Source organism: Miscanthus floridulus, chromosome 3 (genome assembly GCF_019320115.1).
Source record: "Miscanthus floridulus cultivar M001 chromosome 3, ASM1932011v1, whole genome shotgun sequence".
Taxonomy (NCBI): Eukaryota; Viridiplantae; Streptophyta; class Magnoliopsida; order Poales; family Poaceae; genus Miscanthus; species Miscanthus floridulus.
In genome coordinates this window covers 108,747,519-108,817,927 of record NC_089582.1, presented here as the reverse complement: position 1 = coordinate 108,817,927, position 70,409 = coordinate 108,747,519, and the positions used below count along the sequence as shown (strand labels likewise).

The 70,409-nt window shown below is 48.7% G+C and overlaps 4 protein-coding genes, 1 long non-coding RNA gene and 1 pseudogene across 5 annotated transcripts in view; 3 read left to right on the top strand and 3 right to left on the bottom strand.

The window, feature by feature from the left end:
• LOC136546420 (uncharacterized) overlaps nt 1-1,023 on the top strand; it is a 1,838-nt gene extending 815 nt beyond the window's left edge. The window contains exon 2 of the mRNA XM_066538397.1: nt 575-1,023. Coding sequence (XP_066394494.1) covers nt 575-643 — 69 coding nt within the window. The 3' untranslated portion in view covers nt 644-1,023. The remainder of the gene's footprint in view (nt 1-574) is intronic.
• Nucleotides 1,024-10,888: 9,865 nt separating this feature from the next.
• Nucleotides 10,889-15,103, top strand: LOC136542050 (phosphatidylinositol 4-kinase gamma 5-like). Its single transcript, XM_066534312.1, has 2 exons — nt 10,889-11,130; nt 12,595-15,103. Exon 2 carries the CDS (start codon nt 12,737-12,739, stop codon nt 14,681-14,683), a length of 1,947 nt encoding a protein of 648 aa, XP_066390409.1. The 5' UTR covers nt 10,889-11,130; nt 12,595-12,736; the 3' UTR covers nt 14,684-15,103.
• Nucleotides 15,104-17,599: 2,496 nt separating this feature from the next.
• LOC136546419 (uncharacterized) lies at nt 17,600-19,173 on the bottom strand. The gene is made up of 4 exons (XR_010781351.1): nt 18,946-19,173; nt 18,536-18,834; nt 18,293-18,416; nt 17,600-18,179 (listed from the first exon to the last, which is right to left on the bottom strand). It is a non-coding gene; the product is annotated as an uncharacterized lncRNA (long non-coding RNA).
• A 5,861-nt stretch (nt 19,174-25,034) lies between these two features.
• On the top strand, nt 25,035-29,813 carry LOC136546417 (heat shock protein 90-5, chloroplastic-like; annotated as a pseudogene).
• Nucleotides 29,814-47,245: 17,432 nt separating this feature from the next.
• On the bottom strand, nt 47,246-50,653 carry LOC136546416 (transcription factor BHLH089-like). The gene is made up of 7 exons (XM_066538396.1): nt 49,526-50,653; nt 49,169-49,396; nt 48,985-49,050; nt 48,819-48,887; nt 48,544-48,615; nt 48,281-48,457; nt 47,246-47,880 (listed from the first exon to the last, which is right to left on the bottom strand). Exons 1-7 carry the CDS (start codon nt 50,111-50,113, stop codon nt 47,767-47,769), a joined length of 1,314 nt encoding a protein of 437 aa, XP_066394493.1. The 5' UTR covers nt 50,114-50,653; the 3' UTR covers nt 47,246-47,766.
• Nucleotides 50,654-65,882: 15,229 nt separating this feature from the next.
• On the bottom strand, nt 65,883-67,966 carry LOC136546415 (pentatricopeptide repeat-containing protein At5g48910-like). The gene has a single exon (XM_066538395.1). It carries the CDS (start codon nt 67,776-67,778, stop codon nt 66,006-66,008), a length of 1,773 nt encoding a protein of 590 aa, XP_066394492.1. The 5' UTR covers nt 67,779-67,966; the 3' UTR covers nt 65,883-66,005.
• Between the last annotated feature and the right edge of the window lie 2,443 nt (nt 67,967-70,409).

The window sequence follows — 70,409 nt, the reverse complement described above, 5'->3', positions numbered from 1 at the left end:
TTTAGGCACAATTTCATTCATAAATTATTAAAATTATAGATCTGCTATTGTTTTAATTTATCCGTGTATTCTTAAAGAATAAATAGTATTCGATGCAATTGTAATTGCTCCCACAGATATCATTTAGTCGGATATATATAAATGGTACCATTTTAAGGTAACACTAAAAATAACAGCTTGGAATTATTAATGGCCACGAAAGAGTTTTTGGATGAATATTATTTTTCTATCTCCAATCGCTGGTGGTGTTAGAGCTAACTAGGTGCAACAGTGCAGCGTTCCACGTAGAACGTAGACAAAATTACGTTGAAAATAAAAGTTAAAGAACAAAATACACTTTCATAGTTTATAATTATAAATGAAATTGAGCTCAAAATGCACAATTTGAGGACTAAAACAATCATTTTCATATTTCTATGATGAAATTAAGCCTAAAAGTATAGTTTGAGAAATAAAACGTCTATTTTAAAAGTTTAGGGACGAAACTAAGCCTCGAATTAGTTGAGGAACCAAAATGACTATTCTGTCTAAATTCTTTGTCAATCTGTAGTTCTTACTGATCATGTGCATGCAGTTTTATGATCTACTGGCTTTCTGGAGAAGTATGGAGAGACAGGCGACTCGAGGCGATAGAAATGCTTAGAGCTTGTTCAGCTGGTGCTGATACGATCGTATATGATCGTGGATTATTACTGCTGGCTGGTTTGGTGTGGGAGAAAAATACTGTTCTGGCTGAAAATTTACGATCGTTTACGAACAAGCGAACAGGCTACTAGTATATAAGATGAAGTGAACTTTTTAAGATCAGGGGTTTGTCAAGTAGATGCTCCAAAGCGCAGCAGGCCGGCCGATCAAATCAAAGGAGACTAAACCTTCGCTTTCATCATTTCTGTTTCCGGCCTTTCCCTTGGCCTTGGTAGTAGTACCTAGCAGTATGCGATGGAAGTTCGTCTAAAAATTAAGCAAACCTAGTTTTGTTTCAAAAAAGGAGACCCTAGTAGCATACGGTATATAATGGGATCGATGTAAATTGCTGGTTTGTTGCGCTTGTACTCTTTTCTAAATGCATGTATGGAGAGTTGCTGATCTACCTCAATAATTCCTACATACCACTTTTTTTAACACTTCTACTTTAAACAAATTTGTTGTGCATCTGTAGTTCTTACTACAATGCAGTTTTATGTAAAATTATGGAGAGATGAGCGACTGAATGTCGTAAGAAATGGTAATGCTGGGTATAGGACGTCCGTAATGTCGATGCTGGGCCACGACGCAGCCCAACACCACCGCTCATCCACTCGCCCTCGCCCCCAACCGTTCTACATATAAAAAAAGAAAAAAACCTTCTTATCCCTTTCGCTCCCTCCTCTCCACCACATTGCCTTGCGGCTGCCACTCCATCTGTCTCGTCCCGAACGCGGATGCCACTTTGCCTCGTAGCTATCGCGCGTCCCATCCGCCGCCACTCGCTCGCCCCCGTCATCTCCTGTCACGCATGCCGCCCGTCCGACCGAGCCAAGACCGGTGCTGGTGGCGCGTGCGCGCCGCTGGTGCTAGTGCGCTCGCCCGGCCGAGCCAAGCCCGCTGCTGGTGGCAATGGTGCTTGTGCGCCGCCACTCGCTGCCGGCTGCAACCCCAACAACTAGAATCGATCGGCCCCGGCCTTCCCCTCCCCTATATCGCATATATATGTTTCAATTGTTTCAGACGTTTCAGATATATGTTGCAAGTGTTCTATTTTGATGTTGCAAAAGTAGATCGGGGATGTTACACATATTGCATATGTTGGAAGTGTTTTAGATGCATGTTGCAAGCGTTTGTTCAAAATGTTTCATCTGTTTCTAGAAATATATTGCAATCGCTTTTGATTTGAATGTTGCATATGTTCCACACATGTGTTGCAACAGTATGTTCTAAAATATTTTAGTCTTATGTTGCAGCAAGTGGTTTCATGTTGCAAGTTGCAAGTGTTATTTTTTGATGTTTTATGTGTTCCACAGACATGTTGCAAGTACATGTTCTAAGTGTTTCATCTGTTTTCAGATGTATGTTGCATTTTAATTTTTTTTCATGTTGCAAGTGTTTTATGTTGTTCGGCCGGAGGCGAGCAGGGGGGAGGGCCGCAGGCGGGGGTGCTGGCGGTGGGCAGACGGGTGCTCCGGTCAGGGGCACGCGGGGTCCTAGCTCTCGTGTGCCGCCCGAGCGGAGAGAGAGGAGCAGGTGTGGGGAATGACCAGCAGGAGCAGATACGGGAGTGGAGTGCGCGTCTGGGGCGGAGCAAATACGGACAAGGGTGGGGCAATGGCGGACTGAGGCGGGCTGCGCAGGCATTTGGACGCGCGCGTCCCTAAGCCCGATAAGAAAAGCTCGATATATAAGGTGAAGCGAACTTTGAGATCCGGTGATTTCTGAAGTATATGGGCTTCAAAATGTAGCAGGCTGGCCCATTAAAGAAGCACAACTAAAGCCTTTCCCTTATCGTCATTTTCTGTTTCCGGCTTTTCCTTCGGCCTTGGTATCTAGTATCTACGATGAAAATTTGTCTAAAACAGAAAACCTAGAATACACACACTAATCAGTTAGCCCTTTTGAGATAAAACCAGCAGGCCAGCACGACGACCACTACGTTGTTTATTGGTCTGTTGCTCTTCTGCTATACAGGCGAGTCAAACCTAGCTAGCCTAGACCAGTTTGGACGTCTGCCAAGCAAGCAAGGTTGCATGTATCGCTCTCAACTCTCACGAGTCATCATAGCCAAATAAGCAAAACATTTCCCAATGATCGAATAAAGTCGAGTTGCTTCATCTATCCTCCTCATTGCGACTTTGTGTTTGCGATGGTAGGAGCTATGTCATGACAATTTTATAGTACCTAATAAAGCTTAAGCATATCCACTTTGATCTGATCCGTCCTCTCTCCCTCCATTTTCAGAGTGAAGACGACGCCTTCAGCGCCCTGCATCTGCCATGCCTGCAGATATAGCAAAGCGTTCACGAGCGGTGCTCCACATTTAGGCAGCCACGAACCAAACCCTCCTCCTAACAAGTAGGCACACCATGTTCTCCCACTCCCTCCCAAGTGACCAAGTCCCAACAGCAGTTTTCGCAGCACCGGACGACCAGTGGCGGGCCGCGATCCATCCAAATCACGCCCCGCACGGTAAGGACGACGCCCGCAGCCCCAGACCAATCCCTGTGCTCGATCGATCGGCTGCCGATGGTTGATCGATCGATGGATGCCCGGCTCCCGCGGTCGCGCGGCGGTACAGTTTGGTCATCGGTGGTGCCTGGATCGCCATCCTTTGCAACTGCCGGCCTCGTGAACGGGCGTACGTGTCCCGGTCCGGCGGTCCCCCACGTGACGGCCGGCCGGCCGCTTTGTGTTTGTGATGCCAGGGGGGCGGGCCGCGGCCGGCCATCGCACCTAACGCGGCCATCATGCCGCGGACGATCGAGACAACCGATCGAACCCGGCCGGCAAGCTCGACCTGTCGAGCTCTTAGTATATATAACCCACTATAAGTACTAAACCACCCGTGTCGTGTCCTGCTCCTGCCACGGGCCATGTGATCGACGCGAGTGATTGGTGTTTCGCCTGCGCTCTGACGAGGATCGGACTGGGTTATTAGCTAGGGACGACGACAGCTTGAGACTGTTTGAGCGGCGACGTAAACTGCACTGAAAGCGCTACGGATGCTGTGGGTTGTGGTGACGAACCGAGTCGATCGCCTTTGAAAAAGGCCTGAGCTGTCGGAGAAGGACCGACCATCGCATATGCTTATCAGGACACCGGCGCCGGCCCGCCGGTCGCGACTCACAAATAAATTCACCGGCGGGCCGCGGCCGGCCGTCTCTCCCCTCGATCTCGCTCGCGAGTCTCGCGACCCTTTTTCGTTTGGGATTTTTTTGTATACATGATATGATGGAGCCTCGTGCCTTTCTCCCTGCGCGTAGTTTCGTGTGAGGCTCTCCCAGACTCAGCATGCGTTGCGCTTGCGCACCGTTTGTCGTCTGTCGCAGACTTGCCGTTGGGTACTACCTCCCTCCGAAGAAGAATGTCACGTTTTAGTATTTTAAATTTAAATCATTATAAATAAAATATTGTTCATATTTATGATATCAAATAAATACCATTAGATCATTTACGAAATGTATTTTTATAATAAATTAATTTAAAATCATAAATATAAATATTATTCTCTAAAAAATTAGTGAAACGTCAGCCACTTTTCGTGGCACCTAACCCCTGCATTCTTACGGAGGCAGGGAAATGATGACTGGCTGGTCTTCTCAGACTCTCCATCAGTGCGTGCATTTACGACGCAGTCACCGGTCAGTGCGTACGCTTCGCGTCAAAAATGAAGGGGGTGTACTGTACGCGACTACGCACCGGCCTAGATGTGTGTACAACAGGCGCCAGTGCGGTACTAGTAGTCTAGTACTAGTACTCCCGTACTCCGTAGAGACACCGGCCGGACACCGAGCTAAGGCGGGGCAAAAATAATCGAGAACCGAGAACCGAATCGAAACTGAAAGAATCGGAACCGAAAATTTCAGTTAGCTGTTCGGTTCTCAGTTCGTAGGAACCGAATTAACTGATCAAATTTCGGTTCCTAGGCTCGGTTAACTGAAATAACCGAAGAAATCGAAATTCACAAACAAACCCAATAAACCTTACAACGTAGGCCTAATACCAACTTAACCCTAGATATAAAAGGTGGATGACACCCCCTCACAGCCTCACACCCTCACATTTTTAAAAATCTCGGCACTGTGCTTTTTTAAAAAAATTCCTATTTTTTCTATTCTTTTTTTTTGGCTGCTTGTGTAAATCCTCGGTTAGTTCGGTCGGAACCGGAACCGAACCGAACCGAACTAACCGAAACTGATTTTGCTTGGTTCCAAGATTTGCGAAGAACCGATCGATTCCTATTTATAGATAATCGAATTTGTGTCATAAATCGAAGAACCAAACCGAAACCGATCGGTTAAACGAACGCCCAGACCGACACCGAACAGTGGTTACTAGACTCTCCGTGCGCTGATGCGGCCCCATGTAGGGCGTAAATGCCCAGCCGGGTACTTGGGTTGGGACTGCTAGCTTTGGTGGTGGCTCGTGGCACGGTCTGAGGAGGTGAGTGAAAAATACAACCCCACACTAATCCTCTGTCGCAAATATGCGAACCAAAAATGCATGCACCGAGCGGCCAGCATATCCCTTGCTTCCGACGCGGGCACTGGCGCGGCACCGCCGGCACATGCACGATGCATGCGTCGCTGCAACCGCACGGCACCAAACGATACTACGAGAGATCCCCGCACGGCCTACGGTGTCAGTGTGGAGCCCCGCCACGTCGCGGTCTCGGGCGCCCTCGGTCTCCGGAGAAAGTCTACGTAACTGCAAAATTATTCAGGACGGACTACCTCGCCCCTTGGATTTTTTAAAACCGGCTAAATAACATTCTAAGCGGTTTTAGAGGATGATTTTGCTACGGTGATAATAATTTTATCTTTTTATTTATTTATTTTGGCTTCTTTGAAAAATTATAGTAAATAATAAAAAAATTATAAAATGAAAAATTCAATTTTGTTGGGCCGATCGTGAGTAAATCTGAACATATAATATGTAGGTCCCCGTCTCCGTGTCCTCGCCGCCCGCACGCACGGTATAGGCAGGCATGCAGCAGCTAGTACTCCTGCTGCTACCCAGGCGGCGCCGATCCGACGACGCAGGCGTGCAACGCGCGGCTCTGGGTCGCCCGCCTAGCTATCAGCTAGTAGCACGCAGTACTACCAGTCGTACCACGCACTCTCACTCAAGGTAGCCGGCACGTCGTCCTCTCTCCCGGCACATGCGCGCACGATGACACGGCTACTTGTACCTCGCATCGCCGTGCCCACTCACAGCCCGCCGTGGACGCGGAGCAAAGCTAGGCAGCAACTAACAAAGCAGGAGGGGGGATAACGAACCGCACCCACCAAACCAGAAGCTGCGCAAGCGCCGCGGGGCCCGAAATCTTTATTTTTTTAGCCTTTTTTTTTTTGAAAATTTTTCACAGTATACTCCTAAAGCTATGATTTTAAAATCTGAACCCTTAACTTGGCGCCATTGTTGGTAGCGTCGAGCTTACACGTTTCGGTGCCACGTTGGCGGCCTGGACGTTGACATAGCGCCCAGCTCGACGCCGAGCTTGGCACCGAGATCCACGACGCCGAGTTTGTGTTTTAACCCGGCGCCCAACCTTCCTGCCCAAGCTTTTTTCCTATTATTTCTCCCCCCCTCTCGGGTTTTTTCTCTCCCCACTTCGTCCTACCTCACGAATCGACATATTGGACCTTGAAAACTTTGATTTGATCTACGGCGCCGAGCTAGCTGCCATGTCAGCGTCCACGCCGCCAACGTGGCACCGACATAGGCGCCGGAATCTATGGCGCCGAGACGTATAAGCTCGGCGCCACCAACGATGGTGCCGAACTATGGATTTAGATTTTGAAATTATACTTCCAAGAGCATATTTATGAAAAAATTTCAAAAAAAAAGGTTAAAAAAAATTCGCCCGCGGGGCATGGGATATTTTTGTTTACGGAGCGGAGCCCTCGTGACGGGATCCGTCCGGGGTCAGCGTAATCCATCCGCGTAATTTCCTGGCTGTGGTGTGGCACCAACCATGCATCACCCCCCCCCCCCCCCCCCCATAAAACCTAAATAAACTGTGGTGTGGCATGTGCACGCGGTCGGAGAGATGGATCGATATGCGTGCAGTGGATTTTAAGCCTCGTTTAGTTTCTCCCCAAAAAAAATTTACACCATATCCTTTTGAATGTTTGAAGACATGCATAGAGTATTAAATATAGACTAAAAATAACTAAATATATAGATTGTGACTACTTTACGAGACGAATCTTTTAAGTCTAATTAGTCCATGATTTGACAAAAACAAATGCTATAGTATACATATGCTAATGACGGATTAATTAGGCTTAATAAATTTGTCTCACAGTCTACCGATAGATTCTATAATTTTATTTTTTTATTAGTGTCTGAACACCCCATGCAACAGCCGATGTGACGTTCCGAAATTTTACATCCCAAGCCGTATACGGTACTGTCCATGCGTCGTCACGTACATGCGCGTATCAGTGCGAGAATTAGGAGTGTTGGGTTGGGTTGGGTTGGGTTGGGAACGGGTGCATGACGTGCACGGGCCGGGGCGGCTTTGATGACCTGCCGCGCCCATTGCTTCTTTGCCTCCTCTGCACCCGTCAGGAATCCTTGCCTCCTTGGCTTAACTACCCGTCAATCTATCTACTCCCACGGTGTACTGTGCACCAAGAGGTACGAGAGCGCAGTTTTTAGTTTTTACCGTTGGCCATTCAATGATGTATAAAGAGTGTACTCCGTACTACTCTCCTAGTTTTACCATTTGTCCGTGAAAATCATCTCTCCTTCATTTTTTGTCCGTGAATAAAACTAAGTTTTCGGATGGAAATTTTTCTTCGACGTCCTAATTTTAATTACTATCAGCTCATGTTTATATCCTAGTTTTATACTCAATCTTTTCCTAGTGTTAGAGTGATTAATTTAATATGGTTTATGGGTAGAATTAGTGCTAAAGATTCGGGTGTAAATCCTCTCTCCCACGCACCAAATTTAGTTACTGACAACTTGTATTGGATTTACGCAGTTCTGTTAGAGTTGCGGTTGACTATTTTGATGTAATTTTCGAGACATAATTGGTGATGCGGTGAATGAGTATTTTACTTGATTTTTAAAACATCTTTAATCTAGATACCGAATTCATCTATAACATTATAATTTCTTCTTTTAACATGCTCACAAAAATTCGAGTGTATAAGAGATTTTTTTTTCACATGGAAAACAAATAGCAAAAAAATGGCTTTTCCCCTTATTCGAGCATCTCTAAGAGTTCCAGACAATCTCCTAATCCATAGTTTTTGGAAAATTTGAAAAAATACATCTCCAACAACTCTTAACCCCACCTCCTAATCTTTTGACACTTAGAAAAAACAACTCCGTCACGCGGATAAATAAGTGCGCGTATCCATCGCATCAATCTAAGGTGGAATGATGTGGGAAAAAAAATAAGAAGTAGGACAGGTTCCTGATACTAATGTATAAGAGAGAAGAAAGTATAGAAGTGGTTGGGGTATTTAAAAATAATTCAGGATTGCCATTATTTGATGCTTCCAATATTATTTGACAACTTAGAAAACTGAACGATTTTGGGAACAATTTTTTAGAACTCTTGAAGATGCTCTTAAAATCTTACATATGTTATATTTTTCAAAGAAGAAGAAGAAGAAGAAGTCAGGTGCACGTACTTCATTTGTCACGAATCGAAAAACTTTAACCTTATTATCTGGTTCAAAGTCAAAGATGTCGCTTTAGTGGCCGGGGAGTGGGGGCAATGAGACCTTTGTTATAGCGTCTGGCTAGGTAGCACTGCATCCTTTACTGCCAACTGATTCTCTTAGCCCTAAGTCTAATAACCGAGCAGGTACCTATGTCTCATCTTTCACGGACACATTCCTTGCTCTACGAACAGAAAAAAAATGCTTTAACTAATTCACTTCTTCTATATACACTACTCCACGGGGTACGTAGCTACATCTTGATTTTATTCTCTTTATTTATACGTTGTCCAATTAATATAATATTGAACCAAAATATGATCACTTTTTATAATGCCAATTCTTGTGAAGAACAGAAGAAGTCTTCCAGACTTCCAGTCGTGTTAGCCACACCGCCGGAGCTCTCTGGTGTCAACGCTCGAGCTTGAACAAAGTACCCTGGTCTATACTCTATACGTACGCATGCACCAAGCAGAAATCGACAGCTGAGAGCCTGAGAACAGCCGATCAAGACAGCTGCGAGGCAGCATGGTCAATTATTATGCGTCACTGATTTTTGAGTTTTGACGAAGGATCGCCAATCAGGTAGTAGATGTCGTGCTCAGAATAATTGACCAATTAGGCTGCTGCTGACTCAGCAGGTGCCAAACGTCCCCAAACCACAAACACTGTTTGGAGTTTGGACCGAATTCACGCCAAATATTGGCCACGTTTGGCTTGCTGAATCTTGGCTGGCTGAAAAACATTGTTCTAGCTGAATTGGTGTGAGAGAAAAATACTGTTCCGGCTAAAAAAATAAGTCGAACAAACCGAATATGAGGTAAGCCGAACGTAGCCGTTTATGTTTCAGCGCTACTTTAGACTTGCCGGTCAATTTCAGTCATGAACACAGATGAAAAGCCTCAGGACTCACGGTCACGGCCGGGCAGATATGGTCACATGGAGGAGTCAAGTCATCTGTTGCGTGGCACCGCCGCGGGCCGCACCACGGTCCCGCCCGCGAGAGCCGAGCCGGTCCGACCGTCCGAGAGGGTTGCCAGCTGCCACCCACGGCCAAGATTTTTCCTCCTGCACGTATCTACGATCGCGCGCCACCACTGGTGACTGGACCGCACCCTGCGCTGCCGCCTCCGTGCCGGCAGCGCCGGGGGGCTCTCGCGCACCGCGAATGAGCGGACGCTGCCGCTGCCGCGCGGGCCCCGCCGCGGTGCAATCACCGTTTGTCGCACGGCGCCATGTGGAGGCCGTCGTACTGAGGATTCTAGAGCCTTCCGATCCCAAAGCAAACAGACGGCGTGATGGGCTCGTCGATTAATTAATTGCCACCGTCCGTACTTCATTTTCTTTTGTCCGATAAATTTGCCCAGTTTGCTTTATGTAACTTTTATGATTTGTTGTTTGAGAAAAATAATATTGACCGAAAAAAATACGGCTTGGCCAACAGCACGATTGTTTGCCTGTCTTTCCGCGCTCGGCCCCCGTGCAAGTATCTGGGCCTGCTTTGCGCGAAAGCACAGCAATAGTTTTGTTTTTACGGCGAGGGGCCTGGTGTTGCTTTCTTCGTATGATGACCCCTGCATAAATAAATTAATGATAATTATGATATTTATGATAGCTAGACAAGTGGCGACCAATCTTCATAGGACTGCTTGGAATTGCATTAACCAAAAGCGAGACGAAGCTGGCTGCTCTCCTAATTCCAGTCATATCTGCCATGTGCCATACATCATTAGCAATTTAGCAGCTTTTGTTTATTTTTTTCAACATAAACCAAGCTGTTACCAACTACTTCGGCTCCTAATATAAAAGTATGATAGCATGTCATGCGTTAAATATGACTTCGAGGATTAGATACTCGTAGCTCTCATAACATAATTGTTACCTTTCATAACGTAGCTGTGTCTCCTCTAGGAAAATAAATCACCAAGTGTTAGATGAGGTGTCCAGGCATTTGTTAGTAACTGTTTAATGCGACATGAACACTTTTAGATTATAGTAATGTGATGCTAACTCAAATTACTTCCCCAAGCGATGTGAAAAATCAAAGAATTGAAGATATGACAACGCCAAAACATAATAGCATAGTATAAACAGGGTGGAAAAAACTAAACAGATAATGATACCTATACATCCTTAAATAAATTACATTATGTGATTTCCAAAAATCAAACTCGTGTCTTTTACCATTCTCTTGCAAAACAAGCAATGAGAAAACACATTCCGAGCTGTACATTCTCGAAACATCATGCTCACGCCCCACAGAAACCTTGAACGGAGCTTAATCTCCTCAATCTTGTCGTGTGCTTGCTGCTAATAATAAAAAGTGCTGTTTGTCAAAAAAAAAAAAACACAGCGGGCGACGTACCACAATGTGCAAGTGGCAGATTTTCCTTGTCGTGACTCCTGAAGACAAGAGCACCGTTCCAGAAAATACAAGAATTTGCAAGGTCTCGAGCGCAAAACTGTGAGGCTATAAGATGGCGGGGAGGAGTCTCGTTAACCGCGGTTATCAGATTAACCCGTCTCTCGGACCCAGGACGAGTTTAGCCCGGAGGGAAAAGGACAAGTCACACACACCACTGAGGGAACAAAAGGCACAGGAACCGGGTCGCGCCACCGTGGGACGCGTACGGCGCACCGCCCGGCCGCCGGATCTGCGCCGGCGACGCGCCCGGACGTCGGATCTACGCCGCCGCAGGAGGAGGGAGGCGGCGCTGTGGCCGTTCCTTGCCCGCGAGCGCCCAGATCCGTCCCGCCGGTGAGTCCCCACGCCAGCTCCTCGTCCTCGGCCTGTGATGAATGTCATTCGACGGGAGCCGCAGCGGGGAGCAGGCGGTGCTAGTGCGGGCTCGCTAAATTTCCGGATTTTGCGGAGGCGTTTGATCGAAATGAGCGCCTGGGACTGGGATTGCCACTGATTTTGTGTCGCTTGCTTCCCCTATCGATTCAGGGCGTGATTCTAGACCGCCGGCGCTGTCTCAAAGTTTTCGTTGGTGAATGGTAACGGGTCTCAACATGTTCATGCTGCCTGTTTTGGCTTTTCTGATTTTTGGTGTTGCTATTCAATTGGAAATATGTGGGATTCGGGTCTCTGATTTTTGGTGTTGCTATTCAATTGGAAATATGTGGGATTCGGGTCTCGTATAATTTCTTATCAAACGCGTAGGATCTATTGCATAGCTCGTGTTTTAATGCTGTTTACTCGTGGATTTATCGGGTTCAGTCGTCAGGAATTCGTAGACTCCAGTCAAAAAATGCATTTGAGTCTGTGTTCTTAGGTCCCTCCTTCGCACTGAGTGTTTCTCACTGGTGTGAAACCGTGTGAGCTGTTTGAACAATTTCATCCGGTCAGCGAAGGGGATTTTCTCTTAAAGAGATTTTTTTAATATCTGCGTCGGGGAATCGATTTGTTCTTTGCATTATGTTGACTTAAATCAATTGAACTTTGGAGTCCTTATTTAGTTTGTCACCATTAATAAATCCTACTTCATTTCTGGTTGCATGCAAAATCTGCCTATCCCTGTATGGACTGATGCTATTATTAGTAGCTATTTTCTCTCAATCACTGGATTATACTACAAACCTATGTGATTCTCATGAGATTTGGTCACCTTGTACCAAAACAGGCGGAAATGATCTCAGTTTCCGTTTTCAAGTCGTTATTTTTCCTTAAGAGAAGCTAATTGTTATTTCGTTAGATTTTAGTGAGGAATAAGACAAGGGTATGCTTACATGTGTGATGTTATAAATTCCACTCAATTGATTATACTCTCTGCCTGAGATTGAGATCTAAGCTTACTGCTTACTGACATTTATAGTTATAATGTTCTTATCCTTCAATTTGTTCTTGTCACCAGTTGTTTTGAAATGCAGTCAGAAACTTGCAACACTCAATATAATCTACTACTTATTCTGGTCAACAGTTGTGAATAGGTTTATCGGGCATAAACTTGTGAAACTATGCTACCTCACTCTGGCAAAGTACTGTAACTTAGTCCTTGCATTGGAATGAGCAAAGAAATGATCCAAAGAATATCGTTTATGGAAGTAACTTGATATATTCTGTCAGTATGTTACATGCTAGCTAATCCATTTGTATCAGACATCTATAACCACTCCACATTTTTGTTATCTCCTAGCTTTGTCTAGAATCTTACATTTATCATTGCATGGAAGCTTGTTTTGTACTATATAGTATTCATTTCTCTTTTTCTCCTCCCAGGATATATATATATATATCAGTCAGTGGTCCTGTGATATCGAGCTTCAGTTGATGCAGAGGTGGTGAAAACATCTTCTCTTCTCCAAAGACTGCTGACTGCAAGTTGCAAAAGTTTGTCTTGCCAGCTCCTTTTAGCTCTTCTATGTCCAGGGATTTGGACTGTCCTGTTCAGACACAGATGGCTGTGGCAGTCCTGGATCGGAGCTTTAGTAGTGAATATCCTGGAGGTAGCAGAACTGAGGGCAGGCAGCTGAGCTGGAAGAGAGTCTTTGTCCAAATTGACAATGGGTCTGTCCTTGGCATCGAGCTGGAGAGAGGAGAAAATGTGCAAACTGTGAAAAAGAAGCTACAGATAGCCCTCAATATGCCCACTGATGAGAGCTCATTGACCTTTGGTGACCTGGTTCTGAATAATGATCTTAGCAGCATTCGCAATGACTCACCGTTGCTTCTCAAAAGGAATCAGATTCACCGAAGCAATTCCACACCTTGCCTCTCCCCTACTGGCAAGGATGTTTGGCAAAGAGACCGGAGCGGGCCCATTGAAATCCTTGGCTGTTCAAGCCCTTCCTCTCGGATGAAGCAGCTTGCTAAGGATGTCATTAAAGCCATAAGGAATGGTGTTGACCCAGTTGCTGTTAACAGTGGGATGGGTGGTGCCTACTACTTCAAGAACATTTGGGGAGAGTGTGTTGCAATTGTCAAGCCAACTGACGAGGAACCATTTGCCCCAAACAATCCAAAAGGTTTTGTGGGGAAGGCTCTGGGACAGCCAGGCCTGAAAAGATCTGTGCGGGTCGGTGAGACAGGCTTCAGAGAGGTTGCTGCTTACCTCCTCGACTATGATCACTTTGCAAATGTTCCTCCCACCATGCTTGTCAAGATAACACACACCATCTTCAATGTGAATGACTGTGTTGGCTGCAAAAGTAAAGTATTCTGCAACAAATCAGAGGCTGTAAGCAAGATTGCATCACTGCAGGAGTTCATTCCTCATGATTTTGATGCCAGTGACCACGGGACCTCAAGCTTCCCTGTATCTGCAGTGCATCGGATTGGCATTCTTGACATTAGAATCTTCAACACTGACAGGCATGCTGGAAATCTTCTGGTCAAGAAGCTTGGTCCTGGGGCTGACAATTTTGGAGAGCAGACGGAACTCATTCCTATTGACCATGGCCTTTGCCTTCCAGAATGCCTAGAAGACCCTTACTTTGAGTGGATCCACTGGCCGCAGGCCTCTGTTCCCTTCTCCGAGGAGGAGCTTGAATACATTGCAGAGCTTGATCCTGTAAAAGATGCAGAAATGCTACGCACGGAGCTACCCATGATACGAGAGGCATGTCTCAGGGTGCTGGTGCTGTCAACAGTATTTCTCAAGGAAGCTGCAGCGTTTGGTCTCTGCCTCTCCGAGATAGGAGACATGATGAGCAGGCAGTTCACTGCAAAAGAAGAGGAACCAAGTCAGCTTGAACTTCTCTGCATGGAGGCAAGGAATTGGGTCAAGGAAAGAGAGTTCTTTCTTCCTGACGAAGCCGGAGTTGAAGATGACGATGATGACTTCACCCAGTTTCTTCTTGACAGTGAGGATGATGCAGATGCCTTTGAACCACCAGCTTTCTGCAAGTTTGGCAGCATGAAGGCAAGTTCCAGGAATCCACTATCCAAGCTAGATGAGTGTGATGAGGAGGACAAAGATGAGACTGAGGAGGACGAGGATGATGACATCTTGACCAGTGCATTGCCCCAGAAGATTCCTTCTATCTCCAAGCTGTCGTCGTCCATGAAGGGGCTTGGCTTCATTGGGAAATCTAAACCCTACCGTAGAGGAGTTCCGAAGGGTAAAGTGACAGGTAGAACTAACTACAGTGGCAAAGCTAGTGAGCATCAGTCCGGGAGCAGGAGTGCCAATGAGCTGCTCCCGCCCAGCGCCAGTTTTGTGAAGCTGTCGGACATGAGCCCTAAAGAGTGGAGTGCATTCCTCGACAAGTTCCAGGAGCTGCTCCCAGGTGCCTTCCGCACCCGGAAGCACACTGCTGGTGTCGGCCAGCGCCCGATGCCGAGGCTGGGCACGTCTTGCGAGTTTTGAAAGTAGTAGAAGAGAAGTCGCCAAGGTAATGGAGGTACTTCTGTTCGAGCTCAGGTGTGGTGTGCAGCAGTTGCAGCAGCCAGCAGGTATATTATTATAAAATATGCTCGTAGGTGTATGGAGCCGGTAGAGGTGGTCCGAGAATAAGATCGTCCATGGCAGGCATATGAGATGAGCCTGCAGGAGAAGAGTGGTGTGTTTGTGCATAGTGTTTGACATATTAGATGCGTTGTTCTTTTCTTCTTTGTATGTATATATTAAGTACTCCTACTGCCTCGCAGCACCGGGCTCGGGCTCGATCTCGGGCGTCGTTACCTGATGGTGGTGAGCGTGCTGGCATCGCCTGTGTTCTGTGTCTTTGCCGCTGTACCATTTTGCAGACGCTTACCATAATATGAACTATGATATGATATTGCTATAGATATAGGAGTATATGCATAAATATCATCTGCTGCCTGTATCAGTAATATGTTTATGTTTCGATTCTGTGGAGCCTGCGTGCTGGACGCTGGAAAAAAGAATGATACAGTAGATGCAATGAACGATCTAGTACCCATGTGCTGCCCGTACTTCATGATTGGTTGATTACTTCAGCGTGGGGCGCATCCGAACACGCATGGTATTTGACCACTTGGTGCTATAAATTTCATTTCCATGATATAGTTTGGAAAAGGGCCAGTCTTGTGACTCAGTTTTCCTGCTGCGACGTGTTTCTGATATCGCCAGCAGCATGGACTGGGCTCCGGATGGTACCGCTGCACGTCTCGTCTCGTCTCGTCACCGTGGTGTTATCCATAGCATAAGTGACCTTTGAGCCCCTTTTATTCGCAATCAGGTTAGGTGGCCAGTCGGTCTCAGAGTCCGTCGTAGTGCGTGTTATTTTCCAAGCGAAAAAACACGAGATAATAAAACTGTGTTTGTCGCTGATCGAGAGAATAATCAGTCCGATCTGGGGGCGGAAGGGGGAAGGAAGACGACGACGTCTATCGCCCGCGTGCAGTATGCCAGTATCATCTGCCGAGTCCAAAGGGGAGCCACAGCCCACAGGTGTCTCCCGGCACCCACCCAGTGGCTCTGCCGCCGCGACTGCGATCGAGCTCTGCGACTCTGCGAGCGACACCGCCCGACCGCCGCCTGCCTCTATCGTTGTCATTGGCCACGTCACGCAGGCAGCACCTTATCCCGGAGCCAACGTGGGCCCTAATAAAGTGCAAAAAGGTCGCCTGGTCCGCTTCGCTACGGCGGCCACTGGGCGCTGGCCGCAGCTAACAGATCGCGGCTCCGTTCGCTTAGCCGAAAAAAACCAAAACGCTGATATGATGCGAAAGAAAAACGTTATTCCGGCTAAAAAAACAAGCTGAAAAATGCCAATAGCCCCGTTCGCTGGGCTGAAACTGGCTGAAAAACACGGTTCCAGGCTTCCAGCTGAATTGTTGTGAGAGAAAAGTACTGTTTCGGCTGAAAAAAGAAGTCGAACAAGTTATTTTTAAGAGAAGCGAACGTGGCTACGATTACGATGGTGCCTCTCACTCTGCCAGTGACCCCAACTACATGATCACGATGACAACGGCAGAGGGTGATGCCGTGGCGCGGTGCTGACTGTCAGGGGCCGCCATGACCACGAAAACGAACCACGGAGACTCTGAAGCTTCCTTCCGGCCTTCCGGGAGCCAAAAACATCTAAGCACCGGAAGGAAGCAACATGAAAGAAACCTTGTGAGTTTTACATATGTTTATCTGATTCAAACCTTTCTTTAATGAAGAAAACAAATCTGGCTTCGTCTCTTGTAAAAAGAATCAGACCACTTATTTAAACATAAATATTTTGGAAAATCAACTCAAAACTCAAATATAGCACTATTTGACCATCCAAAGGAAGGAAAGAATTACATTGCAACTGTATCGAGTAATTGACAATCTTGAATGATGCGTTCCTTGTTGATTGTAATTGTGCCCATTGATATATCCAATGAATCTGTAAAAAAAACTGATCTAGGAGGGCATTTACCAAAAGCAACTCCAATCCTCATTAGTCATATTGTGCAACAAACGTATCATGTTAGTATCACCTACGTAAAACGGCGTGAACATCTCTTGGGGATATTTAGAGGTACAATATCAAGAGTAGTTGGCACCTTAGCATATTTGTACCGAGCAATATTACACACATGTTTGGATATTGAGCCTTTGGAGGACATCTTCTCAAAACCTGACCTCGGAACAGTCCCCTACCTTAGATTTTACTTCATCCGCTTCAAATTATAAGGTGTTTTGGCTTTTGTCTTATACTATAAATTTAGATAGTGTATATCTAAGCGTATAGTAAAAGCTATATATCTAGAAAAGCCGCAAAACGTCTTATAATTTGGAACGGAGGGAGTACTAAACAGATGACCCTTCACTCCAATTAAACCCATCCCATAATGAGAATCTGTAGCTTCTTTTTAATTTGAGTCGATGTTTTATCTCTATGCTATTGTTCCTTTGCCATAATCCATTTTTAATTTAACTTAAATAACAATTTGCTCAGCAAATATTAATTCAGCATTGGCTATATATGATGAATGTAATACAATCTGGTTAGGATTCCAGTAGATCTCCATCGAGCATTGCGGAAGGGAAACAAACCAAGTGGCTCATGAATTGGCGAAGCGTGCTATGATTTCCAAAAATTATTGTATTTGGGACGATGATCCCCCTAGCTTTATTGTTGACCTTCTTTCAAATGATGTAACAATTCTTGATCAATAAAGCTTTACCGCTTGGTTTTGTAAAAAAAAAGGTTATGGATACCTAGGCCCGTGCTCCTTTGTCTAGCAAATATTAGGGCTCTGATTGGCTTTGCAGCTAACGCTTGTTTGTATTTGTATTGTATGTGAGCCGGGAGCGTCCGCAAGACCTTGGGCTGGCCATGTTGCATTGTTGCATCTCTACTCTTAAGATGGGCCGAAGCGTTGACATGTCGCTTTGGGCCCGGAAAAGTGTCCAACAACAGCTCCTGTCACCGAAAAGGCAGCCTGAATTCTCCACCAGTCTCTATTCTCTGCAACTTCAGAAACGCTGCTGACTACTAGTTTACAGACGCTCTCCATGCAAGCACATTACAACCAAAATTGCCCAGTACAATGATCTCAGATTTCTCCATGAGTGTCAAGCACGGGCTACGTGTGGCGTGGAGAGCGAGTTCCTACCTAGCTAAGCTAACCACCATCTTCTGCTAATGACTACTGTGGTCAGATACTCAGATGTACTCCTATCTAGAATGAAGCAATGCAAGATTCAGCTTCTTCATGCCCCCGGAGCTACCCAAGGCGGAGGAGCCGGAAGTCCTAAGGTGTCTTGGCGGCGAGCTCACCCAGTGCCAGCGGAGCGTCGTTGTTGATCGGGCGGTGGCGACGTGGATCTCAGGTGCCGATGCATAATCCGTGCCGCCACCGCCATGCTTTGATGCTTGGAGCGTGGCATGGGTTACCGAGCCCTTCTTACTCCTTTTACCCTGAAAGCAAATTGCAGCCTGGTATAAGCAAACACAGCTAGCAGACGGTAGTAAACCAAATGTGTGCTGCAGAAATGCATGAAACGCCGGAGTGAAGTGGGCAGTGCATTTACCGTTTCATGTACAGCTTCAGCAGGTGCATCTGCTTCCTGATTTGCTCCTGCAACAACGAAATCGACATGTTTCAGACTTTCAGTACATCATCCAAATCTCAGTGTCCATGCTATACATCTATACCTACATTCAGAAAGGCAGCAGTTACGCTTCACTATGCAATGCACGAGCAATACTAGTAGGAGATTAGTTGATCAGTTTATCAGAGGCTAGAACCAGGAAGAAGTATTTGCCTGCTTTACTTTCAGTTATTCCTTGGTGGGTGAGTTCTCGGCGTGCGGTAATCGGCACAGAACGGCACGAGGCCGGCAGATTTGCTCTTGCCGACGCTCCTGCGCCCAGCACTCTCACCACCCAACCCGACAACGGTAACCTCTACAGTTTTCTCCGCTCCATGGACATGGGCAGTGTTTGCACCTGTGCTCTTGGCTCCCTTCCCTTGTTCCACCACCTCATCCTTCCGGGCATCTGCCATTGTCTTGCGTCCTCTCAACCATTTCCGACCGGCGGTTAACAATACCGGGGCGTCGTCCAATCGGTCCTGCAATTTTCTCACAAGAAACAGAGAATATTATCGCTGGTGATACTGACTGGTATCATCAAGTGATCTAGTACCATGTACTGAAGCAGCTGCAAGATTCCACCCACTAACCTTGTGTGCTTCGGCAGTGGAGGCAGATAGCGCGGACAGGGAGAGCAGAAGCGCCAGGAAAACACCTGCGCACCTCATCTTTCAACACACAAACGCACCCTTGTTGAGCACAGCCGCTTTGCAACTTGCAAGGAGCTGCTGCGGATTCAGAACCAGGATCAAAGCAAAAGGAGAGGTTTAGGTGGCAGGTGCAGGGTTTTATAAGGCCGCAGCACCAGCAGGCTTGCAGTTACAGAAAGAACTGAACCCACAGTGTCAGTGATCAGCTCGGCTGAAGCAGCAGGCTGCTGCCGATTTGCTGAAGCTGAACAAACTGCACTTGGCACTTTGGCAGAGCCGCAAATGCTAGTCAAAGCCAGGCGCTGCTGCGTATTCAAATCCCCGTCTGACAGGCCCCCTCTAGAATACCAAATCCGTCCTTGGTGGCGTTGTGCCTTTCCATTTTTCTTAATCCGCGGCTTGTCGCGCTCGCTCACCGATGCAGACACACAGCACAGCACGGTGGTCCTCGCGCGCGCGCTCGCTGGTTGGCCTGCGCTGCACATGGAGGGTGCCAAAACGTGAGGCCGCGAGCCGAGATCGAGCAGCCGGCCCCGGGAGGGGCGGTGGAAACCGATCCCCGGCTCCGGCGCGCGCACGGCGCTCCGGTCCGGCCGGCCACTCGCCCCGACCGACGCGGCCTTCAAGCCCGTCCCTCGCATTGAGGCGTACGTCTGCTGCCGAAGTGCCGATGCAGTGCATGTACACGCACGCACATCTGCCGCCTCCATGCATGTATGTGTCCACTGTCCAGCGTGCGATGTCTTCAGATCCACGAGCCTTGTGTTGTGTTCATGCCTTGCCGTCATGGGGGGCAGTAAATATTGGGGGTTGCGTCGTCGCATGCAGGGAGATCACTAGCTGCGGTCTCGGATTCCTTCACAGATCCGATCCGGAGCACAAGCTAATCTGCGCTTAATTGCTTGCACGACACGGAGCTAAACAAAACGGTCATCTTGCCTCATTTACATCTGCTGATCGAGATCGAGAGGTTAGTGGTGAGCGAGATCGAGAGGGATTAATAAAGCTGATCGGGGGAGGTTTAGTTTGAGGTTACCTAAGTGGTGAGGCCACGTTACGTAACAGTCAAGATTCGTTGCCCTTAGTAAGCAGTAATAATCTTTTATTATAGGGCCTAATGCTTGCGTGCTTGCTTGTTTGTTTGCACGACCTCAGCTGAGAGCGTCCCCTGTCGGTCAAAGATCTGGCGCCAACTGTCAGCCTGTTCGTTTGGCTGTGGCTTATCGTAAACGATCGTAAATTTCTAGCTGAAACAATATTTTTCTCTCATACAAAGCAGCCAGCAGTATTTCTTTATGAACCATTAACAATATGAATCAGCCAACCAAACATACTGTGGCCCGCGCACTCGTGCTGACCGGATTACAAAAAATGGGTGCGAGGGGTTACCGCCCCAGGGCCCCGGATCACCTAGCCCGAGTCTCTGAACGTGGGGTCGGCTCGAAACGTGTCCCCACATGGCAGTTGTCCGGCTTGTCTTGAATCGGCTAGTGGGTGCTCCAGTCCAGCACCTCTCTGCGCGATCCTGGGGCCTCCCAGATCTTTGACCCTGTGTGGCCGCACGGGCGCTGCAGACTGCAGACTGCCGCCAGCGTGGACGAGCAATCACAAGTGGCCACCGATCTGTGCGGGCCTTGCTTGTCCTCTGCTCGTGTCACCGTGTCGGTGTCGCTCCGACTCTGTACGGTCGGCGACCGGCACCAGACGGGGTTCGAAGCATGTGAGTGCATTTTCCGATGATGTGCGCACGGCCTCGTTCGTTGTCAGGAACGGTCGGCGACCACTGAAATGAAGAGGAACGTCTTGCCTGTGAAGTCTGTGGCAGGAGTTCAAGCCCGTTCTCCGGTGCCCACGCACTGACGCTGACGCGCACACACGGCAATCGGAAAGGTCCGGCCGTCGGGGAGAGTCCAGTTGTGCGGCGTGCCGGCGTCGACGCCTCTGACGCCGCGTCGGAACAGGGACGAGGGAGCCGGGTCGACGAGGGCCTGCTGGTGCGCGCAGCCTTTTCGTTTTGTTTTTCGTTTTTGATTTGAATTGACGGGGCGCGGGCACGCACACGACTTTCAGCATGGCAGCTAGCGCGCGTGCACGGGCGCCCGTGCCCGTGCCCGTGCCGGCACGGGTCCGCGAGACCGCGACCATGTGTTTGAGGCAGCGGTGTCTGGTCTGGTGCCGAGCGGGCGGAAGCGGAACGGCGCAGCGCTAGAGGCCGGCCGCAAACGTCGTCCTATGCCTTAGGCCGGTCAACCTATCTGGGCTGGGATACATGCCTTCTGGGCCTGCGTGGCGCGAGCGTCTTGCTGGGCGCGTAAGTGGTGCTGACAAATTATAGTAAAGGAAAAGGTCCATATTTTTTTTTAAAAAGGTCCATATGTTCTCTCTAAGCTATTATTGCGTTATTTCAATTTATCTCCATTAATTAGAAAAATCAGATTTTTATACTTTTTAACTCTTATAAAATCGTTCAATTTACCTCTCGGAGTGGTCTTCGATGACATGGCGGCCTGGTGCTACGCCAGCCGTCTTATGTGGCTCCACATCAGCAATATAGGAGGTAAATTCACTTTTGCGATAATTTAGGGAGGTAAATTAGACTTTATAAAAAGAATTATAGAAATATATATTTTTTAAAATATCCAAATATTTTTCTGAAACGAATATTCATTTCAAAATACTAAAATCTGATTTAATATTAGAGAATTCATAAAAAAATTATTTTTAACATAGAAAAATATGGTTTTTTTAAATACTAAACTAGATTTTATATCAGTTAAAACAAAATTTATATGAATTTTATACGATGTCTGATCTAGTGCTCACGAAGGGCTACTGAGGGTTTGTTCTATTGGATCTCTCGGGACTTTGGCAATTGGTGCGTTTATTAAGGCAGATGGTTGTGTTGGGGACTAATACTAGGGTACCCGAATAGGAGGAGCTAATAACCATCAATATTGATACGTCCGGGTAGTCAAGAGCGCGACTATAGCTCCAACTGACCCCCAGGGGCGCAAGCTCCACCTCGCCCTGCCTCTGGGGGAGGACTCAGCCTCGCCCGATCCTGAGGCCACGAGCTCCGCCTTGCCCGACCTTTAGGTCTACGCCCCGCCTCGCCCAGCCTCTGGAGGAGGACTCCACCTCGCCTGACCCTGAGACCACGGGCTCTGCCTCCCCTGGCCCTTGGGTCTGTGCTCCGCCACGTTCGGCCTCTGGGGGGGACTCCGCCTTGCCCGACCCCGAGGCCACAGGCTCTGCCTGGCCCAACCTCTGGGGGAGGACTCTGCCTCGCCCGATCCTAAGGCCGCGGGCTCTGCCTCGCCCGGCCTCTGGGGGAGAACTCCGTCTCGCCCGACCCCGAGGCCGCGGGCTGCGCCTCACCCGGCCTCTAGGGGAGGACTCTGCCTCGCCCGACCCTGAGGTCGCGGGCTTCGCCTCTAGGGTCTAGTGAAGCACTCCGCCTCACCCGACCCCAAGGCCACGGGCTCCGCCTCGCCCAACCCCGAGGCCGCGGGCTCCGCCTCTCATGGCCTCTAGGGGAGGACTCTGCCTCGCCCGACCTAGAGGCCGCGGGCTCCGCCTTGCCCGACCCTTGGGTCTGCGCTCTACCTCGCTCGACGGAGACCCATACCACCACCAACCACTCTAGGTCTAAGCGAATGGGCTTGGGTCAAAGCTTTGACATCAGGGAGGTGATCAGCACGCCCGATATAAGCCGTGGCTATGACGGGCCATACTTGGGGAATCACATCAGGAATAGCGTCGGGCGTACCAGTGCTGTTCTGTCTAACCCTCGTACAGGCACTGACAGACGCGTCAGACACCACGACGTCCGCCAGGATGGAGTGGAGCACCATGACCGGGAGACGATGCCTGGGCATGATGCCAGTGACGGACAGGGCCACGATGTGGAGCTATCTCTGTTGACGTCCAAAGGGTCAGTGGGATCCACGTGAAGGAAAAGGACCCAGTGATCCTGGAGGACTTCTTCTCCTTCTTATTCTCCTCTTTTCCCTCGATTGTATCCTGTGCTTTTTCTTGGCCTATAAAAAGAAAAGCAGGGCGTCCCATGAAAGAGGACTCGAATCGATCGCATCGCAACATATCACACAGATTCGGACTCAAACCCCAAACCGATTAGAGCACATAAGCACACAACCGAGAGGCTACCGATCCCTCGGCACCCGTTCGCTCCTCTCACTAGAGACTTAGGGCATGTTCCTCTCTCGACCGTTTGTAACCCCTACTATGAACTTTCAGTGCTAGTAACACGAGCAGCAGCAACAAACTAGACGTAGGGACGTTCTGTCCGAACTAGTATAAACCTCGTGTCCTCTTAGCACATCATCCGAGCTAGATGCGCAATATTAGATATTTACGAGTTGGTGTTTACTCGAAACACCGACAGGTTGGTTGGCTTTCGGTGTGATGACTTCAACATCTTTCTTCCGGTCTGTCATGTGACAAGGTCCGAGTTCTCCAACCCTGTGTTTTGGTGAAGGACTATAAGCCTGCTTGAGCGATGTTTCTCTAGCCAATGTTTTTTAGGGGTATTAGATGCCATTGCCATCGGCAAGTGGCTTTTGCATTATTCGGAGCCTGTTTATGGCTAGGGTTTTCGTAAGTGTCCCTTTCCTTTGTTGGCGTTTTAGTGCGATTTATAGGTTTCTACGGGCAGCAAACGTTCGAAGGAAGAAGACGATTAGTTTGGTCTTTGATGTTCTTTTATTTGTTGTAGGTTGTTTTGTGTCAAGTTTTTCTTGTACCGGCTATTTGATAATTTTAGTGGGAAGGATTGTAGTCCTACTACACTCCATGGTGTTGCCCCAGCCCATGTTCTTTCATGGTGCTAGATCTCACTGACAACAACAGGTGGCTTTTGCGGTATTCAAAGCCTTCAATGGCCACGGTGTATGTAGGTGTCCTTTTCCCTTCATGGCTTTTCATGGGATTTCCAGGCTCTAGCGGGCATCAAACATTCGAATGAAGAAGACAATTAGTTTGGTCTTTTGATGTTCTCTTGTTTTTGTAATTACTTTGTGTCAAGTTTTTCATGCATTGACTACTATTTTTCTTGATAATTGTTAGATACGGGGCATTTTTAGTGTCTCTATTAAAAAAGAGCAAGTTTCTTATGGTCATCGTAAAAAAAAAGTACATGTAAATATGTATTATCCAACTATTTAAGTTCGCTTTTGTTCTGACCAACCCAACTCGGTACAATTTCTGACATCTAACCTAAAATGTTTGTTTTTGCATCTAAATCTTGTATAATATCCGTTTTGCTGCAAATTCAAGAAAATAAATGTATTAGGATATGGAGGAGAAGGCATTATCTCCTCTTCTTCCTTTTTCACCTTTGTAGTAGTTGATGAGGAAGCAAAACAAACTTTTGCAATTTTGGCCTCGTTCGCTTCTCTTATAATCCGTCTTTTTCAGCTGGAACATTATTTTTCTCTCACAACAAATCAGTCGGAACAATGTTTCGGCTTATTTTTTCAGCGAAGTGAACGGGGCCAAGGTCAAATACTCTCGTGTTTTTCTCGTGGTGATGAAAAATCCTAAGGGAATCCTACTGTTGGGCTCACGGAGAGGAGATTCGCGTATAAGAAGAGCCCAGCCGTAGTCCAGTAGCGTGCAAAGTGAACCAAATTCGAGTGTGCAGCCCAGATAGCACACGGAACAGGCCCGCTATGACGTCTACAAGCTGAAGCCGTATTCAGCCCACAAACTAGCAGCCTTAAATTCTTTGTGGCCACTGACAGACGGGTCCAACTGTTGACTCAACCGTCCCTAACGACATCGCTGCCTGAAAGACAACGGATCAACCTCTCAGACTCCATCCCGCCGTCGAGGTGCCCATCCGACGGCGGCCCCGCCGCAGCCACGCGCGCACCACAACGCGCGGCCCAGCGCCGCACGCAACGCCCCACACCACACGCCAGCCCCGTGCGCCCTACGCGATTCTAGAAGCCTCCGGGCTCCCCGCCTCGCCTCGTCTCGTTTCCTTCCTCGCCCTCCCGTCCCTCCTAAACCCCATCACCCCCCATCACTCCTCCTGTCTCCCTCTCCCTCCGTATAAACCCCAGCTCTTATCCGTTCGTCACTCCCCAAGCGTCACACCGAACCACCACGCGCGCGCAGGAACAAGCCGCGAGCGCCTGGTCCCCGGTCTTCAGTATATATTTCCACACCTCATGGCGCCGGCGCTGCGGCCGAGCCCGTCGTCCCGGGGTCTGCCACGTGCCGCGCTCGTGCCGCAGGGCAGGGGTGCCGCCGCGAGGTGCGCGGTAGGGGTGAGATGGGAGGCCGCGAGGCGGAGGATGGTCGAGGTGAGGTGCGACGCCGCCGTCGCCGAGAAGCCTGCCGGCGAGGAGGAGACGGCCGGCGAGAAGTTCGAGTACCAGGCTGAGGTGAGCTAGGGAAATTGGCTCGTTTCGTGAAATTTGGGATTGGGTCACATGAATTGTCACTTGTGTGCTGCATTCAGTATGCCGTTGCACTCTGCTCTGCTGTGGCCAAAATCGTGTTTCGCGATTAACAGAATTCTGTTTGTCTTCAGACTTCATGGAATCTGCAATTGAGCGCTTCTGTGTTTATGTAGCGTTTCTCTTTGCCCTGCAGGTTAGCCGCTTGCTGGACTTAATTGTGCACAGCTTGTACAGCCACAAGGAAGAAGTATTTCTCCGTGAGCTTGTAAGGTCAGTTATCTTCTCAGCGTATACAATTGAATTGACTTGTCCTTATGACCATGGATGAATTGCTGCTATTCACAAACTGCATTTCTACACCTCCTGATCATCTGAACTCTGACACAATTTATGTTGCCATCCAGTAACGCGAGTGATGCACTGGATAAGCTGAGATTCCTCAGCGTAACCGATCCCTCTGTGCTGGCTGATGGTGATGAGTTGGAGATAACGATTAAACCCGACTCAGAGGCTGGGACACTCACTATCACGTAAGTTGTTCATTAATCCATGGTCGTCACCATTTTAATTTATGAGATGTGATTAAAATCATTATTGAGACCCATTTTGTGAATGCCACAGAGATACTGGCATTGGAATGACTAAAGATGAACTCAAAGACTGTCTTGGAACCATTGCACAAAGTGGCACCTCAAAATTTTTGAAGGCTCTAAAGGTGCACTTCTTTTTTAACCATTTAGCTACATTTTTTTTTTCTGTTCCACAATGAAGCCATTGTTTCCTTTGTTGATAATAATTTGGTTTCTCTGTTTTGTCCAGGAGAACAAAGGTCTTGGTGCAGATAATGGACTTATTGGTCAATTTGGTGTGGGGTGTTCTATTCGGCTTTCCTTGTTGCAGAGAGGGTATGGAATGTCTCTTCTATGATATGGCTCAGCTGATGAACCTGCATTACTTTCCAAAATCTACCTATTATTCCAGAGATTCTTACAGTTGCTATGCATGCTGAAAATGTCTCTACATCTTGTTAGTAACTTTGCATATTCTTTGTCATCATACAGGTTGTGGTGTCTACTAAAAGTCCAAAGGCAGATAAGCAGTATGTGTGGGAAGCAGAGGCTGACAGCAGCTCTTACATTATCAAGGAAGAAACTGATCCTGAGAAAATGCTGACACGTGGAACACAGATTACTCTTTATTTGAGAGTAAGAAACTTTAAACTCTTTCTGTATGATCTCTACCCTCTAGCAGAATTCTTATTGCCTTCTTGTTGTTTCAGGATGATGACAAATACGAGTTTGCTGACCCTGCGAGGATTCAAGGCTTAGTTAAGAACTACTCGCAGTTTGTCTCATTCCCCATATATACATGGCAGGAGAAATCAAGAACAGTTGAGGTAGGATTATCATATGGTTTATTGTAATTCTGCTACAATTATTGTATTTGCATCTATACCTATATACCTTGGCTGAACAGGTTGAAGAGGAGGAAGAATCAAAAGAAGGTGAAGAGGCTACTGAGGTTAGTTCTGTTGAGTGCAATTGTATTTGAGTTCGAGTTTGGTTCTCTGTTACTGCCGTATCACCCTATATGTATCCTCTTCTGTTATAGGGTGAAAAGCAGAAAAAGAAGAAAACTATAACCGAGAAAGTACTGGGACTGGGAATTGGCTAATGAAATGAAGCCCATATGGGTAAGCTGAGCCCAATTTATGTGCTATCATGATCTCAATATTCCTAGCTAAGTCATGTCAAGTATGTCAGATAAGTACATTTACAGACTTAGGTTTCCATTTGCTATTGGAGATATTGAAGTTGGTTATATTTGTTCCATGCAGATGAGGAATCCAAAGGAAGTTGAGAAAATTGAGTACAATGAATTCTACAAGAAGACATTTAATGAGTTTTTGGATCCGCTTGCTTACACTCACTTCACCACAGAGGTGTGGGGGGTTTCGAAGTTTACTTCTTTTTCTTTTATTTATGCACATTAAACATATGAACATGATCTATATTCTAAACAGGGAGAGGTGGAATTTCGGAGTGTTCTCTATGTCCCAGGGATGGCGCCTCTTAGTAATGGGGAGATAATGAATCCAAAGACCAAAAACATCCGATTGTATGTTAAAAGAGTGTTCATATCAGATGATTTTGATGGCGAGCTGGTATGTCCCCCCCCCCCCCCCCCCCCCCCCCACCCATCATTATAATAGTTCAGCGCACTTACAGTTGGCATGGTTAAGTTACTGAATGTATCTTTCTCTGCATTTTCCCAGATACTTGAGCTTTGTGAAAGGTGGTGTTGACTCAAATGATCTCCCTCTCAATGTTTCTCGTGATATCCTTCAAGAGAGTAGAATTGTAAGTTCCGATAAATAATTCTCATATAGTGTATTTGATTAATACTCTTCTGTTTTTTAATGTATGGTGTTTAGGACAAGCTAATTAGTTCATTTCTAAACTAGTATCCTAAACTTGTATATTTACAAATGGAGGAAATATAGCATGCACAATGTATGTTGATGTTTGAATATAATAGTTGTGTTCCCTGTGTTATAGGTCAGAATTATGTGTAAGAGACTTGTTAGGAAGACATTTGACATGATTCAAGAGATCGCCGAGAAGGATGACAAAGAGGTCAGAGTAAAGAATGAACATTTTCCCATCCACAACTTTTGATTTATTCAATTTGTGTTGACGTTTGTTGTCACTCATGCTGCAAGACTACAACAAATTCTGGGAGAGCTTTGGCAAGTTCATGAAGCTTGGTTGCATTGAGGACACAGGAAACCACAAGCGTCTTGCACCATTGCTGCGGTTCTACTCTTCTAAACATGAGACCGATTTAATAAGTCTGGATCAGTATGTAGAAAACATGCCTGAAAACCAGAAGGCGATCTATTATATCGCTACTGATAGTCTCCAGAGTGCGAAGACTGCTCCTTTCTTGGAAAAGCTGGTTCAGAAAGATATTGAAGTACGTGGACTACTTGTTATTATTATAAAGCTAGTTTTCCTCTGATGCTGTAGTTTTGCTCATAGTGCTCCTCTTTGTTCTGTAGGTTCTTTACCTCATTGAACCAATTGATGAGGTTGCCATTCAGAATTTACAGACATACAAAGAGAAGAAGTTCGTTGATATTAGCAAAGAAGACTTGGAATTGGGTAAATAAAATATGAGTTGTTAGGTGATTCAGTATAACTCTTTAGGTTTGGCAACGTGCATGTCGCATGCTTATACATACTGGCTGGTACAGGTGATGAAGATGAGGACAAGGAGAAAGAAAGAAAGAAGGAGTATACTCTTCTATGTGACTGGATAAAACAGCAGCTTGGTGATAAAGTCGCCAAGGTCCAGATCTCGAAGTGACTCAGCTCTTCTCCATGTGTTCTCGTATCTGGCAAATTTGGCTGGTCAGCCAACATGGAAAGGTAATTTAAGATTTAAGATCCCATAAAACCTGATTGTTAACCTAACACCTTATTTTCCTAACATGGGTTCTATAAATTTGATAGGCTCATGAAAGCACAGACACTTGGTGACACATCAAGCCTGGAGTTCATGAGAGGTAGACGGATTTTTGAAATCAACCCTGACCATCCTATCGTCAAGGATCTAAGCGTAAGATTTTCCTTCACTGTATTATCTGTTAAAAGTTCATGTATCTAGTATGTTCTTTTGGCATGCTCCAATCTCGCTGTGCAAAATTCTTATCATGTTCCTTCTACCTGTCTCATGTATACGGCAAACTGTCACAGGCTGCTTGCAAAAACGAGCCTGAAAGTACTGAAGCCAAGAGGGCAGTTGAGTTGTTATATGAGGCCGCGCTTATCTCCAGCGGGTATACTGTAAGTGCAACGAACCTATATGCTTGTTGTTGGCCCATGACTGTCCTGATAAATATATGACTGCAGCGTGATTGTTCACTTGTGTTATCCAGCCTGACAGTCCAGCGGAGCTGGGAGGCAAGATCTACGAGATGATGACCATGGCCCTCGGCGGGAGATGTGGAAGGTTGGAGACAGAGGAGGCTGAAGTCACCGCCAGCGTTGACGCAGACTCTTCTGAAGGTGCCACGACGGAGGTAGTCGAGCCCTCTGAAGTGAGGACAGAGAGCGACCCGTGGAAGGATTAGATAGTTCTGTATGGAGGTGTATGAGCACTGGATATAACAAAAGTACGAACCAGAGCCAGGATAGAGGAATACAGTGTTGATAACAGCATTGGTGTTCAGTGTAGATCTGGTTCAGGCTGTGCTGATTAATTTTGTAGGCTATAGCCATTCAATGAAAAACGCCCTATGTGCTTTCGTGCATTCTAGCTCCGGTCTTTGCTAACTTTTACACGGTGCATGTTTTTTCTTTTGATACATCGTCACTTCTTTCGGTCCTAATTATAAGTTATACTTTGGTTTTATCCTAATTCAAATTTCTTTATTTTTTAATCAAATTTATAGAAATATATTGACGTACCAAATAAGTGATATTGTATGGTGGATTGCATGAAACTAGTCCAATGTTGTAATTTGCATTTCTCAATAGACTTGGTTCAAGTTAGAAATCTGATTTTGAATAAAAGATCAAGGTGACCTAATGTAAGGCCTGCTTAATATAAGGCCGCAGTTCGTCGGGTCAGTCGGTAAAGTTTTCCAAACGGGCCAAGCCCGCTGGGCCGACACGAGCACGGTACGAATTGGCCCGGTACGAAAATGGCCCGGCCCGGCAGCTACTGTGCCCGTGCCAAGCACGGCACGGCCCCGTGCCCGTGCCTGAGCCGCGATGCCAGCACGATGGCACGGCACGGGCACGACCCACTTCAACGGCCGGCACGGGGGCGACACGGCCTCGAGACGTTGGATGGAGCCCCCCGCCTGCTGACCGTTGGATCTAGGGGTCGAGTGGGACGGCTTTATAAGCCAGCCACCGCTCCTGGTTCCCCACCTTTCCAAACCCTAGCTCATTCCGTCCCCATTCCAGCCGCATGGCCGTATCGAGCTCTCCCATCGACTGAAACCCTAGCCGCTCTCCTCTCTTCTTCCCGCCGTCCGATGGCTGGTTAAGGCGGCGGTTGCTGGCACGGGCACTCGGCACTTCTACACCACTCTTCCTTCTCCCTGACCATCGATGTAGCTTTCTCGTCGAGATCCACCATCGTTCGTCTTCGTCTCTGTCTCGTCGCTCTCATCGACCTTGCCGGAGTCTGGCATCATTGGGGCTCCGCTCTGATGCGTTGAGGTACCAGGGTGTCGGGTCTCCGCGACGTCGTCGCCGCCGTTGTCTCTGGTGCTCCGTCAAGAGAGGTGAGCCGTAACCCTAGATCTATTCGTTTTTGTTCTTCTTCTTGATTTCTCTATGATCTTCTATTAACCCTAGGTGTTCTTGTTGTTCTTGGTTTTGGTAGGCGTTGGCGTTGAGGGACCGGAGGCCGGCGACGACGAGATGTCGGACGAGCAGGAGGACATCGGTCTCTCCATGACCATCAACGATGAGCTGCGCCTCTGCGGGATGATCGAAGACGACGAGGATGATGTCGCTGGGGATGCCGAGGAGCTCTTCGACCGTCGTGCTGCCGAGGAACTCTATGGCCGTACTGCTGCTGACCCACTTCCCGTCGACGACACTGATGCCCCAACACCGGCGGCGCCGTCTAGGACGACGCCGCTGCTAATGACGGCTCCAGCAACAGGCCTAACCGCCCTTCTACCTCAGTATGCTGGGAAGATTTCGAGAAGCTCACCAAGAAGGTAAATGGTAAGGTTGTCAGGTATGGCGCTCGGTGTCTTCACTGCTGTAAGGAGTATTCTACATACTCTAGATTTGGGACTGGCCACCTTCTCCGTCATCAAGACTCTTGCCCTAAGAAGTGTGAGAAATGTCGCATGGCTCAGTCCCACATTACTTTCAATAAGGACGGTACTATGCGTAATTGGGAGTATTCAACTGAGGTTGCTCGTGTTCAGCTTGTTCGTTTGCTTGTTAGGTTAGATCTTCCCCTCCGTCTTGGGGAAACTGAGGCATGGGAAGATTACATAAAAACTGCTCATAACCCTAGGTACACAACTGTTTCTAAGTAAACTACAGCTAGAGATCTTTTTAAGTACTTCAATGAAAAATGTGATCGTTTGATTGATGATTTGAAGAGTAATGCCATTTCATCTGTTGCTATTACCTCTGATATCTGGTCTGGAAATGCAAAAGAAGATTATTTGAGTGTTGTTGGCCATTACATTAATGCTGATTGACAACTTGAAAAAAGGGTGCTTGGCTTAAGGCTTATTGATGCATCACACAATGTTGATAACATTGCTGAACGTGTTAGTAACATGCTTAATGATTATGGTATATTGAAGAAGGTTTTTTCTGTTACTTTGGACAATGCCTCTGCTAATACTAAAGCTATGGATAAACCAAAACCTATACTTAGAGAGTATTTGGGTGCTGATCTATTTTTGCATCAACGCTGTGCTTGTCATATCATAAACCTGATTGTTAAAGAGGCTCTGGTTGCTGTTAGTCCTATGCTTGATGCTTTCAGAACTGCTATATCATTCATTAACTCTTCTAACCAGTGAGTTGCTGCATATAAGAGTTATTGCATGGCATCTGGTATTAGACCTAGGAAGTTTGGATTGGACATGGAGGTTAGGTGGAACTCTACCTATATGATGCTTAGGCATTTGCTACCACACAAGGAAACTTTTCATACTTTCATTGAGTCTAATTATCCTAGAAAAAGAGGTGACCCCTTTCTTTTGACTCATGAGCATTGGGCTATGTCAACTAAAATACTAGAATTCCTTGAACTGTTTTATGACTCAACAGTTGCTTTGTCTGGTGTGTACTATCTGTAGGATCTACAGGAAGACAAAGAAGGCCTAGAGGGAGGGTGAATAGGCCTATAAAAATTCAACTCAAAACTCTGTTAGAATAGAGGGCGGCACTGCCGCTCTATAAAAATTAATCTAACACAGTTGAGATTTAACAGATATGAACCTAACCCCACTAGCTACTTAATCCTGCAATATAACTTCAAGATCCAGTTCGAAGACTGGATACCACAAAAACTTCACTCAAATGTAAATCGAGCAACTAAACCCTAACAACAGCTAGCAATAAAGTAAACATCAAGTATAGTAAAGATGGAGCACGCAAGACACAACATTTATCCCATGGTTCAGCTCACCACTAAGGTTTGCCTAAGTCCACGTTATTGAGGAAGCCACAAAAGGCATGAGCTTGCCACAAAGGCTTGTCTTACCCTCATTCTCAAATCAAGAGAATGAACTCTTGAAGTGAGGGGTGATTTCTTAGCTTTCGAATGAGGTTACAAACCTCCCAAGGCTACCACACAAGTTGGCAAGCATAAGGGCGACGCCTAGCCGGCTAGGAGCAAGCTCCAAGAGTAATAAACCCTAGAACCGCCGGCCAAACGTAAACCAAATGCTCTTAGACTTTGGGAATTAGTGGATCTACTCTCCAATCGAGTTTTGCTGCCTTTTCTCTCAAGTTTTGATGGTTAGAATCAAGGATTTGCTTGAGGGATGGAGAAGCAACAATGGAGAAGAGAGAGTGAGCTTTGGTTCTGTTTTTCTCAAGCAGAATGACTCAGTGAAGAAGATGACCGTTGTGGGCCAGGCCTGAGGGGTATAAATACCCTTGAGTCCAACGGCCAGTTAAGGGCGGCACTGCCGCTCTTAACAGGGTGGCACTGCCGCCCTAGCCAAAACAGGTAACACGATCTAAAATTTGTTTACCTGTTTTGACTAGGTGAGATGATGTAGATCTGTGAATTTGAGCATCTGGTTCAACAGTTGACCAACTGTCCTAAAATCCCTCTTAATAGTACGGCTTTCCCTAAACTCAAATTCAAAACATAAAAGAATTTAAACCTCTTTTGAGCAGGGTCTAGCCACCTTTCGTAATTAGGACACCTGTAACCTGTACATCATCCTTATTCTTTGATTCCCTGCTTGTCATCTCGATAAACCTCATTAGTCCTCTAATTTGGTGGTCATCAATACCAAAACCCACAATAGGGCTTGATTGCACTTACAATCTCCCCATTTTTTGTAATTGATGACAACCCAATTAGAGCTTACATATGATATGAAATCTAACTAAGATTTTTGAATCATAGATGTAGGAGCCTCTCCCTAAATCTGTGAATAGAGATTTGAATTCTCAAACTAGCCTAAAAGGCCATGATTCACATTTTAGGTGTGATGGGAGCCTCCCCCTACATCCATGCCTGCTGTGGGGTGCTGAACAAAGTGTCACAAGAATAAACATGATGCATATGATAGGTTATATCAGTTCAAGCACACAAGATTCTGGCTGGTACAGCAGAGAGCGGCACTACCGGCCCAATAGAGTGGCACTACCGCCCTGACTATGTCAGTCAGGTAGCAAATAGATTTCTATAGCAGATCATATGAACATAAAATAACTTAAACTCAGAATATGACAAGCTAAAAACAGTAACCATAAATACATGTCCATATCCGAAGCAAATAAAGTCACAAAGTAGCATAATTTCATAAAATAGAGTTTTGAGTGACTCTCAAACTCATAACCTGACAACTACTCTCATCGGATCTGAACATAAGCGCAGCAGCGAAGAATCATATGGCGTTGAAAAACGGTTGACCCCTCTAATTTTCTCCCCCTTTGGCATCAAGTACCAAAAAGAGAAGAAAAAGATGAGAGATCACACATCACTGTCGGAGTCGACGCGGGCACGTCCGGCGACGTGGGTGTGCGAAGTGAAGCGTGTTGAACATCGCGGAGGTACTGCCCTAGCTGATGTAGAAGGCCCTGGCTGATCCGTCGAAGGACGCGGTCTCCTGGAATATGTGCGAAGCAAAGCTGCTTGAACCTGTGGATCAGCCTCTGTAGGGTGAATCTCTGCACCAAGGTCCTCCTGCCTTGGGGGCTCCTCAAAATGCTGCCCCTGTGGGTACCCATAGTACTAACTAAATGACTCATATGAGTGCCCATACTGCTGATCTTCTGGCTGCTCATCATGGTGCTCATCTGCCTGATCCTGCTCCTTATCAGAAGAAGAAAGGCGAGGCAAGTTAGGAAACTGAGGTGGTGACTGTACTGGTGGAAGTGGTGGCAGCCCTGCCATCTCCCTGGCATGCCTCACTACTTCTCTGTTCTCCATTCAATCCTCATAAGCAGTCTGTGAAGCATATGTACAATGAGCAAAAATCGCCTTCATCCATGCACTCATCTTTCCCCACTTTGACTTCTTCTTTTGTTCCCTAGCCCTAGATAGCTCAGGAATATCTCTGTGTTCAGCCCTAGAGGGATGAACGCCTGTTGCCCCACTATCTCCAAGTCCTCTAGAACCAGTATGCTGAGTAGCTGAGCCAAGTCCCCCTAAACCACCATGGGTCTTTTTGATCTTATAAACAGTGTGCTCACAATCCTTAGGGAACCACATGCCAGTCACTCTCTCAATCATAAATATGAGGTAAGGAGCATAGGGCAAGGATCTCCTCCCATCATCCATGGCATATGCAAGCTCAACCCAAATAAACCTTAGAATATTAAATTTTTCACTGTTAAGAAACCTAGACAACACATTAGTGATATAGCCATTCAAATCTGTTGCATTGTCTTTAGGGTTGAGAGTGATCCTAAAGAGACTATTCATGATGTAATAAAAACTCTTGAGCTTTGTTCTTGACCAATCAGGAACTGCAAGATTTTGATCCTCCCACATGAAGCTTACTTCCATTGGTTCAAAACGACGCTCATTATGTATCCTCTCATATGCCCTGTGGATGTGTGCAAAACCAAGAATTCAACAGAAGGTGACAAAATCAATGCGATAATATCGCCCATCAGTCATCCAATGAAGTTCATCCACTTCCCTATTCCAATAGTAAGTAGCATGAAATTGAGCGAGAATCTCCCTGTTCCAGTCATACCTGAAACTCATGATGTCTGTCATCTCAAAGTGGTCACAGGTCTTAATTGCTGTAGCAAACTGATGATCATCCCTACTCTCCAAGTCACTAAAGTCAATGTACTGCATCTTGCTAATCTTGCCCTTGGACTTAGACAGAATGGCTGTAGCATAAAAATCAGATTGGAAAGCATTCCAAAATCTATAATCAATACCATTTGATCTGTTAGAAGAGTAGGGATCAATCTCTCTGGCTTCACCTGTCTTCTTCTAACTCATGGAATAATCAACAACTCTATGATCATCACTATTTTGGGGAGGAATGAGATCGAACCTATTGGTATTATTTCTCATGTAGCTGCTATCAAACTCTGAAATGTGCAAAGGAGAATCAGGCCATACACGAATAGTTCTTCCCATCCTCTGAATGTTTTCCTCTTCAGCAAGGTCTTCATCAAGATCTCTATCTCTGGGAGTATAGCTCGCCTGTCCCCTGCCTCTCTTGACTTTTTGTTTGGTTGTCAGCACCTTCCTTTTACCTCGGTCCATCTATGCAATATAAATGAGACTTGATAAGAAACTGTATAAGATAATGAGTTAGACATAGCTGCAAGCAGGTTTTAACAAGAAAAAGAACTTTGAAGATGACATAAGAAACCGTGCTAGATTTGAAATCAGCATGGTAGGTTGGCACTGCCGCCCCCTGAGGCCAGCACTACCGCCCTTAGTAGCTTCACTATTTCATCTTCAATTTTCTTGTTCTGGTTAAATCCTATTTTCAACAGTGTCTATTCATCATCACAATTTCAGAATCACAGTCTAAACAAAGAACACATGAAACCCTAGCCATGGATTTGAAAGATTGAGTATGAAAAACTTTTAAAATAATTTTTGATAAGTGAATCCAATCCATTCTGAACTTCATCGGCTATATGAAATTGAGTATAGCAGTTAGAATCTACGAGGGTGCCATTAATGTTCCCAAGGGCGGCATTGCCGCTCTCCCCAAAATCATCCAACCGGTGAAATCCAAAATCAACTCGATTCAACCATCAAAAACTTTTTTAAGTCTTTCATACTCCCCCTAGAAATTAAAATCCATGACCAAAAGCTTCATATTGCATAGATCGAGTAGGGGTTAGGGTTTCACCTTGCTTCCAAACTGTTGGAGTGGAGGGAGAAGAGAAGAAATGGCTCGGCTAGGAGCCTCCTGCAGTGACCAGCGAAGAAGAGTCTCAGCTAGCTGCAGGGGCGGCACTGCCGGGGTGGCAGTCCGTGAAGAACGGTGACGACGTGTGCTTGTGAGAGAGGAAGAGAGAAGCACAGGCGTTGGCGTCGGCTGAGAGAGAAGGAGAGAGTTGCGTCGGGGGCCAGAGAAGGAATAAGTAGAAGAAAACGGGCCCTATGACCCAGCCAAAATTGGCTAAAAATGGCCCAATTTTCAGGGAGCGACACTGCCGGCCATAATGGGCGGCACTGCCGCCCTGCCAATTTTGCAGGGATTACGCTGTAACTTTATGACCTCCTTAACCTCAGATATGGATATATATTCTCTAAATATCCTGACCAGTAAGCAATCAACAATACAGACAATGGTTATGACACATAGTTGGCCTTTTTAAAAGGTTTTGAGACACAATGTAATATCTTTTTAAATCATTTTCCTATATTGCTAGGTTGTCAAACAGAGGTGTGCCATATTTCAAACCATGTTACGAGAATCAAGTATATTTAGCTCACTACGCAAAGCACAAAACCTTGACTCATCGAGAGGCTTAGTGAAGATATTGGCTAGTTGTTTTTCGGTGCTCACATGACGAATTTCGATATCTCCTTTGGTTTCGTGGTCTCTCAAGAAATGATGTCGGATGTCTATGTGTTTGGTTCTTGAGTGGCTTACGGGATTGTTTGTAAGCTTTATGGCACTTTCATTGTCACACAAGAGTGGAATTTTGGTAAATTGACATCTGAAATCAAGAAGGGTTTGCTTCATCCAAAGTAGTTGAGCACAATATGCACCGGCTGCAGCATACTCAGCCTCAGCGGTGGAAAGGGCTACACAATTTTGCTTCTTAGAACTCCAAGACATTAGAGACCGTCCAAGGAATTGACATGTCCCTGAAGTGCTTTTTCTATCTACCTTGCAACCGACATAATCGGAATCCGAATAGTCAAGTAGATTAAACTTGGAGCCTTTGGGATACCACAAGCCAAGGTTAGGAGTGTGTACTAAATATCTTAAGATTCTCTTAACAGCCACTAAATGACACTCTTTTGGGTTAGCTTAAAATCTAGCACACATGCATACACTAAGCATTATATCCGGCCTAGATGCACATAAGTAAAGTAAAGAGCCAATCATGGAACGATATACCTTGATGTCGATGGCTTTCCCTTCTTCATTTAGGTCAAGATGTCCATTAGTTGGCATGAGAGTTTTGATAGGCTTGGCATTCACCATGTCAAACTTGTTAAGCATATTATGGGTGTATTTGGTTTGGCTAATGAATGTTTCTTTCTTCATTTGCTTGATTTGAAATCCAAGGAAGAACTTCAGCTCACCCATCATGGACATCTCAAATCTCTTGGTCATAGTCCTACTAAACTCATCATAATACACATGATTAGTACTGCCAAATATTATGTCATCGACATATATTTGGCACACAAATATATCATTTCCAACTTTGTGAGTAAAGAGTGTAGGGTCGGCTTTGCCTATTTCAAAGCCTTGTTTAAGCAAGAATTCCTTAAGGTATTCATACCATACTCTTGGTGCTTGCTTAAGCCCATAGAGCGCCTTTTGGAGTTTATAGACATGGTTTGGGAACTTGGGATCTTTAAACCCCGGTGGCTGCTCCACATACACCAACTCTTGTATTGGGCCATTGAGGAATGCACTCTTGACATCCATTTGGTATAGCTTGAAGTCATGATGGGCAGCAAAGGCTAGAAGCATTCGAATTGCTTTAAGTCTTGCCACCGGTGCATATGTTTCTTCAAAGTCCAAGCCCTCTACTTGAGTGAAGCCTTAGGACACCAATCTTGCCTTATTTCTTGTCACCACACCATTTTCATCTTGCTTGTTGCGGAAGACCCACTTGGTACTAATGACATTGGTATTGGGCCTTTCCACCAAGTTCCACACTTGGTTTCTCTCGAAGTTGTTGAGCTCTTCTTGCATGGCCATGACCCAATCCGGATCTCCAAGTGCTTGTTCTATCTTGAGGGGTTCCAAAGAGGAAACAAACGAGTAATATTGACAAAAAATTGCTAAATGTGAGTGAGTTGTTACCCTCTTTTGAATGCTCCCAAGAATGTTGTCAACGGGGTGATCCCGTTGTATAGTTTGACATAGCCTTGGATGCTCAACACCACCTTGTTCTTCTTCTAGACCTTTAGTCTCTTCTTGTCCAAAAATAGGTTCTAGGTTGAGCCCTTGAAGTGGTGGAGTAGGAGTTGAAGTAGCTATTGCTGAGGTGGATGGGGCGGCACTACCACCCTTAGGGGCAGCACTGCCGCCCTGCTGATGTTCAGCAGGTGAGCGCTGCCCTTGTCGATGAAGTATGTTAGCGGAAATTTGTGCAGCAACAGCCTAGGGGTCCTCATCATTAGTGGCTCGATCTTGTTGTGGCCTAATGTCACCTATAGCCATTTGCTTGATTGTCTCATATGGTGGATCCTCCTTTCCTACCACACTTGAATCAACTTGCTCCACTTGAGAGCTATTAGATTCATCAAATGTCACATCTACCGTGACTTCAACTCTTCCCATGGTTTTGTTGAATACACGATAGACATGCTCATTTGATCCATAGCCAAGAAGAATTCCTTTATCAACTTTAGGTGTAAATTTAGAGGTTTTGGGTCTTTTGTTAAGTATAAAACACTTGCACCCAAACACTCTAAAGTATGACACCTTTGGTTTGTTACCGGTTAGAAGCTCATATGAAGTCTTCTTGAGTTTCTTGTGTAAGTAGAGACGGTTGATGGCATGGCAAGCGGTGTTGACGGCGTCACTCCAAAAGAGGTCCGACATTTTGTATTCATCTAGCATTGTCCTTGCCATATCAAGAAGTATACGGTTCTTCCTCTCTACTACACTATTTTATTGAGGGGTGTAAGGAGTTGAAAACTCATGCTTGATGCCCTCATCATCAAGAAACTCTTCAACTAGAATGTTCTTGAATTCGGTCCCATTGTCACTTCTTATCTTCTTGATAAGAAGGCCGAACTCCCTTTGTGACCTTCTCACAAATATTTTGACTTTTTCTTGCACCTGGGACTTATCATAAACAAAGAACACCCAAGTGAAACGGGAATAATCATCAACAATAACTAGACCATATTTGTTACCCCCGATGCTTATGTAGGTGACCGGTCCAAAGAGATCCATGTGAATCAACTCCAGTGGTTGTGTGGTTGTCATGATGTTCTTTGGTGGGTGTGGTACACCTACTTGCTTTTCGGCTTGGCAAGCACTACAAATCCTGTCTTTCTCAAATTGAATATTGGTTAGTCCAAGAATGTGGTTGTCTTTTAGGAGTTTGGCCAAGTTCCTCATCCCGACATGAGCCAGTCGACGATGCCATAGCCAACCCATGCTAGATTTTGCCACTAAACAGGTCTCAAGCTTAGCTTTACTTTTGCTGAAATCAACTAAGTAAAGCTTGTTCTTGAGGTGACCCATAAAGACAATTGAGGAATCCTCCCTCTTAAAGACTTCCACACCCTTATCCATGAAGAGACAATTGTAGCCCATCTCACATAATTGAGAGATGGACAACAGATTGTACTTCAAGAAATCAACATGTAAGACATTTGTAATTAAATGATCAAGTGTAATAGCTACTTTACCAAGTCCAATCACACCCCCTTTTGAATTATCACCAAATATGATATTCTCATCTAAATTTATAGTTGGGGAATATGATGAGAACATACTCCTTTCTCTGGTCATATGATTTGTACAGCCACTGTCAAGCACCCAACTTAACCCACCAGAGGAGTATTCCTACAATACAAGTTTAGTTCCTAGTCTTAGGTCTCCAAATATTCTTGGGGCCTTGCATGTTAGTCATAAGAACTTTAGGAACCCAAATAGAAGCATTATGATAAACATTTTGACCATTGCCAACAAACTTGGCAAACACCTCCCCCTAGCTGTTGTGCTGCAAAACAAAGTTAGAATCCAAACATTGAGGAGGTGATTTTGCCTTTGGTTGATAAGCATATCTATTTGGAGTGACCCAGATAGATTTCTTTGGTTTCTGAACAACCTGCTCTAGAAGTGACACCTTCTTCTCAGGCTTGTCATGAGCAGAGGAGTAGGAGGTGGTCTTCCCTTTTTTGTGGGGAGCGGCACTGCCGCCCATAGGCCGCGGTGTTGCTCTGGGCTGGCCTTGTGCCACCTTCTGTGCAGACCTATCTGTACCTTCCTGCCCTTTGCTCACGAACTAAACACACTCATATCCATTTATTACCTTTCTCCCATTGGTTTTACCTCCATGAGTATGCCCAAGCCCATCTTTGATGCATGGATTTCTTCCATCTTTGTATTGTGGCTTCTTTGGTTTTTCACCTTTGCCACCAGCAGGTTTCTTACCTTCCATGCCCCTTTTTCCTAACATAGCATTGAGCCTAGCAATCTCCTTTTTCATGACCTCCAAGTTTGCAAGGTTAGTGGAATAAACTTTTAATTCAAGATTATAGCATTTTCCACACCCTTGGCTAGTGGAGGAAATAGAAATGTCATTTGTGTTGGAGGGAAGTGGGGTGCTCTCGCATAGAAGGTTATATTGCTTCTCAAGTTTGTTGTGCTTTTCAACTAAGACACAATACTTGTCATTGAGTGCAATATTTGCCTTCTTTGTGGGAGCATGTTCTCTTTGTTCTTCGGCCAAGGCCTTGTTCAAAGAGTCCACCTCACTTCTCTCTAACTCAAGAGCTTCCTTGCAGCCAATATACATCTTTTTGGTTTCCTCAAGATAATCATCTCTATCAGCTAGCTCAACTTTGACACTTTCTAGTTCCTCCATTAGATTCATGATGAAGAGCTTGGTTTTAGAATCTAACTTTTTAGTCAACTTAATATATTTCTCAACATCACTAGTATCATCATCACTAGAATCACTAAGTTCACTACTAGAGATGTCACTAGGAGGTGAAGAAGATTTAGCTTTCGATTTACCTTCTCACCCTTTGCCATAAGACAAACGTGAGTGGAGCGGTGGTCATCATCATCGGACATATTGTTGAAGAGCCTTGATGTAGAGGATGGCTTTTGAATAGCCACGGTTGCAATCTTTACATCCTCTTCACTTGACTCTTTAGTTGAGTCCCACTCATGCCCAATGTGTGCCTCTCCCATTTGCTTGTATCTCTTTTTGTGCTCATGCTTGCCCTCATTGTTGTTCCTCTTATATTTATTCTCTTTCTTGTCATAAGGATATTTAGCAATGAAGTGCTCCGTGCTGCCACAATTGTAGCAAGTCCTCTGCTTCTTGTTTGGAAACCTTTTTTGCATTATTTTATACCCATTCTTTTTCAACCCCTTGTGATAGCTCTTCATGAACAAAGCCATGTCATCAATCTTCATATAATCAGCCCCATCATCTTCATCTTCACTTGAGGATGAACTTGGATCATCATTTTGTGGAGTTGACTTGATTTTCTTAGATTGACTTGTTGATGCTTGCTTGCTGCCCTTTACCTTGTTGGAGATGCCTTGATTGCTTGATTTGTTGGCCTTGAGAGCTACTTCCTTGATCTTCATGCCTTCTAGCTTGGCTTGCAACTCACCAAGTCTTCTCCTCTCATTAGCTTCTTCTCTTTGCATGTCAAATGTCAACAATCTTCCAAGCACATCATTAGGTGTGAAGTGCTCAAACTTCTTCTTATCCCTAATCAAGGTGACTACGGTCTTATTTCTTGGTGAGTAGGCCTCCAACATAACCTTCACAACTTTGTGATCATCAAGCTCATCATACCCATAGCCTCTAATCTTGCCCACCAAGGTCATTAATCTATCAAACATCTCTTATGGCCCCTCTCCATCTATAATCATGAACCTATTGAGCTTGGCCATCAACAAATCAATCTTTACTTTCCTCACTTTATCTACACCTTCATGTGCTAGATGCAAAGTGTCCCAAATCTGTTTTGCAACATTGACATTCATCACTCGGTTGTACTCATGTCCATCCAAGGCACTAAGGAGAATACTTGTGGCTTGGCCATTGAGATGGACAGCAGCTAGCTCTTCATTTGTTGGCGCTTCGGGATCTTCCGGTGGCTGCAATCCATTCACCACAATCTCCTAAAGACTGGGGTGAAGACCTACAAGATAGGCACTCATCAAGTGCTTCCACTTGGCAAAGTTTATCCCATCAAAATGAGGCAACTTTTCCATAGGTACATTGACAAAGGACCTTTTGTTATGGTTAGACAAATAAGAATAATTAAAGGATACGACGGCATATTTGTTCTTGTTGTTGTTGCTGCCCTTGTCCTTGTCATCCTTCTTTTTGTCCTTGCTCTTCACCTCCTTGCTATCTTTTGAAGCATGGTATGACACATCATCATCTCCATCATCCGAGCTACTAGAGAGCTCACTAGATGATGCATCATACTCATTCTTTTCTTGCTCTTGAGTTCTTGCTGCCCTTCTCTTAGCTCTTGCCTCTCTTGTGATTCTTCTTTTTTCTTTTCTCTTCTTCTTGTCTTTGAGACGCTGCTCTTCCTTCTTCTTTTCTCTAGCTTCTTTTATCGAGATCTTTGCGGCTTTTCTTTCTTTTCTTGCCTTTCTTCTTTCAGCATCGGTGGTCTTGGGTTCTTTGATGGTGGCATCACTTGCTGTGGACATGGACAGCTCGCTGCTGCTGCCGACATCCTCAACATGTACACCATTTGCGTCCGCAACGTGAACGTTCTTCGAACCTTCTCCTTCTTTCATACTTCACACGGTGAAGCGTATGCAAAGCAACCTCGCTCTAATACCACTTGTAGGATCTACAGGAAGACAAAGAAGGCATAAAGGGGGGGGGGGTGAATAGGCCTATAAAAATTCAACTCAAAACTCTGTTAGAACAGAGGGCGGCACTGCCGGCCTTATAGGGCAGCACTACCGCTCTACAAAAATTAATCTAACACAATTGAGATTTAACAGATATGAACCTGACCCCACTAGCTGCTTAATCCTACAATATAACTTCAAGATCCAGTTCGAAGACTGGATACCACAGAAACTTCACTCAAATATAAATCGAGCAACTAAACCCTAACAACAGCTAGCAATAAAGTAAACAACAAGTATAGTAAAGATGGAGCACGCAAGACACAAGATTTATCTCATGGTTTAGCTCACCACTAAGGTTTGCCTAAGTCCACGTTGTTGAGGAAACCACAAAAGGCTTGAGCTTGCCACAAAGGCTTGCCTTACCCTCGTTATCAAATTAAGAGAGTGAACTCTTGAAGTGAGGGGTGATTTCTTAGCTTTCGAATAAGGTTACAAACCTCCCAAGGCTGCCACATAAGTTGGCAAGCATAAGGGCGACGCCTAGCAGGGTAGGAGCAAGCTCCAAGAGTAACAAACCCTAGAATCACCGGCCAAACGTGAACTAAATGCTCTTAGACTTTGGGAATTAGTGGATCTACTCTCTAATCGAGTTTTGCTACCTTTTCTCTCAAGTTTTGATGATTGGAATCAAGGATTTGCTTGAGGGATGGAGGAGCAACAATGGAGAAGAGAGAGTAAGCTTTGGTTTTGTTTTTCTCGAGCAGAATGACTCAGTGAAGAAGATGACCGTTGTGAGCCAGGCCTGAGGGGTATAAATACCCCCGAGTCCAACGGTCAGTAGTCAGTTAAGGGCGATACTACCGCTCTTAACAGGGCGGCACTGCCGTCCTAGCCAAAACAGGTAGCATGATCTAAAATTTGTTTGGCTGTTTTGACTAGGTGAGATGATGTAGATCTGTGAATTTGAGCATCTGGTTCAACAGTTGACCAACTGTCCTAAAATCCCTCTAATAGTACGGCTTTCCCTAAACTCAAATTCAAAACATAAAAGAATTTAAACATCTTTTGAGCGGGGTCTAGCCACCTTTCGTAATTAGGACACCTGTAACCTGTACGTCATCCTTATTCTTTGATTCCCTGCTTGTCATCTCGATAAATCTCATTAGTCCTCTAATTTGGTGGTCATCAATGCCAAAATCCACAATAGGGCTTGATTGCACTTACACTATCCTACTGCCCCACTTATGGTTCATCATATTGTTAAGATTGCTATACACCTACATAGGTATCAAAATGATGAGCATATTAGAACTGTTGTCCAACCTATGATTGATAAGTACAGTAAATATTGGAGAACCATACTGAACTTTACTGCATTGTATTTATCTTGGATCCAAGAGCTAAAATTAAAGGTTTTAATAAAGTTTTTAGGAAGTTAAATTTGTTTACTGATGCTGATTATTCTAATAAGATGGTGAAAACTAGAACTCTTCTTTTCAAACTATATCATAAGTATGATGATTTGTATGGCTCTGTTAGGGTGAAAAGGCCTGACCCTCCAAGCCTATCTAGTAAGAAAAGAACAGCTTGGGCTGAGATATATGATGATAATGATGATAGTGGTTTGCTTGGAGCTGGCTGTTCTTCTCTTCCTCCTAATCTTGATATGTCCAGGACTATTCCTGCTACTACTTTGTTACATGCAGCAAGTTCATCTAACACTGGTTCTGAACTTTTAGCTTATCTGGACTGTGACATAGTTAGCCAGATGGATGATGACTTCAACATCTTGAACTGGTGGCATCAGCATAAACTAACATATCCAGTTCTTTATATCCTTGCTAGAGATGTTTTCAGTGTGCCTGTTTCTACCATTTCTTCTAAAGCTACTTTTAGTACCACTGGTAGGATCATTGAAGACCGGCGGCGGAGGCTGAACCCTGAAACTATGGAGGCACTCACATGCATTAAGGATTGGGAAGCTGCAGAGACAAGGCTACATCATATGGTGGAGGATAAGGAGCTCGAGGAGGCCTTTGAATAACTTTATCTTGATTAGTCATTTATGTAATGGTTCTGTAATCTTAAGACTTGGATGCTTTGGACCTTTGGTTGTGGATGTAATGAACAATTGAACTTATGGAGCTGGTTGCACTCTTTTTCCTTGTCTAAGGTTTCTCACAAGGGTGGGTTTTACCTAGACAGGTTTTTAATGAGGCAGCCATTGCACAGCTCCTTTAATTTGGTATTTTGTTATCTCTGTCTTGTGTTTTCTTCTTTGTAATTTCAGATTCATCAGATTTCAAGTTTGTTTTTGAACTGTTCTTTTGATTCTGATCTGTTGAAGTGGTGATGTGGTTTTAGTGCCAAGGCACGACACTAGTCCGCTGGGCTGCCGTGCCCTGTGGCACGGCACGGCACTATCTGAGGGCTTTAGTGCCGTGCCTGGACCAGAGTCTGGACACGATGGCACTGCACGACAGTGACACTGTGCCTGATAGTGCCGTGCCTGATAGTACCATGCCGTGCAGTGCTAGTGCTGTATAGTGCCAGTGCCGCCCGTTTGGAAAACTATATCAGTCAGTTGTCATGCACAGCGGCAACAGAACTTTTCATGAACCTGTTGTGCTTTTGTACTTTGGTATTCCAATTGCACGACTGTGTGTTTTAAACAGAATGTTGTTGATGATACATGTCATTTACAGAGCGTGAACAATATAGACAGACAGCATTGTAATTTGTAAAAGCGTTTCCAGTTCCCGTTGTGAATGACATGTATCATCAACTACTACCATGTAGTCCATCCATCCGTGTGGACATCGTTGAAGCTGCCGGAACCTTGTGCTCAAGCAGTTGCCAATCATAGCGGGCCTAACGCGGAGACCCATCTCATAGATAATGGGCCGATGGAGGCCCGTTGTGTGCTCCGGGGAGTGGGGCATGGGATCCTGCACGGCCCAGAGTCCACACATAAGGATGCGCGGCGGGGACGAACGTGCGCACAGGCACAGCCGCACAAGCACAGGCACAGGCATAGCGGAACGTGGCGAATCCCGGAATCCCCACCGGCAGCAGGCTTCCATCGGAGTGCGCGACGAGCACACGCTCAGGCGCTTGTCCGATCCGGCGTCGCGGTGGCCCGAGCTCCCACCCACGAGGCCACGAGCGACCTGGCCGCACGCGGGCGGAATCGCCGCAGCGTACGGCCTCACGCGCAGGCGCACGGCAGGGGGCCGGGTCCGGCCGGCACGCCTCGGGCAGGTACGAAGCAGCAGCGCCTAGCCTTGTCCTTGAACCGTGGCGACACCGGCGGAATATACCAAAATGCTTGTTTGTTCTACGGAGCATTGCCTGCGCCGGTACGTTGTCTTGTCCGCTTTGGGTGGCAGCTGTAGAGTGCGCAGAAGTTTCACTGTGCACGACGATTGGTCATCACAGGTTTGTTTTCAGGCCATGGCCATCACCAAGTTTGTTTTCAGGCCATGACTAGTCACAAGTTGGGTTGGGGCCAAATGATTCTGCCCCAAGTGTCCTTAGCCCTTAGGGAACGAACTCATGCTCATCTCTTTCGAGGCCGGAGAAGGAAGATCCTTTTGTCCCTAGACGTGACACGGGCACACCTTCTCCCTATAGTCAGTCCATCGATCATGCACCTACCATTTGCCATCACAGAGAGTTTATGATGACTGATGAATGATCTCCTCGCCACAAAAAAAAAAAGCGAAACGCTGTAGTAGATAGAGTAGGTCTCAACGCATACATACACGACACATGGATCGAACAAAAGCTTGCTCCGAGTGCAAGTGGGGAACAGACTGAGTCCATGAACATGCATGATCGATGTAGCATCATCCTTCTTTGATTTGTGGCACAAGGAGGATTTGCCAAATGTATGTGTTTCAACATAAACATCGCCCGGACCGCCCCCAATTTCATGAGTGTTTCTTGCACCCTTAACTATTATGCAAACAAAAGCGCTGAAACTACTAACAAAACAAGGCTCGCGTTACATGCATCCTGCAGCAGCAGCTCATTTGCTCGCTACCAACACACAGCCCACTGTTACTGCACTGCGCGCCAGCCATGAATAAATGCACGCGACCACCCAGACAGAATTTCCAGCCATCCAGGCTCTCATCCATCCGTCCAACGATTCCGTGGGGTGGGGGACTGGGGGCTCCACGAGCTTTTTCTCAGTTCCTTCTGAACACAATAAAAACCCGGCCAATGCAGCACAGCCGTGACGACGCGGTTAAAGGCTTGGATGAGCAAGAACTGCAGCAGTCTTGCTGCTCCCAGCAGTAGCAGCATCAGTTATGCGGCCCTGCGCACCTGCATGTTCGCCGATCAGATATTCAGATGGAAGCCTTTGCTCTTTCTATGTGCAACTGGCATGTTCAGTCACATTTGAAACCCGTCCTGCGACGGCCTGATGCTCAAGTCCTGGGACCCCAGGGACGGGTATGCCATCTGCGCAACGTCACTGAATGACCCTCCATTCAATGCGTGGGACATCTGCTCGACAAATCCAAAGCTTACATCAGTATTGTAAATTTGATGCAATTGCGATCAGTGTCTGTATGAAGATCTTGGTGTCTCGAGCAAATTTGTTCCTCAACACACAACTTAGAATAGGAGTTGGAGAAGCCTAACTTGAAGTATATGTGGATTGGCCGTTAGAAAATATTTACTGTATGCAGGTTTGGGGCAAATTTGTTCCTGAACACAACTTAGTTGGCTATGAAGATCTTGGTATCACAATCAAACTTGAAGTCTATGTTTGAGAAAAATTTATGTTGCTACAGGATAGCTTAAGCTATGTCAACTGCTACCTAAAGACTGAAGTGCTGTGTTGATACTTCAAAAACAATATTTTACTAGGATCTGTTCAAATATACTGTGAATAGATGCTAACCTGGGACCCGTCTTTTGCACTCAATTGTGCCTGCATGATTCTCCTGAATACGTCCGGATTGGCCATGCCAGCAGCGCCCCCCTGAATCAGGCCTGGTTGTGATAGCTGTAATTGTGGGTGCATCATTTCTGGGGAAAATCCGAGGGAAGACGAAGGAACACCAGGGAAGCGAAGAAGCTGATGATAAGAGTGGTTTTGTTTGTTAGATTCTTATACGTACAAATAATGAGCAAAAAAGAATGAGATTGCAAGAAGCCTCGTACATCTTTTGATAGAAGCCCTTCTATATTGAGGTCAAGCCTTGGGTTTACTGTTGCGAGCTTCATCGATAAGAACTGCAAGATTAATTCAGTATTTTGATGCTTGCCATCAGTATGTAACGAGGGTTGTAGAAAATTGTATTCATATTCAGGTCTCAGTATCTATTGATTCTACTTTCTCTCTTCCAAATGACAACTTGGTTCGTAGATAAGCCTTGATTCAGACAAAGTTGTGCATATTTTGACGAATAGTGTATTGGGGGGATGTTAGTTATTACCTCAACTTGTCTTTGCAGGGACTGAACATAGTTGATAATCTCGTCAAGCATTACGGCCTTCCCAGTGACCTGAATTTCAAGGACAAAGATGTTCATTTGTAATGAAAATCAACATAAAAACACACAAGTTCCTTTTTTTTTCTTCTTTTGTGCTAGATAGACCTACTTTGCTGCAGCCAGGAACAAGGTCCTGCAGAAGTTTCATCCTCTCGCTAATCTTCTCCCTCCTCAACTGCAGAAAAGATGCAACAACCAGAGTTTTCAGGACCATTCATGTCAATTTCAGAACGATCCAAGGTTCCACAGCAAACGGTAAACATTGGGGTGTCACCCTTTGATCAAATCCGTACCCTTTCTGCAAGGCTGTGGCTGTTGGTTGCCTGTCCGCGTCTAGCTCGGACATGAATGTAGTCTTCCTTCTGGGACTCGGAGGTCTCTTTCGCTCCCTTCCCTTTCGACTTACCGGGTCCGGTAGTTGTTGCCGGGCTGCTCTCCTCGCCTTTGTCCTTGCTGTGCACGCTCTCGTTTGCTGAGTCGGCGGGCAGGTTGGACGACTGAACCTGATCGCCTCCCATCACCTTTCATTGTACAGAACACGCACAGATGTATTCCATCCATTTTAACTTAGCTACATCGATCCTCGACAGGTTTTTGAAACGACAGTGGAAAAGTTGAAGACACAAGCAGCCAGCAAGAAGAGCGCTCACCTCGTTAGGCCTTCTCCTCTTCTTGGAATCCGACGTCCCCTTGGACGAGCAGTACCCACCAGCAGCCTCCGAGCTCAGCACCCCGTCGTGGCCGTTCCGGCCAAGCTCCGGCTCGCCCTTCTCGTTGCCGTCCTTCCTCTGGTGATCCAACAGCGCCTCCGAGGAGCCACTGAACGCGTTGTTCATGGGCTGATGATCAGTTGCACCGAAGCCAGTGGTAGCGCCCATCACCCCGCCGCCGCCGAAGCAGGACGCCCGCGCGGCGCGCTCGATGAAGCCGGAGTCCACGGGGAAATGGCCGAGGCCCTGCAGGAGGAAACCGGGGACCGGCGCCAAGAAGCCGCCACCGCCCCGCGCGGCCGACATGGCGCCGACGTCGGAGAGCGCCATGGCCTGGGAGGTGGACGCCCACAGGCCGGCGGACGCGAAGGCGGAGTCCATCATGGGAACCTGCTGCTGCTGCGGCGGCGGCGGCGCGCACGAGAAGGCGGCAGCGCTGAATTGGGTCTGCCACTCCACCGGGATGCCGGCGGCGCCGGAGGACGCGTTGCCCTCCATCCCTTTCTCGCCGCTCTCGTTCATGTCCATCGCTTGCTTGTAGTAGCGCTCACACAAGACGCGAGAAGGTCAAAGGACGAATCAGAGACGAGAAAGGCTAGGGAAGAAGAAGTAGCTCCTCCATTGGCCAGAGAGCTTCATAGGCAGGCACGCAAGCAAGAAGCTCTCGTCACGGCCTATGGCAGGAAAAGGAAAGATGCCCAGCCACTGGAGATTCTGATGCTATATCTGTTCCGGCGAGGGGCATAGGAAGAAGAGCTACGAAAGAGGGGAGAGCATAGACTATACGAGAGAGAGAGGGGCTTGTAGGCAAAGGCTTGTCAGATTTATAGGTCTACTAGCAGTTGTTCAGTAGCTGTTGTAGTTTCACCAGTAGTGGTACATGCATGGTGTTGGTGAGCCACACAGCGATTAGCTGCAGGAGTTGCAGGCAGCCGCTTTACTCCTCCTAATCACCACCACCATGGCCGGTGTAGTTTAACCTTGATGGACCTTATTTTTAAGTGTCTCGCTTCCGCCTCGCTTTATCTTTCTTAACAGCCCTTTAATCATGCTGTTTACCTTTGCTTTTGTTTACTTACTTCCTACGAGTACTACTCTCTCTCTCTCACACACACACAGCAAGCGTAAAGAGGAAGGGGGCTGGCTGATCGATCAGGTTCTTCTTCACAGCACACAGCACACATACTGCAATGGCATTACCATGCCATGCCGGCATCCCTGACAGTGCCAACTCTCACGGGCAATTGTTTATGGGCGCAACCGCTCGCTTTCCTCAAGGCGCCTGGCTGTAAATTATGCCCCCTTGCCCTCCCTACCCGAATCATTATTATTTGACTGCTGGGTTTTTTTTATGGTCGGCACGGCCAATTATTTACACGCCCTTCATGATTAGTTTTGTTGAAGAAAATGGTGGTCAACATTAGCAGGGGGTGCCGATCGAGGCATTAGCTCTCTACTTACCCCCACGGCAAAGCAAGCCTACTTTCATTTCATTTCACCCCCTTTCTTTCTTTCTTCCACATTTCATGCATCCTCCAGTCTTCTATTAGGCCCTCTGGCAATTGGTTATGAATTCAGTTACTACATCTTAGAAGCAGAAGCAAAGCAGGGGAGTGAGTTTGAGAAAAATCAAAGGCAGGGTTTAGATCGTTAAGCTTATTGTCGGTGTTTCGGATCGGGGGGTCATCAACCGACTAGTGAATTTGTTCTGCGTGCTCCCGATTCCGGATGGTGATGCAAAGAGACACAAGATTTATACTGGTTTGGGCAATCGGTGCCCTACGTCCAGTCTGAGAGATCGAACTTGTATTCCTTACACCGAAGTGCTCGTAGTAGGGGGTTACAAGCTAAGGGAGAGAAGGAACTAGTCCCAGGTCTCAGCAGGGTGTCGTGTGGGCCGTCTGAGACGTTGCTCTCAAGCGGCTGGAATGTGTGCGTGTGTCTTACCCAGTGTCCTCCCCCCCTAAGTGGCCCAAGTCCTCTCCTTTTATAGTTGAAGGGAGGACAAGGACAGTACATGTATTACTATGCGGCATCGTGCCAACAGGGGTGGCACGTCCGAGCCCTGTGGCTTGTTCCTGTGGCGGCGTGGTCGTAGGAGTGGTCCGTCCTTGGAGTACTGGGGCGGCGTGGTTGTCCCATCAGATCCTGTGCGTCGTGGGAGCCCCGGGAATGCCTCGGAGCGGACGTGGCGGTGAACGTGCAAGCCACTGTGGACAGACTGTGCGCGAGGCCGAGACTTGGTCGGTGCCGAGGCCTGCATTGCGGTGGGGGGGGGGGGGTCTCGGCAGACACGAACCCCAAGATCACCGAGGCACTGGTGTACAGTGCCGAGGCCTTGTGCGGGCGGCTGATCGTGGGTACAGTGTTAGGACACAGTGGTCGGTAATCCCCGTCGTACCCTGTCCCAGCCGGTATGGCGCTGATCGTGGACACAGTGTTAGGACACAGTGGCCAGTAATCCCCGCCGTACCCTGTCCCAGCCGGTATGGCGCTGATGCGACCTCGGGTCGCGTCGGCCACTCTGTGGCGTTGAGCCACTATTTGGCTGAGATTGCGGGAGTGGTTGAAAGTATTAATGAGACGTGACGCGCTGTCGGGGGGGTCGACCGAGGCGGGGGGCGATGGGCTGCGGACGAGCCGGCCTCGAGCGGTACGGAGAATGAGGCCTCGCGCGAGACAGAGATCAGGCTCCTTGCCGAGGCCTCGCGCGAGAGGCCTCGCGCGATACGGAGAATGCACCTCCTGCCGAGGCCTTCTGTGGAGAGCCTCGGGCGAGGCGGAGACGGCGTTCCCTACCGAGGCCTTCTCCGGAGAGCCTCGGGCGAAGCGGAGTTTGCGTCAGGATGCCGAGACCTCCTGCTCGAGGCTCGAGGCGAGGAGGAGGACCCAGTGGGCTCGGTCGTGGCAGGTGAGGGGCCCACGACTTGCCTTCTAGTTTTTATTTATTAGATGAGACTCTAGCGACCCTTTTGATGTTTGCTTGGGGTATCCCGTTCTAAGGTACCCGACAGTAGCCCCCGAGCCTCGGGGGGGAGTGCGTGCACTCCCCCTGAGGGTTTGCCGAGGCTTATTTTATACCTGCCCCGTGGGAATTGGGGTTTGTTTTTTAAGGTTCCGGTGGGTGCGCGTGAGCGCACCCGCCGAGTGTAGCCCCCGAGCCCCTGGAGGAGTGGAGTTACTCCTCCAGGGGCTTTCTTCATCTGTGCGTCTGAACGAGTAGTTCTTATTGCATTTGCCGAGCCCCCAAGCGCAAGTTCGGGTTGCGGGGGTCTCGGCGAGGCTGCAGGAAAAAGCCCTCTAGCCTCCGCACGGAGCGAGAGGTTCGTCAGGGGTCCCCTGACTTTGGGTATGATCCTCGCACTTCCTTTCGCTCGGAAGGAGGGGAGGAATGTGCCAGGCTACCCTCGATGGGCACGAGCGTGGACACTTCCGGTGAGCTGTTAACGGGTAGTCCGAGTGGAGGCCCGAGCCCCGTTCGCTAGGGGACGGCTAGCGGTCTAGAGACGCACTCCAAGAGTACCAGGGGGTTTCTCTAGTGGGTGCCGAGGCCGTTCGCGGGCCTCGGTGGCTCGGCGCCTCCCTACGGTGGGATCCCATTCGGATACTTCCCCTCCGGTCTCGGACACGACTTAGGACGCCCCGAGCGACCGTTCGCTCGGGCCTGGGCCATTCGTAGGCTCGCCCCGATGTCGTCCCTGACTCTGTTGCCCTGGGGCGGCTGTCGAAACCTCTTGGAGGCCTAGCCTTCGAACCCCTGGACCGTAACAGGCTCGGTGCCCTTTATCGTGTTTGTAGCGAAACCTCTAGCGTGGTTTTGGACCATTTGTCTTCGTCTTGGGTGTCCTGGCCCTTTCATCTGATCTTCACATGTCCTTTTCGTTCGGACGGAGGGTTAGTTTGCCGAGCCCATTCTGGTCTCAGCAAGGTTGCAGGAAGAGCCCCTAGCCTCTGCGTGAGAGGGCCGTCGGGAGTTCCCCTGGCTTTTTATACGCCCCTCGCGTGTGAGGGTTTGTTTGCCGAGGCCCCTTTGGGCGTGAGCCCGGGTCGTGGGGTCTCGGCATATTTGCAGGAGGAGCCCCCTAGCCTCTGAGAAGGCCGTCGGGGGTTCCCCTGACTTTTTTATGCGACCCTCGCGCTTCCTTTTCGCTCGGAAGGAGGGGTGGAATGTGCCTCGCTACCCTCGATGGGCACGAGCGGTGGCACTTCCGGTGAGCTGTTATCGGGTAGTCCGAGTGGAGGCCCGAACCCTATTCGTTAGGGGACGGCTAGCGGTCCAGAGACACACTCCAAGAGTACCAGAGGATTTCTCTAGTGGGTGCCGAGGCCGTTCGTTGGGCCTCGGTGGCTCGGTGCCTCCTTATGGTGGGATCCCATTCGGATACTTTTCTGCCAGTCTCGGACACGACTTTGGGCGTCCCAAGTGTTTCGCTTGCTTGGGCCTCGGCCCCGTATAGGCTTGCCCGCAGTCGCCCCTAACTCTGTTATCCTGAGGCGGCTGTCGAAACCCTTTGGGGTCCAGCCTTCGAACCCCTGGATCATAATAGGCTCAGAGCCTGGTTCCTTCCTACGAAAGGAACAGGCCGCGGGGAATATCTTCCCTATTGGCTTGGCAACAGGTGGCGCGCCTTTTGAGGCGGTTTCGTGGGGAGGCGAAACGACGCCTGCTGCCATAGTGGCCGAGCGTGCCATGATGGACGGGACGTAACTGTCCTCGCATTTAATGCGGGAGACGTGGGCGCGTGCCGACGAAATCGGCTCGTGGTTAACCGCGCCGGACGGGGGGGAAAACCTCCCCGATTTCGTCGCCCGTTCGTTTCGTCTTCTCCCTGCATAAATACCCGAGGAGCCTCGCCTCTCCTCGTCTTACCTTGCCTGCATTAGCACCGCCTTCGTTGAGCCATTGCCAGAGCAGCGGGTGCCGGGAAGAAGAGGAGAGAAGAGAGAGCCTAGGGAGAAAGCGAGAAAAAAGCGAGAGCGTGGGAGGGAGAGAGAAAAACTCACCACCGCACCCGATTCCTCCATCGCACCCATGGCCGGCAACGTCGTCGTTGTCGAGGCGGACCCTTGGGATCCATCGGACGTCACCGAGGAGATGCTCCAGTCGCTTGTCGATGGTGGACTCCTCCGCCCGGTGATAGACCCTAGTAGGCCGGAGTGGATTGCTCCGTACGGCGAGCCAGAGCCGAGGCCCCGCAATGGCTACGTCATGAGCTTCGTCTCCTTCCACGAGCGTGGTCTCGGTGTCCCAGTGGACTGGTTCATGCGGGCGCTCCCGCACTACTACGGCATGGAGCTCCACAATTTTAAGCCCGACTCCATCACTCAGGCGGCTATCTTCGTTACCGTCTGCGAGGGGTATTTAGGGATCGCTCCCCATTGGGAGTTGTGGCTCCACCTGTTTCGGGCGGGGCATACTACCAAGCCGACGGGCATGTCGGATAAGAGGAAGGCGTCGAGGGCCGGAGGCTGCACTCTCCAAGTGCGTTAGGACCGCCTGCACCTCTACATCCCGGTCCAACTCGCGTCCTCCAACCGCCGGTGGTACACGAGTTGGTTTTACCTCCGCAACGACGACGGAGGACTTCCCCCCTACACTGGGCGGATTGTGGGGAGTTGCCTGGAGAAATGGAAGTGGGGTGTCCCGAAGGTCGACCAGCCCAAGCTGGAGCCGCTCCTGGAGGGGCTGGCGAGGCTGCGGGGCCATGGCCTCACCGTAGCTGTGGTCGTGGCCGCCTTCCACCGCCGGAGGGTGCTGCTGCTGATGGCTCGGCGGCGGCGGCTGTTCGAGATGAGGCCGGGTGAGCCCATTGAGGGCACCCGGATGTCCTCCTCCGCCCTCTCCGATGAGGAAATTCTCCGTCGGGTGGGGGAGACGGTAGATGCGAAGTTGAGGGGCGGCAACTTGACCCCCTTCGCAATGCGACCATCGCGGGGGTTCCTTTCACTGGTAAGTCGAGTGCCGCTGTAGCCTCTGAGCCTCCTCAATCTCCCCTTATCCCTTGTTTCCTTATGCGCATTTGTCGTTCCTTCAGGGGATGAGGGACGTGCGCTCCTCTCCACCGCCCGTTCCCGAGGACGTAGGGCGGCGGGCGATCAACCACACTCACGCCGATGCGTAGAAGAAGCGAAAGGATGCTAAGGTGGCGAAGCACACGAAGCACATCCTCGTGCGTGAGGAATTGGATAAGCGCCGCCGTCAGTAACGGAAGGATGGTCTCCCATTGGAGGAATCCTCGTCGACGTTGCTGTCGACGGAGGCCTCGGACGGGAACGACAAGGGTGAGGAGGGGCGAGGTCCCCTAGACCACCTTCCTGATGTCGTGGAGGTGGCGCCCGGGGCGTCGGCAAGCAGCCCGGCACCCCCGGGAAGGGGAGGAGAAGCGGACCCGGGGCCGGTGGTTGCCCGCTCCGGGGCCGAGGCCGACACGCCCGAGGCGCGGGCGTTAGGCAAACGCGCCGTCAGCCCGGTAGGCTCGGCGGCCGTGGTGGAGCAGGTGGCGGTGGAGGCAACGCCATCGCCCCCGCAGAGGACCGAAGGGGCGTCGGGGTCCGCTGAGGACCGACCGGCGTCGATGGATACGGATGCGACGCCACTGCCGCCGCCTCCGCCGTTACGGATGAGGTTTGCTGTGGCGAAGCGGGGGCCGCCTCATTCAAAGTAGGTGTATTTTTGGCAGGGTCATAGTGTCTTCCGTTCGCTTTTTTGGTCTCGCGCTGACCCTATAGGTTAATTTTCTTTAGTCAGAAGTGGCCTGCGGACGACCTCCCCTTGGCGCCCCTTAAGGCGCTTAAGGCGAGCCCCGACTCCTCCGCCCACTGGGTGGCAGAGGCACAAGCCGCTATCCAACGCGGCACAGCGTCGGCGAGGGTCGACCCAAAGGGACCGGCCGCCCAAGGAGGGGTTGCCGAGGTGGCCCCTACACAGTCGGATGGGGCCATCATGCCCTTTGTTGCCGAGGCTCCCGGGGCCTCCGAGGCTGAGGCGATGGAGGCCCCGGCGCCCACGACCGCCGAGACCGTAGTGGCCACGGTCGGCGTCTCTGCGTCTACCGAGGCCACGATGGCGGAGGTCGGAGCCCCCGAGACCGCCGAGGCCGTGATTGCAGAGGCTGGAGCGAGACCGCCGAGGCCGTGATTGCAGAGGCCAGAGCCCCCGAGACCACCAAGGCCATCGTGATGGCGGCGAGGCCGTTTGTGCAGGAGGTGGGGATGCAGGCGGCGGAGGCCTCGGTCGTGCCCTTGGTTTAGGGCCCGCCGTGGTTGCGGGAGAGCGCCTGGGAGACGGAGGTCTATCCGATTTCCTCCAACGATACTTCCCGGGCGCGGGGGGTGGTTGACGCCGGGGAGACCGATGCCATGGAGTAGCCGGCGCCGCTCTTGGACGAGGGAAGCTCGGCCCTCATGCGGGTGCGACCCGAGCCTCACGGGTGGGATCACCCGTGGGTACTGTGGCGGAGCTGGGACGACCCTGAGGGGGAGCCTCTGTTCGCCCTCAAGGACGCGGCCAAGGGCGGGCGCTGGAGCACCTTCGAGCAGTACCGCGAGCTGGCAGAGCGGTCGCTATGGACGGCGCTGTCCATGGTGGTCGACGAACTACCCGGAGTCGCCTAGGTTCGTGTTTTCCTTTCTCGCGTGACGTTGTTCTTTTCTCGGTTTTGTCGCAATCGATGACCTTTGTTCTGCCTCCTCAGGAGCTCGAGACCCGATCCCTCGGGAAGTCGGCCTTTCTCTGGCGGGAGAGGGGAATCTGGGACCAGCTTCAGCGGCAGAGGGGCCTTCTTGCCGGTGCTAACGAGCTTCTGTCGGCACGAAGCGCGGAGGTGGAGGACCTCCGCCTTCGCTGTGCCGACGCGAAGGTCGAGGCGGCCATAGCCCAGACGCAGCTCGCCTCCTTGGCGGCGCGGGTCAAGGAGCTAGAGGAGGAGCTTACCCGCGCCGTCAGCGATCGGGATGCCTTCAGATCCTGGGCCGAAGAAGCGACGGCCTCGGGCAAGGCCCTCGCCGGGCAGCTGGGGGCAGAGGAGAGTGCGCACCGGCTGACCAAAGGCGCTCTAAACGAGGCCCTTGCTGCGGTTGAGGCCTCGCAAATCGAGGCTGTGGTTTTGAGGGGGACGGTCGAGGGTGAGTTCCAGTCCCCTTGTTTTGTTTCCTTCTCCTTATGTTCGCTCCCTAACCTCCTTGTATGGCGTAGAGCTGGGGAGTGAAGCTTCTAGGGCGGCCGAGGCCTCTCGGGTCGAGGCCCAGCGGTTGAAGGAGAAAGCCGAGGCCTGTCAGGCGGAGACCCGACGCTGGGAGCAGAAGGCCAAGGGTGAGTTCCGTGGGCTTCCGTCCCTAACTTAGGTTTTTTTTTCTCTGGCTCGACCTCATTCCATTTTCCGCGGTGCAGAGTGAGAGGCGGAGTTCGCTCGGGCCGCCGAGGCTTCCAGCGCGGTGCAGACAGTGCTCGACACCGAGATCGAGGAGCACGAGGCGCTGAAACGTGCCGCCCTTTCCGCCTGCGAGGCCTTGGAGGTCGAGGGGGTTTAGTCAGGCAGCTCCCTTGGGAGTCACTTGATTGCGCTGAGTAGCCAGATGCGCGAGCGACTCTGAGGGGCGCTGCACACGGGTGTCAAGCGGGCGATGGCCATCATCTCCTCTCACTACCTTGGCGTCGACCTCCCGGCCATCAGTGATGGCTATGTTTTGCCTGATGATGACGAGGAGGCCAACGCGGCGGTCGCGAAGCTGATGGAGGCGGCGGAAGGCCCTGGCACGGTGCTGGCGACGCTCTTCGAAGAGGAGGTGGTTCCTCTCCTACCATCTACTGGTGCTGAAGGCCTCGAGCCTTAATCTGGGCCCCGGGGGCTATGTAAAGATAGAATAGGGGTTATTTTTGTATCATAACGCTTGTGGCCGTCGAGGCCTCTATTTCTGAAGTATTTGTGTTTCTTAGTTGTTTTCCTCATGTTTCCGAGCCTTTGCCCTCTGTTGCTTCTGATCAGATTTTGTTTGCAAAACACCCCTTTGGGGCCTAAGCCGTCCCTTGAGCGAGAGGTAGTGAGGGAGTGCCGTAGCCTAGGGGCGTGGGCCGTCTCGCGACTCTACCGGCCTCTTGCTTAGAAAACAGACCTTGGTCCGAGGAGTTTTTACAACTGATTCGTCAGAGCCTACTAGAGTTTGGGCGTAGGAATTTTTGCGACAAACAACTGAAGAATGGTGCATGGGACCTAGGGGGATTCCCCCATCTAGCCCCCGAGGGAGGCTTGGTTCTGCCGAGGCAAAGCCGAGTCTCCCTTGTCGTGTTTATTGTGCTGCCAAGACCTACGATGGGCTGGGGGGGGGGGTTCTCGAAAAATAAGACCAACTAAAGAACGCTTTTTAATTGTATTTCGAGAAACGACATATACAATGCTTGGAAATTTAGGGATAAAAGCGACGTAGCTGTTCTATGTTCCAAGCGTTGGTGAAGATTTCGCCCTTCTTGTTGGCCAGCTTGTAGGTCCCAGGCTTCAGTACTTGGGCGATGATGTACGGTCCTTCCCATGGCGGGGTCAGCTTGTGGCGACCCTTGTTGCTCTGTGCTAGCCTCAACACCAGGTCGCCTACCTTCAAGTCTCGGCCTGCTGTACCACAACGGTCTCTAAGAGATCGCGGAGCTCGCCGCGGACCCGTCGCCCCTCCGTGGTAGAAGGCTCGGGCATTGCGCGGACCAGCATTGCCGCAGCCACGACGTTCTGGCTGGCATGATTGAAGACTGGGGGTTGCTCACTCCCTTCGTCGTCATGGATGCGGTGATGCACATCGTGGGCCCTCCGTCGGGCTCCCCCGCCTTCGCCGCGGCCTCGCTGTTCTTGTTCGAGAGAGTCTCAAAGCTACTGCAGAAGGAGTTGGTCTTGTTCAACCTTGGCCTAGAGCTCACGGAGCTGCTCTAGGTCTGGGCACTGAGGTCATGCAAGAGCGACGTTCTCATTTCGTGCGGCTGGTAGGACATTGCGTGGGGGCATGGCGGCACCCACCCCTGGACGAAGCGGGGAACGGCTACCTGCCCCCTCATCCTCTTCGCTGGCCCTCGGCATCCTGAGCCCGACGTGAAAACACTCGCGAGTGGGGTCATAAGTGCCTTCGTTGTCGGAGTCGGGGTAGCCGAGGCAGTAGTCGCTTGCGGCCAAGAACTGGCACAAAGCCTCAGGGTCATGGAGCCCGGAGAAATCCACTCCGGGCCATGCCTCGTCCTCATCCGAGGAGTCGGCGTGGGTGCTTAGGTCAAGAGCGAAGCGCTGGCGACGTTCCGAGGGATCCTCGTGAGCGGCAGTGTAAGAGTAGGCGTAAGAGGCGGCGGCATTTCTCAACCCAAAGGGGTATGGGGATGGTGCCGTTGCCAGATTCTGCTCCGCCGGGGTCGGTTCTTCTGGGAGTGGTGGAGCGGAGCTTGATGACTGGGTATCGCCGCGTGTCACCGGCGATTTTCCTTTGTCCAAGCTCAGGCCAGACAGGTCCCCAGCCAGGGACCCTGTGCCAACAGATGGTCGTAGGATATCGGCAGGGAGTGGCGTGCCGCCCCGGGTTCGCGTAGCGTCGGGGTGGCCTTGCTCGCGTCGTGCCTGGCGAGCGCGGCGAGAGCGGCCGCTCGGGCGCCGCCTGCGCATGGGCTGCCGGTGCGTAACTTCATCGTCGGACGGTGGGGCTCGAGGTGTGAGGAGTACCATGTCGTACTCATGCCCTAGAGATATGAACTCTAGGCTCCCGAACCAAACTACGGTGCCGAGACGCAATGGTCGTATAGGGTCTGCCATCCGAAACCTGCTGGGATGACGAAACTGACACGCAGAGGCCCCTACCTAGCGCGCCAACTGTCGGTGTTTCGGACCGGGGGGTCCTCAACCGACTAGTGAATTTGTTCTGCGTGCTCCCAATTCCGGATGGTGATGCAAAGAGACACAAGATTTATACTGGTTCGGGCAATCGGTGCCCTACGTCCAGTCTGAGAGATCGAACTTGTATTCCTTGCACCGAAGTGCTCGTAGTAGGGGGTTACAAGCTAAGGGAGAGAAGGAACTAGTCCCAGGTCTCAGCAGGGTGTCGTGTGGGCCATCTGAGACGTTGCTCTCAAGCGGCTGGAATGTGTGCGTGTGTCTTACCCAGTGTCCTCCCCCCTAAGTGGCCCAAGTCCTCTCCTTTTATAGTTGAAGGGAGGACAAGGACAGTACATGTATTACTATGCAGCGTCGTGCCAACAGGGGTGGCACGTCTGAGCCCTGTGGCCTGTTCCTGTGGCGGCGTGGTCGTAGGAGTGGTCCGTCCTTGGAGTACTGGGGCGGCGTGGTTGTCCCATCAGATCCTGTACGTCGTGGGAGCCCCGGGAATGCCTCGGAGCGGACGTGGCGGTGAACGTGCAAGCCACTGTGGACAGACTGTGCGCGAGGCCGAGACTTGGTCAATGCCGAGGCCTGCACTGCGGTGGGGGGGTCTCGGTAGGCACGAACCCCAAGATCGCCGAGGCACTGGTGTACAGTGCCGAGGCCTTGTGCGGGCGGCTGATCGTGGGTACAGCGTCAGGACACAGTGGTCGGTAATCCCCGTCGTACCCTATTCCAGCCGGTATGGCGCTGATCGTGGACACAGTGTTAGGACACAGTGGCCAGTAATCCCCGCCGTACCCTGTCCCAGCCGGTATGGCGCTGATGCGACCTCGGGTCGCGTCGGCCACTCTGTGGCGTTGAGCCACTGTCTGACTGAGATTGCGGGAGTGGTTGAAAGTATTAATGAGACGTGACGCGCTGTCGGGGGGGGGGGGTCGACCGAGGCGGGGGGCGACGGGCTGCGGACGAGCCGGCCTCGAGCGGTACGGAGAATGAGGCCTCGCGCGAGACGGAGATCAGGCTCCTTGTCGAGGCCTCGCGATACGGAGAATGCACCTCCTGTCGAGGCCTTCTGTGGAGAGCCTCGGGCGAGGCGGAGACGGCGTTCCCTACCGAGGCCTTCTCCGGAGAGCCTCGGGCGAAGCGGAGTTTGCGTCAGGATGCCGAGACCTCCTGCTCGAGGCTCGAGGCGAGGAGGAGGACCCAGTGGACTCGGTCGTGGTGGGTGAGGGGTCCACGACTTGCCTTCTAGTTTTTATTTATTAGATGGGACTGTAGCGACTCTTTTGATGTTTGCTTGGAGTACCCCGTTCTCGACACTTATGGATAGTGCAAACTTCGGCCAGCTGAAAGCCTGAAAGAGATGCGGTTTCAGGGTTCAGATTCCCCTAAATCTCAATCTTTCTTTGCAGCAAATAAACAAGTTAAAACTATTCGTTAGCCTCGGGGCGCGCACAAGCTCGAATCTAGCTTTAGATTAGTTAAAGCACCCCCGCCCATGCAATACTTTTATTCACTCCAAACACGCTTTTGCCCCCCTTAAGCTTTTAAATTTAAATTTGGATTTCTCTCAGAAGAAAGAAAAAAAGCATCAGGAACCTGACCTGATAAATCTATCTCCCTCAGTCACCTCCATCCATCCATGGTCACTACCAGCACTGCAAGAAGTGGCCTGCAAGTTACTGGTTATTCCCTGTCTGCTTACCTCCTGCTTTACCTTTCTTTCAGCACCAGCGCAGCTGCCTGCCATTAGTGGCGCCCTCGCTAAGCTGCTGCTCGCTCTTAAAGTGGTCATAGAAAGCAAACCAAAACCGAATCTTGGGAGAAATGTAAACTAAGGACTGCAAAGGATACGACTTCAAACTCCCCGGAAGACGGACCAAGGACCACAGGCTGGCTACGTGGATAACAAGTCTTGCTAGATTCCTAGCCACGGCCACCCAGCCAACCTGCTTTCTTCGTCCACGCCGTGAACAAGGCCGTAGCATGCCCGGTTGGGGCTAGTCCTGCGCGTTGCCTTCGCCAGCCACGACCCACTGCCGTGCCGCGCTCCTCTTCTTTTGCCCGGTCTCGTGCACGGCAGCGGCGGCCGGCCTCGGCCTCGCGCATTCACCCCTTCTGCTCCGGGGTGGGAGTGGGATCGGCTCCGGCTCGTGCATGCAGTCATTGAGGAATGGGGGAATGGACCCGACCATCCACCAGATTATCTTCCCGCGCATCATTATGCTCGCCAGAAAGGTTGCTGCAGATCTGTGTCTTCCTTACTAATCATTGCCGTGCATATTCATGTGTACCATATGCTCTCTCGCGTTCTCGTCACATCGAATGCGCCTGCGGCAGAAACTGGATAATGCGGAGGGCAGGATGATATCAGCTCAGAGTTTGCTGGCAACAGGGAGCTGAGCTGAGAGCAGTAGCTGAAAAATAAGAGAAGGCATCATGTTCTGCCTTTTCTTTTTCCACTCTTCATGAGAAAAAAATGTATAGTGAAAGGAAACATAATATTCATATGGATGAGACTTCTTGTGTTGATTAGGTCCTACCTGTCGGCAACGGGCCATTCGGTGCTAGTAGGGTCAGAGGATTCCTGCAAACAAAACAGTTCCAAGAAATAACAGCCGAAGTACTCCAAGTAAACAAATGGAACAATGCCTGCATGGGATTAGCTGGCAATCGTCTCTTTCGGGTTAGTATAAGTATCTAAAGGTGAAAAAACACAACCCATGTTATATGAAGATAAGATTTTCGACATCGGATTCGTTCATCGTGCAGACCCTGCTCCCTGTGCAGACTGTCCTCCTGCTTAACAGCTCCAATGAGGTTCCTTTTCTTCGCTGCAACAAAACTGTACTGCTAACCTTCAAAACTTGAGAATCATCAGAAGAGCATCCCAGCAGATAATTTGGGATTTTGAATCAGAACATAAACAGTAGTAATATAAGATCCAGAGAACACAAAAGGGTTTTTGATAGGGACAGGCTAAGCTTCATCAAAGTAAAACAGAATGATCAGACCAAATCAACCACGCCTACCATAATTTGTACATGCTTCAAAAGTTTGTGCATACAGTTACTAGAGAGATGCATCGATAAGCACAGAACGCAAAAGCAGTCCTAATGAGATCATTACCAAGAATGAATGATGAGAGTTGAACATGGATGAGTCGATTGCAGAACAAGCTAGCCCATAATATCTCAACATTGCGAGTACACAAACCGTGTGCTAATTCAGCATTCAGATCCCATGTGGTAGGGTACAGGATCACTAATTGTGCTTAGGAAAGTGTATGCCACACCTTTCTGAAAACCATAAACAAACCACAGTCCGTGGCAAAGCCAGCTGCACGCGAGATGCAAGTGAGTATATTTTTGGTAAAGGTCTATGTTAGGTGTAACCTTGGGGGTTATGATCATCCAAACCAAGACTCCAGATTGCTTATTATTCTAAACCCTAATTATGCATTATGTCGTACGCTAATGGTCTTATTATACTCCTAGAGTAGTGATTAGAGCTGTAAGCTAGAGATTAAACTGCAAAATACATATCTGGGGAACACTAAAGAACTATCCCCAAGAAGGGAAATAAACTAATACAGTTGATAAGGGCAGCAGGCTCCTTGTTTTGTCAAGGCCAACCTGTTAATGATTGGCATGGTGCTAGGGTAATTCTACTGTATATCATATAGCATTATGTGTGTGTACATCTGTGTATGCGTGCGTGTGTTTGTTGCCTTCTCTGTGAAGAAAAAAAAGTTCACAGACATAATGTACCAGATCTGAGCCCTTGCTTTTCTGGTGCCTATTTCAATGCATTGAACAGCTAGACTGCAAATTATCCAACTGAACAAGTGCTGTTGTCCATGATAATTCACATAGAACTACCAGTTTGCTTAGTCTTGTCTAATTAGTTTACCGATATCTTGTTTTGAATGGGACAAGGTTATTAGATTCAAATTTTATGGCTCTCTGGTTGCAGTGCTATCCCTAAAGCAGCAGCAAACATTAAACATGTGAGGATATGTGCATCCTTCCTCCTTACCTGATGATTCAACACAGAAAAGCACATATGTTCAAATTTGAAAGCATCCGTGCTTGCAAATGCCTGATAAGCCTGCATTTGCATCGAACATGTCCTTTTGTCTACCTGTTCAAAGGCCCCTGCATCCACCAGGCAGTAATAACAACAGCACGGTGGAAGTGATTACTTCCCCCAATATTGCTGATCTTTGTTCTTGTCACAAATAACAGTCCTTACTTTTGATCAATTTATTAATTGCTATAATTTCTTGTGCAGAGTGCTTCATGTCTCTTTCAAAATCAACAACGCAGTCATGCAAGTGAAATATAGAACTAGCAGTACTGGAGGTAATTGCCATTCAGACATATAGCATTTCTGAATTTCCCAGTTAAGGTAAAGAAATTAGCAAGTCTAATGTATGTATTGGGCCTTTTCCAAAGCATGTGAAAGGTGTAGCCCATGGGACAGCTAAACCCACTTTGCTCCTACCATTTATTGTGATCTATACATCCATCCATTTGAAAAAGTTTGACCAAGCCTAACATGCAAATAAACCAAGAAGGCACCAAGAAATATTTTAAAGGCATTGAACCATACAGACCTATATTAAATAACATGATAATGCTATGCAACCTCTTCTACAGAGACACTGCAGTGGTAGCTAAGGGTGATAATGTACAACAACAAGATATAAGTGCATATTAATGATGTGATAATAGAAATGTACCAACCAGGTAGATGAATGTTATGTGTGAAATAAATTCATAAAAGGTTGAATGAAAATATAGATGCACAAATTAGGTTGCCTCATTGTCAAACAGAAACTAAATGTACCATGCCCCGAAAGGAAATCTATAGGCCTAATTGGCTCTATCACCTCTCCTATCCATTTCTCTTTTTTTAAAAAAATATGTGAAGTTGCCACCCACAACTGAATGTCAGTACACTAGGAAATAGCATTAAGTATGTGTCAGGTAATTGATGTTTCCTAGTCCCTACCATATGAAAGAAGCTAGATTTATCTGAATTTAATGACACTTTTGCGTAGGACATACATCTCAGGTTCATGTTCAGTTTTGAATCATGCTGACTGAAAAGGACAATAATTAGGTTTCAAGTTGCTGAGACACAAGAGATGTCAATCATGTTCTTGGTTCAAGGGTGCCATAGGCTGTGTTTAGTTCGCGAAATTTGGGAATTTGGCTACTGTAGCACTTTCGTTTTTATTTGGCAATTAGTGTTCAATCATGGACTAATTAGGCTCAAAACGTTCGTCTCGCGATTTCCAACCAAACTGTGCAATTAGTTTTTTTTTGTCTACATTTAATGCTCCATGCACGTATCGCAAGATTCGATGTGATGGTTATTGTAGCACTTTTTGATAAAGTTTTTGAGAACTAAACACAGCCATAGTAATCAATAGACATGCAATAAACTCAAGAGCTTCATGTCACATTAAGAATTGCTCTGGGCAATAATAACCATTGCCAAAAGTTGTCTCATATAATATACATTTTAGTGTATAATAAGTAAAAAGAAGGAACATCATTGCTATCAAAATATTACCAGTAATCCCCGCAAGAACAAGACCCTTTTCTGAAATGATGAAATCGATTTGCATCCCTAACAATTATGCACCTCCCATAAATCTTGCTTAGAAGTTTTATGGCATTATGACAATCTCCGCAGATCCGGAGGTTATTTACTAACCTAATAGGCGTGCCAGGAGCAGTGCTGATCAGTCCAAAGGCTATTGCAAGCTTCTCACTATGTAGAGCTAGTGAGCTCTCTTTCACATCTTCATCGTCAATATCTAGAAGCACTTGTGAAGTGTCAGGAGTATATCCTGCACTTTTAAGCTGTTGACAAATCTCACCTAGCATCTTATAAATATCCCTCTTCCTTGAGTGGCTTTTGTCTCCAGAAATGAACTCATGAATTACACCATTAAGTTCCACTGAGCTGCTCCCAGGGGTCTTCAGAACGCCACGATTCAACATAAGCTTTCTCACCTTATGCACTCCTCCCCAGTTGCCATCTAGCGCATATATGTTGGATAACAACACATACCCGGCGTGATCATTTGGGGCAGTCTCAATAAGCCTATGGCCAGCCTTCTTTCCCAACTCTAAGTTCTTATGAGTTCTGCAAGCACTCAATAGGGCCTTCAACATGGAAGCATCTGGCTCCATCGGCATTATCTGAATTATCTGCTCAACTTTCTCAAACATCCCTGCACGGCAGAAGAGATCCACCATGCAACCATAATGTGCAATGTCGGGCTCAATACCATAAATTCTAGACATTCTCTGAAAACACCTCATACCTTCCTCAACTAACCCCCCGTGGCTACAAGCATTCAGTACGCAATTAAAAGTAATCTTATTAGGCATCAGCCCTGTTGACTCCATCCTGGTGAAGAGCCCCAGAGCTCTCTCACTGCAACCATTCGCTGTAAAACCGGCTAACATTGCATTCCAAGTATCCAAGCTCCTCTTTCCTCGGACATTGTCAAACACATAAACTGCACCCTCAATGAAACCACACTTTGAGTACATGTTTATCAATGCTGAGCTCAGTTTCTCCTCGACTTTAACACCTTTCCTGAAGACATATGCATGTGCCCAGAGACCCTGTGCAAGTGCCCCCAAGTATGCAATTGCAGAGACAACGCTCACTAATGTCACCCTATCAGGCTGGCACTCCTGGCTCGAGAGCATCTCCCGGAACACTGCGATTGCCTCGTCGTACTCCCCATTCACGACGCACCATGAAAGGACTGTGTTCCATGAGACGCTGTCCCGGGATGGCATCCTGGCAAAGAAATCGCGGAGCAAGTCCACGTCCCCACCCTCCTGCGCGTACCCGCGCAGCAGGCAGTTCCAGGCGACCATGTCGTTGTCGGTCCCGCCGTCGAACACCCTGCGCGCGTGGGGGAGCATCCCGCAGACGGCGTAGGCGTGGACGAGCCTGCAGCGCACGCGGCGGTGCAAGGCGACGAGCCCGCGCTTGGCGGCGTGGGCGTGGAGCTGCGCGGCAGTGGCACGGACCTTCCCGCGCGCGCAGGACGCGAAAGCGAGCTCGTACGCCACGGGGTCCGGGTCGGCGCCCGAGCGGAGCAGGTGGTCGAACAGGCGGAGAGCGAGGTGCGGGTTGAGCCGCATGCGCACGGCGTACGAGGCAGACGCCGCCGAGGCCTCGGAGGCAGCGGCGGCCTGGGCTTGCGCGTCGCATGGCTGCGATTGCGGCTGCGGCTGCGGCTGCGGCTGCGGTTTCTTCGCGGTGGCGGCGAGCGTGGTGGAGGTGAGGAAGAAGGGGACGGTAGGGGGCGGCATTGCTCTGGCAGCAGAGCGTGTGCGTGGAGCGGGAGAGCACGGCGCGCGCCGCGCGGCCACTGGGTCGCGCGGCCGGCCGGCAGGAGAGCGCACGGCACGGGACGAGGAGGCCGCCGTGCCCCGCCGCGACGTGGCCCACGTAGGTGCCGTGCGTCGCGCTCGCGCACCGGATGAGGTGGAAGTGGGCTTGGCCGTTCAGGCCCATGTAAATTTCTTGATGCCCAAATCTTGCTTGAGCGGTCCAGAGAGAAACGGAATGGGTCGGACGGACCTGCGGAGAGGAGTGTTTGTGTTTCTCTAATTAAAACAAACTATAGTTAAAGCGAAAGGCTAGCGCGAGGACGTTCCGACAGGGCTAGCATCCGGACTCTCGTGTCGTATGCACCCGCACGGTTTCATACACTGTGGCTCGTGCCCCTCCACACCCACGCGCATGCAGCGTGGACCTAGCAGCTGCAGCAGGAAGCTAGTGCAAATAAAGTCCACTACAACATGTGCAATATCATATTTACTTTTATAACATCTAGAAAAAAATATTTGCAACATACGTTCAAAATTAGTTGAAACACTTGCAATATACGTCTGAAACACGAGGGGAATACGTGTGTGGCTATTGCAAAACATATGCAACATTTAGATGAAAACATTTACAACATATGTGTGAAAACATACGCAACATCGGGATGGAACACTTGCAACATAAGTATGAAACATATGAGGCACCCAGATAAAACATGTGCAACATCCGTCTAGAACAACTAAAATATTTGGAACAAACCTTTGCAACATCGTGTATAGCCATTTCAACATATGTAACATCCCAATCTATTTTTGTAATATTCACATAAAACACTTGCAACATGCATATAAAACACCTGGAACACTTGAAACATACACTTGCAACATCCGAGAAAGGAAGGGAGCGCGAGGTGCGGCCGGAGAAGCCTGCTTCGGGTCTGGCCACTCTGGATCTCGTGATGTTGTGAGTTGAGGTTGAGCGTCGCGGCGGCGCTGGCAACGACAGAGGCCATGACCTCCTGGTGGGGAACAACGGTGTTGGTGTAGAAAGTGACCAACAAGTAAATATTTATAGTTTTACCATATATTATGATCGGGGATGGCCTAGCACTCAATGATACAGGGTTTATACTGGTTCAGGCAATGTGCCCTACGTCCAGTTTGAGTCGGTTGGTGACTTTATTCCTGAGCCCAGGTGCTCGAAGTTTACAGTGGGGTTACAAACGAGAAGGAGAAAGATGGGGGGTACAAGAGGTCCGATCAGACCCCGGTCGGAAGGGCCGAGAACGACAGGAGCTCCGCTATGAGCTAAGTGTTTAAGCGTGTGTTTGAGGTTTGAACCTAGCGGTTCTGTGGTTGTGAACTAGTTAACTTGATCGATCTAATGAATCTGAAATGACTTGAATGTTGGGAGAGAGCGCATCCCCTTTTATAGATGAAGGGGATGGCCTTACAAGTGAGGGGGAGAGAGTATGTATGTTTCTGAGCCTTGCTGCCCATGCCAGCGGGTACAGGACGATGGTAGGCACCCATAATACTGTTGAATGTCAGATGCACGTGGGAGGTGGTGTTGTCTTCTTCGGGCATGGTAGACGTCAGCGCATACCACACTGTTGATACCTGAGGCATGCAAGGGTTTTTACCATGTTTGTCCGGTACGGTAAAAGCCGGCGCCCACAACACTGTCGATGCCTAGAGGCATGTGGGGGGTCTTACTGTATGGGAGTTGTAGGCACCCACAATACTGTAGAGGAAAATATCGGCGCCTACAACACTGTTTATGCCAGAGAGGTTGTAGAATACTATTTCTACAAGTGTATAGGGTACGGTCCCTGGTATCGTGGTTTGACTTGTACGCCCTGCCTTGCTTTCCCCGTTTGTTCCCTGGTCCCTTCCGAGCGGGCGTCCTTGATCGGTTGATCCTAGTCGGTTCTGATCGTGCCAGTTGGAAATGAGCAGTGAGCATGATTTTTACGTATCTAGGTCGGAGACGTGGGGTTAGAGTCAAAAGTAGTGTTTTGGCTAGGCCTTCTAGTCGGAGAGGCCGTCCGGAGGTGGGCTAGAGACCAAAGTGAGCCCTCCGGTCGGAGAGGTGGGCCGGAGTCGAAAAACAGGCGTCGCTCCTCCTCGGCCAGACCTTCCGGTTGGTGTTTGGATCGCCCTTCTGGCCTGTTTGTTTAGGTACTTAGGCCGTCCCATGAGTTGCACATTGTCTGCTTAGGCCGAGCTTTTGTTGGGAAGCCGATCCACTAGGGACCCCGGGTTTATGAACCCGACAGGAGCCCCCGAGCCCCTGTGCGATTCAGGCAGAATCGTCTAGGGGATTTTTTTTGTCTTTGACGACGGGTGCGCGCGAGTGCACCCATGGGTGTAGCCCCCCCAGCCCCCGGGCGATTCGAGCAGAATCGTTCGGGTTTTTTTTTGTGTTGCCAGCGGGAAAGGTTTTTATTTTGTGAGCGGGTGCGCGCGAGCGCACCCGCGGGTGTAGCCCCCGAGTCCCTAGGCGATTCGGGCAGAATTGTCTGGGGGGTGTTTGTTAGTGGGTGTGTGCTTGTTTTTTAGTTGAGATGAAGTCACCGACCAAGACTTTGTTGCATAGCCTGAGGTGGTTAG

Coding starts and splice junctions, on each gene's coding strand:
- LOC136546415 (XM_066538395.1), bottom strand. CDS start 67,778: ATGCCGCCCCCTACCGTCCCCTTCTTCCTCACCTCCACCACGCTCGCC.
- LOC136542050 (XM_066534312.1), top strand. CDS start 12,737: ATGTCCAGGGATTTGGACTGTCCTGTTCAGACACAGATGGCTGTGGCA.
- LOC136546416 (XM_066538396.1), bottom strand. CDS start 50,113: ATGGACATGAACGAGAGCGGCGAGAAAGGGATGGAGGGCAACGCGTCC. Junction 49,051..49,168: donor GCCACAGCCTTGCAGAAAGG/GTACGGATTTGA, acceptor TCTTTTCTGCAG/TTGAGGAGGGAGAAGATTAG. Junction 48,888..48,984: donor TTGTTCCTGGCTGCAGCAAA/GTAGGTCTATCT, acceptor CTTGAAATTCAG/GTCACTGGGAAGGCCGTAAT.